Genomic DNA, 72089 nt, shown 5'->3' with positions numbered 1-72089 from the left:
CAATCCGAGATAGGATCCATGTATGAAAACAAAGTATGGACTTTGACAGACTTGCCCGATGATTGGCGAGCGATAGAAAATAAATGGATCTTTAAGAAGAAGACGGGCGTGGATGGAAATGTTACCATCTATAAAGCTCGACTTGTCGCTAAGGGTTATCGACAAGTTCAAGGAGTTGACTACGATGAGACCTTCTCACCCGTAGCGAAGCTGAAATCCGTCCGAATCATGTTAGCAATTGCCGCATTCTATGATTATGAAATATGGCAAATGGACGTCAAAACGGCATTCCTTAACGGCTTCCTTAAGGAAGAATTGTACATGATGCAGCCGGATGGTTTTGTCGATCCTAAGAATGTTGACAAGGTATGCAAGCTCCAGCGCTCAATCTATGGGCTGGTGCAGGCATCTCGGAGTTGGAACATTCGCTTTGATGAGATGATCAAAGCGTTTGGGTTTACACAGACTTATGGAGAAGCCTGTGTTTACAAGAAAGTGAGTGGGAGCTCTGTAGCATTTCTCATATTATATGTGGATGACATACTGTTGATGGGAAATGATATAGAATTCTTGGGAAGCATAAAGGCCTACTTGAACAAGTGTTTTTCAATGAAGGACCTTGGAGAAGCTGCTTATATATTAGGCATCAAGATCTATAGAGATAGATCAAGACGCCTCATTGGTCTTTCACAAAGTACGTATCTTGACAAGATATTGAAGAAGTTCAATATAGATCAGTCCAAGAAGGGGTTCTTGCCTGTATTGCAAGGTGTGCAATTGAGCACGGCTCAATGCCCGACCACGACAGAAGATAGAGAAAAGATGAGTGTCGTCCCCTATGCCTCGGCCATAGGGTCTATTATGTATGCCATGCTGTGTACCAGACCTGATGTAAACCTTGCCGTAAGTTTGGTAGGAAGGTACCAAAGTAATCCCGGCATGGAACACTGGACATCGGTCAAGAATATCCTGAAGTACCTGAAGAGGACTAAGGATATGTTTCTCGTTTATGGAGGTGACGAAGAGCTCATCGTAAAGGGTTACGTCGATGCTAGCTTCGACACAGATCTGGATGACTCTAAGTCACAAACCGGATATGTGTATATTTTGAATGGTGGGGCAGTAAGCTAGTGCAGTTGCAAGCAAAGCGTTGTGGCGGGATCTACATGTGAAGCGGAATACATGGCGGCCTCAGAGGCAGCAGAAGAAGCAATCTGGGTGAAGGAGTTCATTACTGACCTAGGAGTTATTCCCAATGCGTCGGGCCCGATGACTCTCTTCCGTGACAACACTGGAGCTATTGCCCTTGCCAAGGAGCCCAGGTTTCACAGGAAGACCAGGCATATCAAGCGTCGCTTCAACTCCATTGGTGAAAATGTTCAAAATGGAGACATGGATTTGTAAACTACATACGGACCTGAATGTAGCAGATCCGTTGACTAAACCTCTCCCTAGAGCAAAACATGATCAACGCCAGAACTCTATGGGTGTTCGATTCATCACAATGTAACTAGATTATTGACTCTAGTGCAAGTGGGAGACTGTTGGAAATATGCCCTAGAGGCAATAATAAAATGGTTATTATTATATTTCCTTGTTCATGATAATTGTCTATTGTTCATGCTATAATTGTGTTATCCGGAAATCGTAATACATGTGTGAATACATAGACCACAACATGTCCCTAGTGAGCCTCTAGTTGACTAGCTCGTTGATCAACAGATAGTCATGGTTTCCTGACTATGGACATTGGATGTCATTGATAATGGGATCACATCATTAGGAGAATGATGTGATGGACAAGACCCAATCCTAAGCATAGCACAAGATCGTGTAGTTCGTTTGCTAGAGCTTTTCCAAATGTCAAGTATCATTTCCTTAGACCATGAGATTGTGCAACTCCCGGATACCATAGGAGTGCTTTGGGTGTGCCAAACGTCACAACGTAACTGGGTGGCTATAAAGGTGCACTACGGGTATCTCCGAAAGTGTCTGTTGGGTTGCCACGAATCGAGACTGGGATTTGTCACTCCGTATGACGGAGAGGTATCTCTGGGCCCACTCGGTAATGCATCATCATAATGAGCTCAATGTGACTAAGTAGTTAGTCACGGGATCATGCATTACGGAACGAGTAAAGTGACTTGCCGGTAACGAGATTGAACAAGGTATTGGGATACCAACGATCGAATCTCGGGCAAGTAACGTACCGATTGACAAAGGGAATTGTATACGGGATTGATTGAATCCTCGACATCGTGGTTCATCCGATGAGATCATCGTGGAACATGTGGGAGCCAACATGGGTATCCAGATCCCGCTGTTGGTTATTGACCGGAGAGTCGTCTCGGTCATGTCTGCATGTCTCCCGAACCCGTAGGGTCTACACACTTCAGGTCCGGTGACTCTAGGGTTGTAGAGATACTAGTATGCGGTAACCCGAAAGTTGTTCGGAGTCCCGGATGAGATCCTGGACGTCACGAGGAGTTCCGGAATGGTCCGGAGGTGAAGAATTATATATAGGAAGTCCAGTTTTGGCCACTGGGAAAGTTTCGGGGGTCACCGGTACTGTACCGAGACCACCGGAAGGGTCCCGGGGGTCCACCGGGTGGGGCCACCTATCCCGGAGGGCCCCATGGGCTGAAGTGGGGAAGGGAACCAGCCCCTGGTGGGCTGGTGCGCCCCCTTGGGCCTCCCCTGCGCCTAGGGTTGGAAACCCTAGGGGTGGGGGGGCGCCCCACTTGACTTGGGGGGCAAGTCCCCCCCTTGGCCGCCTCCCCCCTTGAGATGGGATCTCTAGGGGCCGGCGCCCCCCTGGACCCCTATATAAAGAGGGGGGACGGAGGGCAGCCGCACCCAAGCCCCTGGCGCCTCCCTCTCCCTCCCGTGACACCTCTCCCTCTCGCTGAGCTTGGCGAAGCCCTGCCGAGATCCCCGCTGCTTCCACCACCACGCCGTTGTGCTGCTGGATCTCCATCAACCTCTCCCTTCCCCTTGCTGGATCAAGAAGGAGGAGACGTCTTCCCAACCGTACGTGTGTTGAACGCGGAGGTGCCGTCCGTTCGGCGCTCGGTCATCGGTGATTTGGATCACGACGAGTACGACTCCATCAACTCCGTTCACTTGAACGCTTCCGCTCGCGATCTACAAGGGTATGTAGATGCACTCTTTTCCCTCTCGTTGCTAGAAGACTCCATAGATTGTTCTTGGTGATGCGTAGAAATTTTTTAATTTCTGCAATGATCTCCAACACTTCTTTCATTGCTTCTACTCTTGTAGAACTTGTTGAAGTTCTTCACCATTAGGCTCAATTCCTCATTGAAGGTTTGTTTCTCACTTGATGATGTAGGAGCATCAAATGAGGCTTTGTAAGCACCACTTGACTTGTTGTGAAGCTCTTCCTTATCCTTGAGTGACATCTCATGAGCAATAATTCTTCCAATGACTTTCGTAGGCTTGAGATCTTTGTAATTGGGCATCATTTGGATCAATGTGCACACGGTGTCATATTTTCCACCCAAGGCTCTTAGGATCTTCTTGATCATGAATCTATCGGTCATCTCTTCACTTCCTAAGCCGGCAATCTCATTTGTGATGAGAGAAAGCCTAGAGTACATTTCAGCGACACCTTCACCATCCTTCATTTTGAACTTGTCAAGTTGACTTTGAAGCACATCCAATTTGGATTCCTTGACGGAGTCGGTACCTTCGTGCATGTCAATCAAAGTATCCCAAATTTCCTTTGCATTCTCAAGACGGCTGATTTTGTTGAATTCTTCGGGGCACAATCCGTTGAAGAGGATATCGCAAGCTTGAGCATTGTATTGCAGCATCTTCAACTCTTCCGCGGTAGCTTCACGGTTCGGTTCTCCCCCATCAAAGAATTCACCTTGCAAGCCAATACACACAATAGCCGAAACGGCGGGGTTATGTCCAAGAATATGCATTTTAATCTTATGCTTCCAACTAGCAAAATTAGTATCATCAAAGTAAGGACATCTACGGTGGTAATTTCCCTCGCTAGACGCCATACTCTCCTAGGTTGTGAAACCAAGGCTATGATCACCAAAAGTTATGGAAATCAAGGCAAATGGAGACCAAAGCTCTGATACCACTTGTAGGATCGAAAGTATGTCTAGAGGGGGTGATTAGACTACTTGACCAATTAAAAATCTAGCCTTTTCCCAATTTTAAGTCTTGGCAAATTTTAGCAACTTAGAACAAGTCAAGCAATCAACCTACGCATGCAAGTCTAAGAGTATAGCAGCGGAATGTAAAACTTTGCATATGAAGGTAAAGGGAGGAGTTTGGAGGGAGCAAACGCAATGTAGACACGGAGATTTTTGGCGTGGTTCCGATAGGTGGTGCTATCGTACATCCACGTTGATGGAGACTTCAACCCACGAAGGGTAACAGTTGCGCGAGTCCACGGAGGGCTCCACCCACGAAGGGTCCACGAAGAAGCAACCTTGTCTATCCCACCATGGCCATCGCCCACGAAGGACTTGCCTCACTAGGGTAGGTCTTCACGAAGTAGGCGATCTCCTTGACCGTACAAACTCCTTGGTTCAACTCCACAATCTTTACGGAGGCTCCCAAGTGACACCTAACCAATCTAGGAGACACAACTCTCCAAAAGGTAATAGATGGTGTGTTGATGATGAAATCCTTTCTCTTGTGCTTCAAATGATAGTCTCCCCAACACTCAGCTCTCTCTCACGGATTTGGATTTGGTGGAAAGAAGATTTGAGTGGAAAGCAACTTGGGGAAGGCTAGAGATCAAGATTCTTGTGGTTGGAATGGAATATCTTGGTCTCAACACATGAGTAGGTGGTTCTCTCTCAGAAAATGTATGCTGGAAGTGTAGGCACGTTCTTATGGCTCTCTCCACAAGTGAAGAGTGTCTGGAGGGGTATATATAGCCTCCACACAAAATCTAACCATTACACACAATTCACCAAACTCGGTGGGACCGAATCATGAAACTCGGTCAGACTGATTTAGTTCAAAATGTGAACGTTAGGCTTTTCGGTGGGACCACATGTCAACTCGGTGGGACCGATTTCATTAGGGTTAGGGCATAACGTAATCTTGGTTAGACCGATTACAAGAACTCGGTGGGACCGATTTCTGTAATAGGCAAACAGAGAGTTGGTCAAGCAAACTCGGTGGGACCGATTTGCTCATTTCGGTGAGACTGAAACGTTACGAAAGGGAAACAGAGAGTTTGCATTGCGAACTCGGTGGGACCGATCGCTCATCTCGGTTGGACCGAAACGTTACGAAGGGAAACAGCGAGTTTACAATCCCATCTCGGTGAGACCGAGATCCCTATCGGTGAAACCGAAGTGACTAGGGTTTCTGGCAGTGGCTGTGTCAAATAAACTCGGTGGCGCCGGATAGATCAAATCGGTAGGGCCGAGTTTGACTTTTGGTTTGGGACATATGTGGATATGAGAAAGTGGTTGCGGGTTTTTGGAGCATATCACTAAGCATTTTGAGCAAGCAAGCCATTAAGCAACACCTCATCCCCTTTTAATAGTATTGGCTTTTCCTATGGACTCAATGTGATCTTGGATCACTAAAATGAAAATGTAGAGCCTTGAGTTTGAGCCAATATGTGTCCTTAGCATTTTGAGAGGTCCACATTTCTAATCCATGCCATGCCAATCATTGAACTTCCTGAAATAATCGTCTTGAAATAGCATTAGTTCAATGAGCTATATGTTGTTAGGAATTACCAAAACCACCCAGGGATAGTTGCACTTTCAGTGTGTCTCCAAGGGGTGCCCTGCCCACGTATATAAAGGAGGGAGAGGAGGAGGCCGGCCACCAGGGGCGCGCCAAGGAGAGGGGAGTCCTACTAGGACTCCAGTCCTAGTAGGATTCGCCCCCCCCTTTCCTTCTCATGGTGGGGGAAAGAGGGAAGGGAGAGGGAAGAGGAGAAGGAAAGGGGGGCGCGCCCCCTCCCCTAGTCCAATTCGGACTCCCTATGGGAGGGGGCGTGGCCACCCCTTGTGGGCTGCCTCCCCTCTCCCCTATGGCCCATGTAGGCCCATTACTTTCCCCGGGGGGTTGCGGTAACCCCTCGGTACTCCGATAAATATCCAAAACGTCCCGAAACCATTCCGGTGTCCAAATACTATCGGCCAATATATCAATCTTTACCTTTCAACCATTTCGAGACTCTTCGTCATGTCCGTGATCTCATCCGGGACTCCGAACAATCTTCGGTCACCAAAACACATAACTCATAATACAAATCGTCATCGAATGTTAAGCGTGCGGACCCTACGGGTTCGAGAACTATGTAGACATGACTGAGACATATCTCCGGTCAGTAACCAACATCAGAACCTGGATGCTCATATTGGTTCCTACATATTCTACGAAGATCTTTATCGGTCAAACCGCAATGACAACATACCTTATTCCCTTTGTCATCGGTATGTTACTTGCCCGAGATTCGATCGTCGGTATCCTTATACCTAGTTCAATCTCGTTACCGGCAAGTCTCTTTACTCGTTCCGTAATGCATCATCCCGCAACTAACTCATTAGTCACATTGCTTGCAAGGCTTATCGTGATGTGCATTACCGAGAGGGCCCAAAGATACCTCTCCGATACTCGGAGTGACAAATCCTAATCTCGATCTATGCCAACCCAACAAACACCTTCGGAGACACCTGTAGAGCATCTTTATAATCACCCAGTTATGTTGTGACGTTTGATAGCACACAAGGTGCTCCTCCGGTATTCGGGAGTTGCATAATCTCATAGTCAAAAGAATATGTATAAGTCATGAAGAAAGCAATAGCAATAAAACTTAATGATCATTATGCTAAGCTAACGGATGGGTCTTGTCCATCAAATCATTCTCCTAATGATGTGATCCCGTTCATCAAATGACAACACATGTCTATGGTCAGAAAACTTAACCATCTTTGATTAACGAGCTAGTCAAGTAGAGGCATACTAGGGACATTTTGTTTTGTCTATGTATTCACACATGTATCAAGTTTCCGGTTAATACAATTCTAACATGAATAATAAATATTTATCATGATATAAGGAAATATATATAACAACTTTATTATTGCCTCTAGGGCATATTTTCTCTAGGAGGTGCTTTTTCAGTTGCATGTTGTTGTCACTATCAAGTAACTCTGTAGCATTGTGATGCACACAGCCATATCGTGGGCCACGATTGTAGTTTGACCAAAAATATGAAGAGAGTTTGGAATTGAGCTACTCCTACAAAAAGTCCAAACACTATAATTCATGGTCGGAAGAAGATGTCCCACTGTACTCCATATGCAGAAATGAGTCCATGATTAAGTTGCGTTCATGTCGCCTGACGTTCATGATAGAATGAATCTAAGGGTATCCGCCGTATCCTACTGCTCTAGTGCATGTGCCACCACTTCCCTTTTGTTCCCAATCGAACGTTCTAACGCCTTGCTGGCTTGTCAGCTAGCTAGCAGCAACGCCGGGTCGGCAAACACGATCGGCCGATGGGAACCCAAAGGATAATAACATATTAACACCAATCTATTTCTGGTGCGGGCGGCACATCAGGTGAGGTCGCAGTGCATGCCTTCATGCGCACGGTCCACCGCCATCACCAAACAGCGCTTAACAAACCCTGATGGCAACCGGCGAGCACTACAGATCAAGGTAGCCGAACTGATCGGCACGGCCAAACGGAAAGCACTCACCTAAAAGTCCATCCGGTTCGTTTGGCCGTCACGCCGGGGAGAAACAAAGGCCGATGCCCCTCGCTCACGCCATGCACAGACCTTTACTTTCTCTATGCATCTCTCTCTCTCATTCTCCCGGCCGTCTCCGTCTCCGGCGAATGATTCGGACGTGGCGCGGCACATAAGATACGCATGTTGTTGTTCCTCGCGGTAGGCGGAGGCGAGTTCCGAGTTAGTTAAAGCTGTAAGCAGGAAGCAACATGATTGCATTACGTGTGTGTGGTGTGGTGTGGTGTGACACCGGCCCGTGTGCTTTTTACTCTGATTTTCCTATGGAGGCGGCCGGCGTACATGGCTGGCTGAGTTGGTTAGTTAGCGCGGAGAGGGACTGGCCCGTGAGAGCAAAGCAAGCTACTGGAGTAGCTCGCGTCCGCATCCGATCGACCGGAGCTGGCTTTGCACTGCATGCGACGATGCTTTCGTGTCAGTACTACAGCGCGCACCTCACCTTACCTCACTGACAGACCGCGGATCATTGTGCCCTACGTGTAGGCCCGGGCCACCGTGATTAATTAGGGATTAAGCAAGGACTCATTTCATACTCCATGGAGATCGAGTTATATAATAGAGTTTTTTTTAAAGACAAGGGATAGGAACGAGAGTCATATGCATGATTCACATTTCTGTGCTCAGTACTGGTGACCATAGCCCGAGCTAGTGTTCTTGTGCTACAAACGTAAGATTGCTTTTTACTAATTAACAGCCTTTGTAGCATGTGTGCTTGTAACAGAATGGACACTCGGTGTAAGCATAGACGGTCATACATACTACTCTAAGGGAGAGCGTAAAAATGGAGCAGTACATTTTTGTACGGGTCAGAAAATGCAGAGTTTGTGAGATTTTGGAGGGTGTAAAGGGTACCTGAGCCAGCAGGAAGTGGGCATGTTAACGTGACCTCACCAGACACAAAATTGGCCCGACTTGTCCGCATCAAGGGAATCGATGAAGTATATTTGAAGCATTCACGATTACATCTCCCAATCTCCCCGTACGTGATGTCACCATCACCCGCTTCTTTCCCAAATTAAGACGGACAGAATGAATGATTTCACCACATCCTTTGTCTTTGAAACGAGCATTCCGTCCTACAAACTGGCCTCGGTGAATATACTTTTTACATTTAGAAACAGAGGTAGTACATATCTTCGCCTGTACACGTGTGTGTTTAAGGAACGCATCCGTATAGATATGTGATTGTGGTAGTGCTTATATATAATATTACCTCCGCCATGTTCAGTGATAGCATCTCACACACCTTATGTTAGTAGCTCGAGTGTTTGATACACGGGTATGTTCAGTATGACTAGCAAATGAGTCTGTGCGTTGTAACGGGTGAAAAATAAACACTTCCTAATTTAATAACCATGAGTCAAACTTTAGTAGGTCCATGTCCTTTATTTCAATACATGGCATCTCATGTGTGTTTTTATTTATCTTTCTTTTCACTCTCGTCGACGCTGGCCTCAGTGTTGAGATCAACACAACACGTTTGAATGTTGTCAATGTTAAGACGTCTCCCTCTCGACATACAATGTAAATTAGCCCGCCCATTGCAACGGGTGAAAAAACACTCACTAATCTAATAACCATGAATTCGTAGGTCCATGTCCTTTATCTCGACACATGGTATCCCATCTGTGTTTCTATTTATCCTTCTTCCCACTCTCGTCGACGCTGGCCTCAGTGTTCACACCATCACAATGTTTGAATGTTGTCGATCTTAAGACGTCGCCCTTTCAGCATAGGATGATAAATCTATTTTCTTCTGTGAAGTTTTGACAAGGCGTGCATGTGTGGTTATAGACATTGTTTTTGTTCCCATCCTGATTTTGCCGAAGTGTTCATTTTTAATTCGGAGTGGCACCGGTATGAAGGAAAGACTGATTATGCGCTATTGATTAAGGTTTCATCGTAAATAGCATTTTTAAATGGTTAACAATTAAAAAAATATCATATTCAGATTCTACATATTTTTTAATCAAATTTCATAGATAACATGTTAAATTTGAAGTTAGGGTTAAAAAGCTATGGATTTTTAAAAAATCGATTAATATGTACTACGGGTTTATTACCAAAAACTTGAGAGGATTTTATGCAAAATAGCATGACAGATCAAGAATACCTATTTTTTTATTAGTAGGTATTGATGTTCGACAGGCAGGTGAAAATGCATATAAGGTTCAATTTTTGTTCAAGATAGATCTCACACAGATGATCCATAAGGCTAGTCACCTAGATAGCATCTAGTTTGTACCCGTCCGTAAGTGTTGTCAATATTTCTAGTCATTAGTTGGATGCTATTAAGAGTGAGAGCGTGTGACTTATTACAGGAGCTTTGGCTATGTAGAAATGTTTTAGTTTTTATTATGCGAGAAAGTCTTCTCCTTTGCAGCTTATGAGTAAAGCTACACAAATAGAGTCTACGGGGGTTTCATGGACAGATTGAACGTGGCAGGTTTAGATTGGGTTTCAGTTGGATGAATCGCCCCCACACCCCTTAAATTCAAGGGGGCAGGGGGCGGGGGAGGGGGGGGGGGGGTAAATTGCGGGAAGGAGTCCGTAATTAGCCCGTTCGTTTAGGATTTCCGGCAGCTTATTTTTCGTTGTATGCATTCATTTCGTATGTGGTCTACGCTACACCGAATAGAATACCAACCGATGTTCAATGTGGTGTCTATGCGGTTGGAGCAAGTGGTCAGGGAAGTTTTTACTTAACACGGGTTGCAACATAATCTCTAGATCAGTCCATCACCTCCTTTGACACATGCATAGTTTCGGTCCTATATGACTCTCCATTACCAATATGTAAAAAAAATGTTGGGCTGTTAGCATTTAGTTGTGTGCATTCTAGTTATGCAGAGGTCGAATGTTGTTCATCATGCTTTGTATCCAATTGATGCTATATTTTGAATTAATAAAAGCCCTCTTAATAAACAAGAATGCAAAATTCATGTTCGAAACAATCCATGACTCTGCAAAGTTATCTTAAAAGTAGACATAGAGAAAACCTATTACAAGGTGGACTGACCATATTCGCAGTCGGCACTATGTATGAATGATTTCACGGCAAAATGGTGTCACTAAGGTTGCAGATTTCCTTTTTAAAAACACGTGCGGAAGTCGTGGGTCTTTGTATTGATAGATAGAAGAAAGTTGTCACAGAGACAATTACATCGGCCACTATGACAGTTACCGCCTCCACCTTACATGGATACACAGACTACTCACTATGTTCTCTGCCCATGAGTGCCTCTAACAAACTTGCTAGCCATCGTGATACGACCCACCACCGCAGATGGTAGGGTCAATTTCCACTAAAAAACTCTATCATTACTCTCGAGCCAGATGATCCGTAGGATGGCGATGATAAGGGAGCTACATTCTCTGCAAGCCCGCGGTTGGACCTATGCAAAGCTCAAAGGCCACAAAAACATTGTTGTCATTGAAATGTTGATTGTGTTGGTGTTAAGGTTACTATAAGTACATCAATCACTCTACCCCTTGAGGGAGTACTGGACTAAGGGGTCCTTGGGCGTCCGGCCTGTTAGCCATGGGCCGGACTGATGGGCTGTAAAGATACGAAGACCGAAGACCGCACCTGTGTCCGGATAGGACTCTCCTTGGCGTGGAAAGCAAGCTTGGCGGCCAAATATGTAGATTCCTTTCTTTGTAACCGACCTTATGTAACCCTAGGTCCTCCTGGTGTCTATATAAACCGGAGGACTTAGTCCGGAGGGAGGCATACTCATAACCATAGTCATACAGGATAGACTTCTAGGGTTTAGCCATTACGATCTCGTGGTAGATCAACTCTTGTAATACTCATATTCATCAAGATCAATCAAGCAGGAAGTAGGGTATTACCTCCATAGAGAGGGCCCGAACCTGGGTAAACATCGTGTCCCCTGTCTCCTGTTACCATCGACCTTAGACGCACAGTTCGGGACCCCCTACCCGAGATCCGCCGGTTTTGACACCGACATTGGTGCTTTCATTGAGAGTTCCACTGTGACGTCGACGACAGGATCGATGACTCGCCTCGTCCTTAAAGACAATATCACCGCCGGAGGAGGACTGGCCCCAGGCCAAACCCTCCGGCTGGGCGGCTTTACCATGACCGCCCGTTCGGCCGTTAAGCCGACGATGACCTCTCCGGCCATCGAAAATCCCCTTCGTATCGACTCCAAACACTCCAAGCAGATGGATCCGGCGGAGTTTTCGTCTTTAAATGAGCTCCTTGATCGCATCGCTGCCCTGGGAATCGCCACAGATTACGATCGGATCGGTCTTAAACCCGATCAAAGAGAAATCAAATCTCCACCGGTCACCCACCAGATATCGGTAGTCGAGGAGCAAGACGACGACTCTTCCCCTATACCGAAGACGGACTATGTTCGGATCGCTAACCCTGAAGAGCCGGATGCCCACCAGCGAAAGGATGTGACTGGCCTTCCGAACATAGAATCGGACGGCGGGCCTAAGCAATCAAAAGATACTCCGGAGCTCGGACTGTTAAGTCTGGAAAATCTTCAGACTCCGGATCATCGATCGGGTCAGGGTCCGGATTCAATTCCACCCACCCACCTAGACATGAGCGCTCTTATGAGCATACAACAGCAGTCTCAGGAAATGGTCCACCACTTCTGGGCCAGATTCCTCCTTGTCAAGGACAAGGTTGAAGATTGCCGCGACGAGGACGCGATATCAGCGTTCTGCAACAACTGCACGAACGAAGGAATCCTCAACGCCATCAATCGCTGCCGCATACTACACTTCGCTGACTTGGCAACTATCGTACAGAAGTACAGCGCAACGGAAAGCACCTGGAAAGCTCAGGCAGCTTGCTGGGAGCCGTCGGTCCCAACTCAACCTCTCGTCCAGGCGAAAAGGGCGCATCCCCGTGGCACGCACAGTCCAATAGCCAAGAAATACAAACCCATTACGCGGCACGGAACCGTTCTAGAGGGATGGCTCGATGGCCCATGCAAAATACACACAACACCGGATACCATATCAACCCACAACCTTAGAGCATGTTGGGTACTCCGGCAGGTAGCCAAGAGCGGCGAGGACATCCTTACCAAAAACGCCCCAGAGAAACACCCTCTAGAAGACGACGACCCCAGAGTATTGACGGTCTTCGAGACATTCGCTTCAAACAATAAGCGCAAAAGGGCACTTTGCGACCTCGCCGAAGTCTGTCAAATCGCCGCGATAAACCCTTGGAATGACACGGCTATAATCTTTAATGCCAGTGACGAACCAAAATACAGGACAGTCCGAGCGCCAGCCGCATTAATCCTCAGTCCCATCGTGGACGGCTTTCGACTCACCAAGGTCCTCATGGACGGCGGCAGCGGACTAAACCTCATCTATGAGGATACACTCCACAAAATGGAAATAGACAGGAGCCGCATCAAGCAAAGCAGCACAACCTTCCGAGGAATCATTCCCAGTCGGGAGGCGCGGAGTGCGGGAAAAATCACACTTGACGTGGTATTCGGCACGCCGGAGAATTATCGGTCCAACGAAATAACCTTCCAAGTGACTCCTTTCAGTAGTGGATATCATGCCCTGTTGGGGCAAGATGCTTTTACACACTTCCAAGCTATACCTCATTACGGGTACATGAAGCTCAAAATGCCCGGGACCAACGGCATAATCACTCTTGCTAGTGATCCGGACGTAGCACTCCGCGCCGAAAACAAAACCGCATCCCTGGCCCTTGAGGCATTATCTGAAGCCCTCGCGGCCGAAGAATTAGCCGCACTGTGCTCCACGGTGGATAGGGACAATGTGATCTTAGACAAATGACTCAAATCCACATCCTTCAAACCGGCAGAAGAAATAGTCAAATTCCAGGTCCACCCAAAAGACCCCAAGAAGACAGCATCTATTGGAGCACAACTAGACCCAATGGTCGACGCCGCGCTACGGGATTTCCTTCGCGAAAACTGGGATATGTTCGCCTGGCACCCTTCTGATATGCCTGGCATCCCACGCAAGCTGGCCGAACATAGCCTCAATATATTAAAGAGATACAAACCAGTCAAACAAACACTGTGGCGCTTTTCAGAACCCAAACGCCAAGCTATGGGGGAGGAGCTAGCCAAGCTAATTGAGGCCGGATTCATTAGAGAAATAGAACATCCGGACTAGCTGGCAAACCTGGTGATGGTACCAAAGAAGGACAAATCCTGATGCCCGTGCGTCGATTTTAAAGACCTCAATAAGGCTTGCCCTAAGGATCCCTTCCCCCTCCCCCGCATTGATCAAATCATTGATGCTACCGCAGGACACGACTCACTGTATTTCCTTGATGCATATTCCGGATACCATCAAATCAAAATGAAGGAGTCCGATCAAGCTGCAACAGCATTCATTACCCCATATGGGCCATTCTGCTTCAACACCATGCCCTTTGGGCTCAAGAATGCTGGTGCCACATACCAACGCATGATTCAAACATGCCTGGAGAAACAGATCGGCAAGACAGTTGAAGCTTATGTGGATGACGTCGTCATCAAAACTAGGCACGTCGAAACACTAATAGACGATTTACATCTCACATTCGACAACCTCCACGCATATGACATTAAGCTCAATCCGTAAATGTGTGTTTTCGGCGTCCCCGCTGGAAAACTGCTGGGCTTCATCGTTTCCAATAGAGGAATTGAAGCAAATCCAGCCAAAATCCGAGCTCTGTCACAATTGGCTACGCCAACAGACCTTAAACAAGTCCAAAAACTCGCGGGTTGCGTGGTAGCTCTAAGCCACTTTATCTCCAGATTGGGAGAAATGGCACTGCCACTCTATCGCCATCTACGGCGAATCGATCACTTCGAGTGGACGGACGCGGCAACAGCCGGACTGGAAGAAATAAAAACCCTTCTAGCGAGCAACCCAATCCTGGCCGCGCCAAACGTCGGTGAACCCATGTTACTATACATATCGGCAACACATCAGGTGGTGAGCGCCGTGCTCGTCGTTGAACGGGAACAGGATGGACACAAATTCCCGCTTCAGAAGCCAGTATACTATGTATCCACTGTCCTTACACCATGCAAATCCCGGTACCCCCATTATCAAAAGAAAGCATACGCGGTCTTCATGGCATCTCGAAAGCTACGACACTACTTCCAAGAGTATTCGATCACGGTGGCTTCAGAAGTACCACTCAACGACATAATAAACAATCGCGATGCCACGGGCTCGATTGCCAAATGGGCCATTGAGCTCCTTCCATTTGATATTACATACAAACTACGTCGAGCTATTAAATCCCAAGTACTGGCTGACTTCGTCGCCGAATGGACAGAGGCCGAACACCCTAAAGAGTACGGCACATATTCCAATTGGGTTATGTATTTCGATGGCTCCAAAATGCTGGTAGGACTAGGAGCGGGCGTCGTTTTAACGTCCCGTACTGGAGACGTCGTTCAGTATGTACTCCAAATACTATACACAGACTCCAACAACGCAGCCGAATACGAGGCCTTATTGCATGGTCTCCGGATGGCTGTCTCCATGGGCATACAACGCCTAGAGGTGCGCGGGGACTCAAACCTTGCAATATCTCAAATAAATGGAAATTTCGATGCCAAAGATCCAAAGATGGCAGCTTATCGTAATGTCGTCCTCAAAATGTCGGCTCGGTTAGAGGGGCTCGAGTTCCATCACGTGGCCCGAGAAAGTAATAAAGCGGCGGACGTTCTCGCTCGTATTGGCACCAAGCGCGCCCCCATCCCACCTAATATATTTCTGGAAAGGCTTTTTAAGCCATCCGTGGTGTGGCATGGGGAAAGCGACAACACTAGTCCGGATCTGAACACAACCCCAGATTCCGAACACACAGATATCATCAGCGGCTCAGCCACCAAAATTACACCGTCGGCCCATCTCATTATGGCAGTCATTGCCCCATGGACCGAACCTTTCCTGGCCTACCTTAATAGGAAAGAACTTCCTGAGGATCAGAATGAGGCCCGCCGCATTGTCCGGCGTTCGAAGGCCTACAAGGTTCACGACGGAGAGCTCTATAAGAAAAGCGCTACTGGAGTCCTTCAAAGGTGTATCTCCGAGGAGGAGGGGCGGCAGCTCCTGGCTGAGATTCATCCCAGTCTCGGCGGGCACCACGCCGCAGCTCGGGCCCTTGTTAGCAAGGCCTTCCGTACAGGATTTTAATGGCTGACGGCCCGAGCAGATGCACATGACCTTGTCCAACATTGCGTCGGATGCCAACTCTTCGCCAACCAAAGCCATATGCCCCCCACTGCCCTATAAACAATCCCCATCACTTGGCCTTTTGCGGTCTGGGGACTGGACATGGTAGGACCCCTTAAAGGAGGAAGCAATAAGAAAAAATATCTGCTGGTCATGGTGGACAAATTCACCAAGTGGATAGAGGCCAAACCAGTTCAAACGGCCGAAGCCGGACCAGTAATAGACTTTATATCCAGCGTCGTACACCGTTATGGTGTTCCACACAGCATCATCACTGATAACGGCTCCAACTTCACAGCCGACGAAGTGAAAACCTGGTGCGCTAATCTCGGCATCAAGCTCGATTACGCCTCTGTCTATCATCCACAGACAAACGGTCAAGTCGAAAGAGCCAATGGTCTTATTATGAGCGGCATTAAGCCTAGACTAGTGCGGTCTTTGAAAGAATCAGACAAGCACTGGGTTGAGGAGCTCGACTCCATACTCTGGGGGCTGCGGACCACGCCCAATCGCACTATCGGATAGACACCTTTCTTCATGGTGTACGGCGCAGAGGCAGTGCTACCCTGCGACATTATTCATGACTCACCTCGAGTGTGCATGTACGAAGAGAGAGAGGCCGAGCTCGATTGGCAGGACAGCTTAGATGCCCTAGAGGAGGAGCACAACGTCGCAAAAGCCTGTTCCGCATTTTATCAACAGTAAGCTCGCAGGTATCAAAGCAGAGAAGTGCGGGCCAAAACTTATAACGTCGGTGAACTCGTTCTACGCCTGCCATAGAAGAAAAAGGACAAAGTCAAGCCCAAGTGGGAGGGTCCCTTCATCATCGACGAAGTTCTCACCGGAGGGGCGTACCGCTTGCGTGATGCGTCAGACAATCGACTAGAGCCAAACCCCTGGAACGCGGACAGACTCCGAAGATTCTATGCCTAGCGCCGAACTCTTTGTTCGTCTCCTTCCCCCTATTGTTTCCATCATTTTTTCTCTCTTTTTGTTTTTTTCTCTTTAGCCTTAAAAGCTTTCGTGCGGTTAGACCGCGCACCCCCGACGCATACATCTTCAAGTATGTACGTCTATTATACCTGGGGGCTTCTTGGATAGAAGCTTGCTATTATTATTTTTCGAGCATCAAGCTCATCACATATGCGTTTTCTCCCATATGTACCTTTTCTTTGCCATTATATGCATCGATATGACTTAAGTTTTGGCCAAGCTAGGTTGCCTGGCTCCTGTGCTTATGCCCTACGTTCCCGTTAGTTCGGCTAGGGCATAAAGGGAGCACCTCTGCGATTATTACTGCCGGGTCATCCGGATGTGTACCTCAGACTGGGTGAAGCCGAAAGCTAGCGTTCTTAAGGGAATATTCGGTCGGTGAACTAAAGGTGTTTTTGCATTTGTTCCATCGTGAACCCCCAGAAGCTATACACATTGTGATTTCTTCATCACAGTCCGGACATGCACATCGATGCATGCACACCCAGGGAAAGGAACCCTTAACGAAACTATTCTCTCTGGAAGATGTTTCTTACAATTTTAATGAAATATAACATAACTAGCCGGATACAACTTGTCTGTTTAAGCAACTATGACCCCTACGCCTGGTTTTCCCGCATACCCCGGTTTATTTTGCCGCTCAGGTATTCGGAAAACACTCCGCACCTTCGGGTCGAGAGGTCGAAGCGAAAAGGTCGGCCATGACAATCGTTTTACAATCCAGCTAGAAGGAAAGTACATAGTCACTTAGGACTCAAAAACTTTCTCCTCTATACCGTCCAACAGGCAGTCTAACTTACAATCCTGTTGGGAATATCTAGCGGCCACCTCTACTTGGTCATATACTAAACTAACAGGAATTTCTTCCCCATTTGACCCTAGCGGTCCGACCCGTGCCATGTGATTTGGATCCAGCTTGGTATACCGCGTTTTCACCATGGCCTAGGCCTCTCGCGCACCCTCTCGGCAGGCCGATATCTTCCATAGTCGGATACGCCGCCGCGCTCCCTTGAACAGCTCTACAAGTTCCTCCATACTCCCTGGAGGGGAGGCGGATGGCCATAAGGCCTTGGCTACACTCCGCATTGCCTGCCGAGCTTGCTCGTGCAATTGCGACAGCCCTTGCAGAAGATCACTTGATGATCCGGACACCTCCTCTTCGGGACGGCCCGTCAACATACCTGCAATCATAGCTATATCAGCTACTTTTACCACCAAACTGTTATAAGGTAAATTCGGCCACGTACTGAATATGCCGCCTCGCAGCTTTTTATTTTCCTTCACGGAGTCGGCAAGCTGGGCCCGCACATCTTTCAGTTCTTCGCCCAGTTTGGTGTTTGAATCCTGGAGTTTGTTTTTCTCCTCTCTCACTCGGGTCAGAACACGCTCGCTTGCGGCATGTAGTCTTTTTGCCTCTTTCTCTCCCGCTTGAGCGGTTTTCAACTTTTCTTCCAGTTGATCTGATGATCCTATTATGAGATAAGCAATAGTATTAGCACAGCTGGCATATAATTGTTATTCCTCGATGGAGGGGAACAGTACCAGAGGATGCCTTCTTGGACTTTTTCAGTTCGGCGGTAGCAGCATTTAGCTGTATCTGACACTGCTCCAGCTCTTGAGCTAGCAGGTTGTTCTTCTCCGTAAGAACCTGGTGATACAACGATCCTTAAATCACTTGTGCCAACTACTTTCAGTCTCGGGGGCTACTAGCATGTGGTTATCCTATTCGGACAAAAGAAACCTTACCTGCACATCCGTTAAATGCTGCTTTGTGGCTCTGCCCAGCCCATCTCGAGTAGCTCGGATGTATGCATCAGCCGAGCTGAAGGCATCAAACGCATCTTTTGAGAAGCCAAGGTCCCGTAAAACGGCCCTCCGGCGTCGATGATTCATGGCGCTCTCCACTTCCGAGTTGGTAACAGACATATCTTCCGAGCCCTCGGCCGAAGGACAGTCCGGTGTCATTCCCGTATTGGCCCCCGTCTCTCCGGCAGGGTCTGCACCCCGGCTGTTGGGAGTACGACTGGCCGAATTCCCGGACATAGTTCGGCGAACCTTTTTCCTGATACAGGACAAACATAACAGTCACAGATGGATGTAACTACTAAAGCATACTTTCAAATCCATACCTCTTCAACGAAGGCCCGGCCGTGTCTTCACCGGTCTTCCTTTTAGAGGCCTTGCTCGGCGCAGGAGCCGCTCTCTTTGGAGTCGCCCCCGGGGTAGCATGACGTGTTGAACGCCTCCCCTTTGGAGCATGAGACAGTGCGGTGGGTGAGGCAGTGCGAGGAAACTCTTTCAGGGGGATTTCTCCCGATGACTTACGTGGGAAGCAGGAAGAAGACCAGGATAATCGGCGATAATGGCCACTTCCGTGCCATTGTAGCTCGCCTGGTAAAACACCCCTTCCGCAAGTACCACGAATATATCCGGGTCCTCTTCAAACCCAGGATCAAGCTCCCGGTTGTGGTTCTCTGGCTGCGGGGCGGGTCTGAGAAGCCCCTCGGTGATCTTTCGCCAGTGCTGTTATAAATAGACGGATTAAGAATTCATTAAAGATTACTTGGAAAGCGGAATGAGTAAAAGCAGAGGGGTCAGGACTACATAGAGTATCCATCTCTGCGCTTGTTGCGAAGGAATTCCTCCTCCCCCCCTTTAAACAGCCCGGCCAGTATCTTGGCCAGAGCGACGGGGGTGTCCGGACCTTTCCGAACACAGCGGGAGGCGTCGTCCTCCCCATTATAGTGCCACATTGGAAGCCCTTTGTATTGAAGTGGCTGAACCCCTCGCACTATTGAGGTCACCATTACCTCAACCATTGTTAGTCCGGACTGGGCGGGCGTCTTTATCTTGCTCATGAGCTGACCAACTTCCGCACTGTCATCCTCTTCAAGACTCCGGGGACGCCAACTGTGGCGTTTCTTTAACGGAACGCTTGCAAAATTAGGAAGACCCTTCCGAACTGGGTCGGGAAGTGCGACGTCCTCAATGTAGAACCATTCGGAAGGCCATTCTTCAGATGCCTTCCTTGGTGTGCCGGACAGGTATCCGGTATCGGCGATGCGCCATATTTCGGCTCCGCCCACTTAAAATATTGACCCCTCATGGTTGCGCGGGACAAGACAGAACAACTTTCTCCATAGTTTAAAATGGGCCTCAATACCCAGAAATAGTTCGCATAAAGCAACATAACCTGCAATGTGCAGGATAGAGGCGGGAGTAAAGTTGTGCAGTTGGAGGCCATAATATTCCAGAAGCCCTCGGAGGAACGGATGAATTGGAAATCCGACGCCTCTTAGCAGATAAGGGACGAAACACACTCGCTCCCCCCGGATGGATTGGGGAAGTCCTCCGCCTGGGTCTCGCCATTAAAGGAGGCCAACCCTGCTCGAACAGGGACCAGATCTGCAAGGGAAGAAATCCCTACGTTTGCAACTTCGCCAATTGACTGTGGGACACAGAGCACCTCTCCCACTCGCCTTTCTCTGGGTCGGAACGGGAGGAGGAGCTGGGAATGCTAGCCATGTTGGAATGGTCTTTCCTAGCAATCTCTGAGGATTTTCTCCGTGTGGTGCCGAAGGGATCTGAGATCCAATCTCTTTAAATAGACGCTCTTTCTTGCATGGCTGGGGTGTTATTTGCAAAAAATACACTGACCTTCCACATTCGTTTGACATGTGGAAGCTGAAGTCATCGATGCATAGAAGCCGAGGCGTACGACATTGAATTAAAAGCCGAATACATTACTTGGAAGTCATCGGAGGAGGAACCCGCCTTGCAATGCCGAAGACAATCTGCGCGCCGAACACCTCGTCATTGAAGCCTGGTTCGGGGGCTACTGAGGGAGTCCTGGACTAAGGGGTCCTCGGGCGTCCGGCCTGTTAGCCATGGGCCGGACTGATGGGCTGTAAAGATACGAAGACCGAAGACTGCACCCGTGTCCGGATAGGACTCTCCTTGGCGTGGAAAGCAAGCTTGGCAGTCAAATATGTAGATTCCTTTCTTTGTAACCGACCTTATGTAACCCTAGATCCTCCTGGTGTCTATATAAACCGAAGGACTTAGTCCGGAGGGAGGCATACTCATAACCATAGTCATACAGGCTAGACTTCTAGGGTTTAGCCATTACGATCTCGTGGTAGATCAACTCTTGTAATACTCATATTCATCAAGATCAATCAAGCAGGAAGTAGGGTATTACCTCCATAGAGAGGGCCCGAACCTGGGTAAACATCGTGTCCCCTGTCTCCTGTTACCATCGACCTTAGACGCACAGTTCGGGACCCCCTACCCGAGATCCGCCGGTTTTGACACCGACACCCCCACCCCCCGGCTAATCCCAACTCAACCCCTTCAACACTCCCTCCTCCCCTGATTTCCTCAACATGTTCACGTCAGACTTTCTGTAACAAATCTACATTGTTCAACATATTGTTACAGATATGTTGGTTGTCCTTATTGCAACGGTTAAAGAGTATGGTCGGGTTGGTGCCCTTACACCACACTTGGTTGATGGTGGTGTGTCCATATTGCAGTATGCAGATGACAACGTTATTTTCATGGAAGGTGACATGGAGAATGGAATTAATATGAAGTTAATCATATACATCTTTGAACAACTTTCTGGTCCTAACGTCAACTTTTATGAGAGTGAGATATTTTGCTTTGATATAAGACCAAAGAAGATGAGATATGGTACAAGAAACTGGTTGGTTGTGAGACTAGCTCACTCTGGTTTCAGTATATTTAAACTATATTGATCACGACAAGCTTTTGAATAAGGAGTAGATGTTTTTTATGACCGCTTCGAGTGAGAAAATATTCAGAAGTTGGAAAGACAAGTTATTGTCTTATGGGTTTATCTTATTATTACCCATGTTATATTCACCAGTCTATCTATATTTATGTTATCCTTCTTTCAGATACTCGAGTGGGTAAGGAAAAGATTGGATTATTGTAAATCAAGATTTTTTTCGCAATTTGATGAAGATAAACGAAAATATGAGCTAACTAAGTGTGATATAATTAGTAATCAAGAGATGTGGGGATAGGGTTGAGTAGCAAAGAATAAAGAAAATATTTCTACCGAATAAATGGTTGTTCAAGGTACTAAGTAAGGAAAATATTTAGTAAGAATTTTATGCAACAAATACCTCCACTGTAAGACCCTATCACAATAGCAAAGCATTCCGATTCATCGTTCCCAAAAAGGCATGATATATTACAGATTAGAAAGAGCTTTTTTAGCAGAAGTTCTTTCTTGGTGGGCAACGACCAACACGAGATTTTGCGATGACGCCTGATTAGAGGGTGCACCCCTAAGTCTCCAATACTTGAACCTATACAGTATCATTTAGCGAGAAGACATTTTGTCGAATCACTTTATAGGTGAGATCCCACTTAATACTGAGCCTTAGTGGGATCTTATTGGGATAAATGGACGGCATGGCTACATCTGTCAATATGTGATGGAGATAAACCTAACTCAAGATAGAGATGTTTTCTATTGAAAGTTAATAATTCAGATGTCCTCTTCATCTAATCTATGTACACGGTCCTCATTAATGAAGGTCGTGTTTTGTGTAGAAAATACATCCCCAAACTCTAAGTCCCGTTAAAAACTACAATAAAACCTTTATGTGGAACTCAGACAAACGAGTGGTCTAAACCAAAAACAACTTGGCGAAACGAAAATGGTATGCATATAAAAGTGTTATTTTTGTGATAACCAAACAATTTATAACTTACTGAGTTTGCCACATTCTGCTGGGTCACTATCCATGTGAGTAACAATTTGCCCCCACCTGTGAGTATAAGGAAGATGTTCCAAAACTGGCAAGGATTTACCTAGGCTAAAGGCACAAATAAGTGTGGGTGTATGTTTCGTAGTTTCGGCGTGAAATTGTTGAAATGATTGTGTTTTAACACGAAGAGAGTTTCAAAAAGAATTGCAGATTACGAAGGAGGCATGGGAGTCCATAACTATGGGTGCAGTCAATAGGAGACAACAACAAAATATATGTTTAATCGACTTGGATCGGCCCAATAATAATATTAGTAAAGCTGGATTTACTCCTTCGCACGCGCGCGTTGTATTACCATTTGGTTGTGCTAGCCATGTGAATTCTTTCTATGGCCCGTATGTATGATGAAACATGAGTGTATAAACTGAGTCAAAATTGCTTTGTAAGTTTGACCAAGTGTGTATGCAAAACTATGTAGATAAAAAATACCAAATCAATATCAACATATTCATCATTAGATATATTTTTATAATGTATTCAGTCAATACAGGGTTGGAAGAGCAATTTTTTCGAACACATAGAAGCTCGTAGAGGCAGCGGCCGGACAGTCATTGATGCAGACCAAGCGATACCGACGACCGCAGGCAAAGCAAATCGCCTTACCAGAGAATAAACGTCGATAAGGACCTGTAGAAACCAGAAGACCACAAAGCCGGCCGAATCCAGAAGGATCCACCGAAAACCTAAGCCGATCGGATCACGAAAGGCCTTCGAAGACACAGCTCCGCACGCTCTCCTCCGGTGAAAAACACACCAACATGATGTGAATAGAGCAGGAAGAACATTATTCCTACCTCAAGGCAATGCCGCCTTAAACCAAACATAAAGACTCCCTAAGAAAACCTGAAAAGGAAAAACACCCATGCCACTGAACGACTGGCCGGGTTTTCAGAACCGTGCATTGACACCTTCTTCTCCCCAATTATTTTTTCTATACATTTAGTCAAACTTAGAAAACTATGTGAATTTAGACGCCATCAATCCTTGCATAGGCCAAGGTTACGCTCTTTTGGGGGGATTTTTTTTAATTAGTTGCAGAACTACTACTACTGGCCTAGGTGAAACGGTAAATAGGCAAGGGCAGGCGCAGGCTAGAGCCACAATGCAACAACCGCGGACACGAGAAGAAGGAGCTCCGGTGCGGGGCGGCCATCTCGCTGTGGCGGACGTGCGGGCTCCACTGTCTCCTCTGCTCCTGGCATGCTCCCCGCTATATAAACCACAACACACGCTGCCTGCACTACACCCGTGTACCCGCCTCCTTCGTCGCCGTCCTCTCTCTCTGCACCTAATCCAGCGCCAAGAGGTATCACCAACATTCTGGGTTTCTTTTTCAACATCCCGAGTTGAATTTTCCACTGCATTTTATGTCGTTTTTTAAAATTGTGACATTTTGATCTGTTTGTTCCCAGAGAATACTTTGTTTGCGGAGGAAATCATCAGCCAGCCATAGCCATGCAGGAAGCGCTCATCTCTCCGGCCAACGCCGACCGCCTCCGCTCGGCCTTCGAGCTCAAGCCGTACGCCTTCGGGGACCAGCGCCTCTCCTGCTCGCCGCGCTACCTCCCGGGCGGCGACGACGGCCTGTACCGCTGCTCCTCCCCCTTCAGCCCCAGCCTGGGCTTCTCCTCGCCGTCGCCGCTCGCCACGTCCGTCTCGCTCTCGCCGTCCTCCTCCGGCTCCCTCGTCGACGACGGCGACTACGACGGCGCGGCCGCCGCCGACGCCACCGGCCACCGGCTCCAGCTCGCGCGGCTCGCGCTGCAGTACCAGGAGGTGGCCGATCGCTACGAGCTCTGCCTCTCCCACCTCGCCGAGGCCGTCGACGAGGCGGCCATCCTCCGCCGCGAGAACGCCGAGCTCCGCGTGGCCAACAGCGACCTCGCGCGCCGCGTCGCGCTGCTCGGCGGCAAGGAGGCCGCCGCCGTCGTCATCGCTGACGAGATACGCCGGTTCCGCCTCGGCGAGCACAAGGGTGCCTCCAAGCAGCGCGCGCCCGAGAAGCTCGCCGTGCTGCCGAAGAGCATCTCCGTCCGGTCGAATGACTACCTCAAGATGAACCAGGCGACACCGGCAGCCGCCACGCCGGCCGCATACAACCGCAAGCCGAGCTCGGTGAGTCCCTGCTCCCACCTCGCCAATTCCGCATAATCTCCTCCTCTCGAACTGGCATTTGACATTGTGGATCGGCAGCAGCGCGCGTACGCGGGACCGGGAGCGGACGGCGGCAAGAAAGGCGAGGAGCAGAAGACGAAGCAGGACGCGGCGGGGGAGCTGGACGTGTACAACCAGGGCATGTTCAAGACAGAGCTGTGCAACAAGTGGGAGGAGACGGGGGCGTGCCCCTACGGCGATCAGTGCCAGTTCGCGCACGGCGTCTCCGAGCTCCGCCCCGTCATCCGCCACCCGCGGTACAAGACCGAGGTCTGCCGCATGGTGCTCAACGGCGAGGTCTGCCCCTACGGCCACCGCTGCCACTTCCGCCACTCGCTCACGGCCGCCGAGCGCCTCCTCCGCAGCCGTTGAGGCAGTGCGCGTCTCTTCCGCCACAGTCTGAACCCTTCTTTTACCGTCCCAACTCAAGCCTACGCATACACGGGAAAATGTACAAAAATACCAACGGCGTAAATAAGATATATGTATTATATAAGTATAATATAAGAACGTAAATGAAACCGAACGGTAGAGTTAGTGCCCAGCAGCCCAGGCAATGTGAATATCTGCGTATGCAGCCGTCTCTCAGGGACTTGTTCATATACATTATATATGTCGTCGGTGTTGGTTTTAGGTGACAATTTGTCTCCAAATGTGTTTCGAGGGAACGCGGGAAGATCGACATGGTACAATAAAGTCAGTGAGAGTGTATTGGCGAACTGGCAAGTCCTGCGAAGTTGAGGTGACACGGATGTCTTCTTGTTTGTATTCTATGATGAGAAGCAGTAGATCTTGTATAGCAGCTCTATTGCTTTCTTCAGATTACCTTGTTGCTCTTGCAATTTTTCTTCGTAATGTCAGTCATTTTTGCAGTATAATTAAGTTGGCATCTTTCTCAGTCCCAACAAAAGTTCCCGATTTGTCCCCAAAACCTCTGTTGTCTGTAAATCTTAGTTATCGATGAATGGATAACTCTTTACTCCGCTGTGTCTTACTGTCTCTTTGTATGACTTTTCGGATGTACTCTTGGGAATCAGAAAGCTGCTACGTTTCGGTAAAGAACCTCAACCTGCGTAACTTGTGCATGATCGGTACTGACGACTGTGGTTTTGCAGCTTGAAGTGTAAGCTACTTAACTCGCTTGTAAAAACCTAAAAATGTAAAATGCACGCCCTGATCTGCAAGGCAACAACAAAGCCATAATATTATATCAGCATACCCAAAACTAATGTATTCCGTTTAAACAACGGCAATCTTATGTGACTGACGTTCACTGGAAGAGCAGGGCATTTCCAATGTTTTCTCTGTCAGTGTTAGTTGTATCGGAGGTGACAGTTTCTTCAGAATAACATGACATTTTCTGGAAGGATGATAATTTTGAGCTTCCTTTTTCAAAAAATGTCATGTTGTTCTAAAAAAACTGCCACGACACGACCAACTAAAACTGTCATCAAAATGTTCGCAAATATCACCCCCTCCCAGCGAACGGTCAGCCATATAAGAGGTCCTTAAATAATCTTTTAAATAAGGAATGCTTTATTACTTAAAAGGTTTAAGGTCCTTAAACATTTGGCTGCTTAATTCTGAAGCTTTTCTTTCAAAGATTAACCAAAACTAGCAGATCCTAGTCCACCCCTACCGCTGCAGTTGACAAATAAAATGCACATCCTCCCCCCCTCCACCTACCGCAAGCTTTGGCCCTCCTTTTTTTATTTCTTCTTTCTTTCCGCGATTTGGTTGCCGGTTTTACTGGTTTTCTATTGGTTTTTATTTTCTACTTTTCCCTGCTTGTTTTTTCCACTTTTCATTTTTGCGTATTTCTTTTTCAAAAATCCAAAATATTTAAAAATTTACAAACACTTTTAAAATTCGGTAATAATTTTAATTCATTAAAAAATAACTCTCAATTATTTTTGAAATACAAACACATTTTTATTGCTGAATGTTTTTAATTTAGTTTCAAATTTCTCAACATTTTTTAATTAGTGAAATAAAGTTTGAAACTCATGCAACTCATGCAAATTTTGAATTTTTTAAACACTTTTCCTAATACATGAACACTTTTCAAATTATTAACCATTTTTTAGAATTCAGGAAGATTTTTAGAGGGAAAAAAGGGGGCAAGCCCTCCCCAGGTGCATCCTGCAGACGGTTTGGCACACTACTAACTCGCTAAAAAAAACAATAACAGCTAACACAAGAACCAGGAAACCCACGAAGATGGTGAGCTCATCGCAGGAGCAGAGACTGGTGGAGTCCAACCGTTCGTGGGAGCAAAACAAGTCAGCGAAGATCAACTTCAAAAAATCATAGATGAACTCTGCAAATAGCATAGCAGACCAAAGGCCCGGCAAAACACACTAACAAAGAGTTTTGCTTCTTCGCTCGGGGCCAGGAGTACAGGGCTCAGTTCAAGCGCCCTGACGAGGGCAAGGAAATTTGTTTTTATTTTCTAATTTTTTTTCCTATTTGTTTTTTCTTTCCTTACTTCACTTTCAATTTTTGTGTAATTTTTAGAAATCCAGAATATTTATAAAGTTCACAACACTTTTTAAGTTTCAGTAATAATTTTAAATTCATTAAAAAAATAAATCTCAATTATTTTGAAATACAAACTCATTTTTTGTTGGTAAATATTTTTATTTTTTTAATTTGTCAAAAAATTAATCCATGAAACAAATTTTAAAATTCATGCAAATTAAAAAAATGTTTAACATTTTCCCTAATCCATGAACAAATTTCAAATTATTTACCCTTTTAAAAAATTCACAAAAAAATTAGAGGGAAAAAAGGGATTGATAGGCAGTTTTCGGCAAGGATTTCACTACAAGTGCAGTTAGATAATATAGATAGATAGTTTGTTAGCAAGATACTCCCTCCGTCCCATAATATAAAAACGTTTTTGACACTAGAGGGAGTAATTGGTAATAAGTAACAAAAGTAGCAGCAAGTGGCTTAACCCTTAACATGCTAAGGACAAACCGATGATAACTCTTATAGTGATTTAAACGCTCTCGAGGACACTCGAGAATATTGCCAAGTTTTTTTTTTCAATATCGCCAAGTTACTTTCACCACGACTCATCGAATCAGGTTCATTGCCTTGATAAGTGTTATGTGGGTGGACCCGAGCTAAGGTATTGTTCTTACTTGAACAAACACATACTTATGATTATACCCTCCATACAAGTATTCACAAATACAAGAAAATTAATTAAGATAAATCTAACAATAACACTAAACAAGTGGATCTAAAACATACCCTCACAGAACAATTTGTAATTAGGGTTTATGTTTCTATCACTCCCGCAACTCATCATGTATAAACTAATTTCGCGAGCCCTTCCCTTAGGCCCAAAAATGGTAAAGTGCCATGAAGTTGACGTTCACATAACACCACTAGAGAAAGAACAACACAACATAATAACAAAACATTGAACGGCGATCAACTTCACATGACTACTAATAACAAGACTTCTCTCATGTCCTCAAGAACAAATAGAACTACTCACAGCTCATCATATTAAACATGTTCAGTAGGTACAAATGTGTGATTAACAATCTGAATAAAATAATCTTTCACCAAATAAACTAATTAGCATCAAACAAAAGATGTAATCAACACTACTAGCACCCCCAGGTATCAATCTGAGGTTTGATACAAAGATTGAACACAAGAGAGAAACGAGGGTTTATAGATGAGATGGTGTTGGTGAAGATGTTGATGAAGATGATAATGAGAGGAGCGTTGGTGAAAGCGGAGGCTTGGATCTCTCCCTTTTTGGGGATAGTTTCATCGACAGAATCGCTCTAGCGGAGAGCAAAAGTTCTCCTCCTCTCTTTCCGCCTCGATACGGCGGCGGCAGGTCTTGTTTTAGGGTAAATAGGGTTTTATAGCCAAAGGACGTCGGGAGGGGAGCCACCAGGGCCCCCCATGGACAAGTGGCATGGCCAAGGGGTGGTCGTGCCACCTGCCCATGTCGCTAGCTGGTGGGCCCCCTCTGGCATATTTTTGCTTTTATATATTCCAAAATAATTCTTCAAAAAATCTTGATTCATTCTAAGCTTCGGAGAATTGCTATCTCTGTTGTAGCTTTTTCTGGTCAGAATTCTAGCAGCAAGTAATCTTCCTCCTTTGATGTATCTTGCATTTTAAGAGAGAAAAGGCATTAAAATTGCATCATATTGTGAAGGGTGCAAAAGGCCTACCCGTGGTGGGCGCCCGTAAGTACCCACCACCGGTAAAGTGTCATACCAGTGATGAGCGGATCTATGTGCCCTCCACTGGTAGCGTCGCCCATGCCAGAAAAATAACATTGTTCGCAGTGTTTGTTGCTGCCACAACGGTGTTTTCAGCCAAATGGATAATTTTTGCCGTTGAGGTGGCATTTTGAGACCTACAACGGTAAAAAAATAGTCATGATCATTCTAAACTTGACATTATTCTAGGGGGAATCTCCCACTCACAGTATTCTAATGGCACATTGCTCATGTTTGAACCTAACATTATGAGCATCACCATGATTGAAATCATTCTGATTAGCTTTGAAGCACTGTTGGGGTATGAAAATCAATTTCTCTAAAAGCGAACTTGTTACCATGGGGGTGAAGCACAAAGAAGGTTGGTGCATTGCTACATTTTTTTAATTGCAAGCTTGCTGATTTCCCTATTACTTATCTTGGCTTTCCTGCTTCCACAAAACATTGCCCAATTCCGATTGGGACCCTACCATTGGTGAGGTGGTTAAGCAAATTGATCCTTGGCAAGGAAAACTTATGTCTTTCGGGGTGAGACTGACTCTCACCAATGCTTTTCTCTCGGCCATCCCCTCTTATGCCATGGGCCTATTCCTGCTGACGCACATCCAACTCAATAAAGTTAGAGCTCAGTTCTTCTGGCCAATTAAACGTAGGTACCATATGGTTTGTTAGGTAGATCATTTGCAAACCAAAATTCAAAGGGAGATGGGCTAGGTATCACCAACTCAAAGAAAATGAACCTCGCTTTGTTAACTAAATGGATTTGAAAAACTACCCAAAAGGGCGACAACCTTTGGGCACGGATTATAAAGACTAATACTCCCCTAACTCCTCTGTTTTCACTGGTAAGAAAGGTGGATCTCACTTCAACAACGGGATCTAGAAATGCCTTGATTTTTTTACCTAGGTGCTAAATTTTCTGTGGGGAATGGGGCCGGCACCAAATTCAGGTTTTCCAAATGGGTGCTCAGTCTCCCTATTCACGCGAAATACCCAGACCTCTTTGTCATTACCTCCGATTCCGATATCCTCGTCAAAAACGCGCTTTGCAATAACCGCACCAACATAACCTTTCTTTGCAACCTCCCTACCACCGAAATATCATCATGGGAGGCTTTGCTTCTCGATCTTGGTCAAGTCTAGCTCTATGGTACCATAGATGATATTCAATGGGGCCTTTAAGATTCAAGCAACCTCTCAATGAAATGGGCATATGCAAAATTATTCCCAGGGTCCTCGGAGCAATTCCGACAAGGCCCTTTGGGCCACCTCGGTTCCCCTTGAGATCTGTATCTTCCTATGGCGAGAGTCCAATGACTGCCTTCCCTTAGTGCGTTGTGTGGGGTCCTCAAAGTTGTCGGCCACATCCCTTTCTTTTGTGCACCGACCAAGTTCCTTTGGAGCTGGGTTAGAGAAAGCTTCAGATATAATTGTGATCCTTGCTCGTTCAACAATATTCTTACTTTACTTGCGAGTACCAGAGGTCAATCGCATAGGATTGCTTGGCGCTCATTTGCGGCCCTAGCATCTTGGTTAATCTCAACTTTGGACTTGCCGCAGTGAACTTGTCGTGGAAGGAAAAAAATTCCTAATCACCCTGCTGATTATATTTTTAGATGGTCCATTTTCTTTCAGCAAAAGAAGACCGTGAGGCGGCCCGAGCAGTTCAAGCCAAGATTAAGGGCGCCCATGCTATCAAGAGAAGCAATACCTCTTCAAGCTCTTTTTTTGCCTCGTCGGTTTTATGTTTGGTCTTGTAATGTACTCCCTCCGTTCGGAATTACTTGTCACAGAAATGGATGTATCTAGACGTATTTTAGTTATAGATACATCTATTTCCGAGACAAGTAATTCCGAACGGAGGGAGTATTACGTTTAATCCAATTTGAGACTGATGTCTACTCATTTATAATATTGCTACCTATGTGCGTTATGCTGGCCTTGTTGGCTTTATAACTAAAGCCGGACATGCTTTTTATCTAAAAGAATTGGCGGGAGGTGTGTAGTTCTTGTGCAAGGGAAGAAGACGCAGGAGAGTCGAGAGTCAAGAGTGCGGAGGCGCACATGACATGCGAGAAAATCTGTAGATATGTGCGTCCGCGAAATAACATTTTGGCCATTCTTTCTCTTTTCTTCCGTGGTGCATCTTTTACTGCACACTGTAATCGCCTGATCAGCTGACCCAGCAATCAGCACAGCGTAGACAAAAAAGTTTCACTTTCCTAAGCGTCATCGCATATAACCTCACAAGCAAAGAGTCATGGAATTATGGAGAATTTACAGCAGAGCAAAGCCCCATGGTTATGAACAGATTACATATCACCAACTGATCTTACATATACTACAAGCATGTAACACTAACACATCATTCGCCTTCCTCCAAGTCGCCGGTGCAGTGCCTCCATGCTATCGCGCCCTTGATGCTTCGAGCATGCCCGCGAGGTCCCTGGACGCGCGCACGGACTTGTACATCTCGAGGACGAGCCTCTGGCCCAGCTCGTCCGCCTTCTGCCGCACCTGCGCCTGGCTGCGCGACCGGCGCACGGGCACCCGCTTCTGCCACAGCGCCTCCGGCGCCGGCCCGCTCGGCAGCGTGTGCGTCGCCGCCGAGTGCTTCTTGGCCGCGCCGAGCATGGCGTCCACGTACGCGTCCCTTATCCGGCCGAGCACGCGCTTCGGGGCCTTCGCCGCGGCCACGGCCGAGGCCGGCGCCTTGACGCGCACCCGGAACATGCCGCCGAGCCGCACGCCCCACGCCTTGCCGTCGCCGCTGCCGCCGTCCCCGAGCCGCACCAGATGGCGCGTGCCCCGGCCCCCCGTGCCGCCGTCCACGCGCTGGTACTTGCTCCGGCTCCAGTAGGAGCGTATGCCCTTGGTGAACCGTATCGGGAAGGCCTCGGCTTCCATGGTCGTGCACGCTCTCCCCGCTCTTTGGTCGGTCTCGTAGGCTGGGTTTGGTGTATGCTTCGTGACACGGAAGAACTTCTGTTGCTGAATGCTAATCCGACCTCGATCTCGATCCTTTTATGCACCCGTTCACGAGAGCTGCTGCCGTCACGTGCGAACATAAAACATGATCGTCTAAACATGTTTCTACTCCTAATAAACATTTCATGGAAGGTGCCGGGTGAGTGTGGAGGTGTACAGCAGGTGTTAGATGAGGTGTTTTCTTGTCTCGGTTCACACGTTACCGAGAAGGGAGGTGTATCTGACCTCCGGACCATACCAATTATTCAACTTGACATGGCATTCCGGCGGGAACAAGTCGTTCGTAGCTCAGGATTTGCATTGGCTCTCGGCATATATGATAAGCTACGGTTGCATAGTCACGGTCAGAACTCGGAGACACGGTCCCAAACTGTCGAGTAAATTAACTTGTTCAAATTGAAATGATGGGTCGGAATGATGTGGTGAGTGACGATCGCGTATGTCTGACTAAGCTGCCCAGGGCGTTGTGGACTTAGTCAGATCGATCCGGTCAACCAAAACGTACGGCGGCGTGCACAAGCATGTACTGTAAAATAATCCCTTAATCAGTCATAGTCGATTTATTGGGTATTGTCGTTGGAAATCCTGTTGTGTGCTTCCTTTGAGCAGAGATTTTGTTTGTCGGGGTGAGCAATTTATCAGCTAATGGCAAATAGTTTCCGTTTCTTACAGAAACATCTCGTTCGTGCAAATAACAGTAGCAGCCAACTCCAGAGGTTTGTATTTCTAATGAAGCGATGGGGCAGTGAAGCATCTTTGTGGAAGTTCTAAATGAGGCATTTGCACAATCCAAAGCGCAGTTATACACAAGTTACTAATATTCTCCCTTTTTTATGAAAAAAGAGGGGTCGACAGATCTCATATTTCTTTTAAAGAAACCAGCATTCTAGCGTAAGTTAAGTAAACAAACCCAAATAGCAGAAAGAAAAGAAAAGAAATACACGGTGGAGAAGCATAGTCTAAACATGCCCAGAGCAGGGGTGTTCTTGTGCTTAACGCAGGAGATCTCAGAACAGAAGGGGCAAAGAGCAACGCAAAGAGCAATGCAGGAGACCTCAGGAGACCAACAGAAAGAAAAAGGAAGAGCGAACTACAGCTGGCGAATAAAAAGGATCCAGCTCATGCATAAAACAACTATAGCTCCGGAGGAGACCGCATGCGATCTTCAAACAGTCAGCCGATGTACCACCGGAGCCCAGTCTCTCTCTTTTCATAGTCAGCCGCTGAACATTTCTCATTTCGATCCACAGCTTATCACATTTTTTATTTTATTTTTGCGGGGTAGCTTATCACATTTTCCATTTAAGCAGAACACCACCACATATTGCCTTCAGTTTATTCCACTGTACCAGATTACCTCCAACAAACACTCTACAAACCGAATCACTCCCCGACCTCAACAGTAATATCGGCGAGAAAAAAGTTTTGGGCCAGGGGCCTCCCCTGCTAATCTTCCCATGGATACAAAAAATAGGCAAGTGCATTTTCATCTGAATCATAAAATGACTCATGTAAAACATGCCATAGCATAGGACCACCGAGCCAACGATTATTTCAAAGAAGTTCATAATGTGAACATAGAAGGTATAAAGTGCCGCAACATGTCAAGGCCGGTGTGGGTGATGTGTTGGTGGGCTTATGCGTCGGCAGGCTAGCTCTTGGTGATGGTGGTGTTGGTGGACTTGTCGAGGCCGGTGTGGGTGATGTGTTGAGAACCTGGGTGAAGACCCTGTCTCGGCCTTGGGCCTATGACTGGCGATGGCGATGGCTTCGGCCGTCGTAGACCTTCTTGGAGGCATCGTTGCAGTGTTGCCGCACCCCTCCCGCATGGATCCAACTCCGGGGGAAATCCCTGATCTAGTGGGATCGGACGATGGCGGCGCCTTGGTGTCGTTTAGGGCTTCGTTTGTGGAGTTGGGCATCGACAAGTGGGACAAGAGGAAGGCGTCAGTGTTGGTGTAGAGGCCTCTGTGGCAACGATGACGGAGGTGAGCGAAGTCGGAGGCTCAACAACGGTTGCGGTAGTCAGCCCTTCTCCGGCTTGTCCGTGCGATTACCTCGAGTGTTTTGCTGTGGTGAAATCGGAGCTGCGGCCGCGGGGCCCCGTGGCGACGATGACAGCAGCAGGTGGTCTGTTCGGTGGTCTTCTGCGGCGCCAATCATGCATATTTCTCCTTCGTGTTCGCACACGAACACGTCACCGTGTACCTCCAACGCCGAGGGTGATGCACCGCAGCTCACGTCGAAGGAGACCCGTCCGGAAGCGCGGTACACAAGCAATCCGGCGGGTGCTTTTCAGGACTCGAAGCCCCACGCGCCTGGGAGGGATCCCGTTTGGACGCGCGGCGGCTATGGGCTGCCCTAGGTCAGTTCGCCCGCCCCTAGAGCCTCGAGGATCGCTGCCCTTCAACACGAAGAACGAAAGAAGAACGAGAGAGAAAGAACCAGGGAGAGATGTAAAACTAGGGTAAAAACTAGATGGGTTTTGTGATTGTGTGTTGTTCAATCGACCGTCACCCCTTAGGTATATAAGAGGCGGATGGATTTCCCGTACAAGAAAAGGACTCCAAATCACGTCCAAAATCACGTCCAAATCTTTTCAAAATTAACCGAACTCGGATTTAGGTAAGTCTGGAACATCAGTTTGGTTTTTAGGTCCGCCACAAACGACCTCAGATGAAGATGAGCCCAAAATCAAATTTGACCGTTTCAACGAGACAAACAACTTTCATGTTGAACGTTTTTCGCTTCGATGCTATCTTCAGGGCCGAATCGCTCGCGCAAAACAGGTTGTTACTCGCGCTACCCATCAGGCACCGTGTCTGATGGGGCGCGCCACTTTTGCCCCGTGACAGGGCCGCACTCAAGTGGCTGTAACTTTTACATACGTTCTCAGATTAGTACGAGTTTTATATCAAAATCAACCGTTTCAACGAGACGAAGACAATTCATGCAGAATGTTTTCCCATTTGAGGCCTCCCTTGAGGCATAATTGGCCGAACAGTGCTCTAGATAAAAAATCTCAATATTTCGAACACAACTTCGGCCTTCGAGATGAGATCGGATGGCGATGGCCCAAACTTCAAAGATGTTCATGTCGACAATACGGAACTTTTTCATGTAGATCACTTCTCCATTTGAGACCATCTTAATTGCATTTCATTCTATGCCAAAATCTGGTGTCAACACTTCGGATCTCTCCATCAGAGTCGGAGCTGCGCTGCCTTTGATGCGGGTGGCTGTGTCTGGCATTGGTCTTATGTTTCCACACTGCCTCTTTTGTGAGGATTGGGTCGATGTTCATCTTCGACGAAGTCGGAGTCAGCTTGCTCGAAGACTAGGGAGGACGATGGCACCCGTTGGGGAGAAGTGACGACGATGACGTGGGGGTGTATCTTGATGAGGCCCTCTTAGTTGAGGGGTGTGTGGTGTATCATGTGTGTGCCGCTCGGCAGTTTGTGACGGTTTTAGCCCGTTTTTTCGTTGATTAACCGGGCAACTCTCTTCTGCTTAATTAATGGATGAGGCAAATCTTTTGCCTCCATTTCGAAATAAAGTGCCGCAACTCTCCTCTGAACACCATCCCATATCTGATGAAACGTCTTTAGGTTCGGGAGATAAACTGCTGTTATTCCACTTTTATCCAAACATGCTTTGTGCTTGTACAATTTGGACTCTGCAGGAACAAAAAAAAAGAACTATCAATCAGGTATTATATGCTACTACTTCCTTGGCTGCAATTGAAAAAAGGAATGTAACACCAAAAGAAATATTTGGCCCATGAATAAATTTCCGCCTAAATCAAAAGGTCGCAAGAAGCAGACCTTAAATACTTCGGCATCCTCCCTTCTCATCAATGTTGTCCAACAGAAAGCCATACAAAGATTGCCCAAATTTTCGAAACAAATAAGTATATGCATAAAAGTTTTACCTATTTTCAAACAAAAGTTAAGAACGATCCATTTCCTTTTAAATTTGCTATTGTTAATTTGTTACACGATAAAGAAAGGAGAGGAGGAAAAGAGCATGGTGACCCACATAGGCGAGCACTTCCCATATTAACTCAAGGGCGTGCTCATACAAAGCTTGGCAATAATTACTTGTATATGTAACTTTGTAGGGCTCTCATCCCATCCCATCCCATCCACTGAACTATGTCCTGGATTTGGTCTATATGTTTGATCATTTTAGCTTCTACTCCTAGATTTGTGTCATAAAACCTGTTGTTCAGATTGACGACAGTCCATTTTTTTCATAAAATGGGAACGCAGATTAACTAAAGAAAATTCTACACAAATACGTTTGGACCAAGCAAGAGCATTTTCAACAGCCTACAGAATTGCAGAAGCAATGATTAAAAAAGAACTCTGATAATTGTTAGGAATGGGCAACTGCATTCACAGGGCCAAGGGCCAGTATATATACATGTGTATGGTAAAGTGCAAGAGAGACTATACACATCTAACACCCCCCCTCAAACTCATGGTGGATCAACAACACTGAGTTTGGAGAGAAGAAAACTATGCTGCGCTTGAGTCTGTACCTTCGTGAAGAAGTCCGCCAACTGTAACTCAGAGGGCACATAGTGAAGAGCGAGAGTCTGATCCTGCACAGCAGCATGCACAAAGTGGGCATCCACACCGATGTGCTTGGTGAGCTCATGCTTCACCGGGTCACGCGCAATACTGATAGCACCAGTACTGTCTGACAATAAGGGAGTCGAGGTAGTAACAGACACACCAAAGTCCTCAAGTAACCACCGTAACCAGATCACCTCAGCCGTCAGCATAGCCATGGCTCGCAACTCAGCCTCTGTACTCGAGCGAGAAACGGCAGTCTGTTTTTTTGTCTTCCAGGCAATAAGAGAGCCACCAAGAAAGACACAATAAGCAGACAACGAGCGTTGATTAGAGGGATCACTAGCCCAGGTAGCATCAGAGTAGGCCTGGAGCTCAAGAGAGCTGGAGCGGGGAAAGAAAAGGCGCTGAGAGAGCGTGCCACGAAGATATCGTAGAACACGGAGGAGATGACTATAGTGTTGGGGAACGTAGCAGAAATTCAAAATTTTCCTACATGTCACCAAGATCAATCTAGGAGATGCTAGCAACGAGAGGGGAGGAGTGCATCTACATACCCTTGTAGATCGCGAGCGGAAGCGTTCAAGAGAATGGGGTTGATGGAGTCGTACTCGTCGTGATCCAAATCACCGATGATCCTAGCGCCGAACGGACGGCACCTCCGCGTTCAACACACGTACAGAGCGGGGACGTCTCCTCCTTCTTGATCCAGCAAGGGGGGAGGAGAAGTTGATGGAGATCCAGCAGCACGACGGCGTGGTGGTGGAAGTAGCGGGATCCCGGCAGGGCTTCGCCAAGCGCAAGCGGGGAGGAAGAGGTGTCACGGGAGGGAGGGAGGCGCCAGGGCTTGGGGTTCTGCTCCCATGCGCCTCCCCACTATATATATGGGTGGAGGGGGCTGGTTTCTTACCCTCCAAGTCCATTGGGGCGTTGGCAAAGATGGGGGAAAGAAATCCCATCATTTCCCTTCCCCACCGATTGTTATCCCCCTTTTTTAGGGATCTTGATCTTATTCCTTCTAAGGTGGGATCTTGGTGCGCCTTGACCAGGGGTGTGGGGCCTTGCCCCCACTACCCACGTTCATGTGGGTCCCCCCATGCAGGTGGGCCCCACTTCGGAACCTTCTAGAACCTTCCCGGTACAGTACCGAAAAATCCCGAACATTTTCCGGTGGCCAAAATAGGACTTCCCATATATAAATCTTTACCTCCGGACCATTCCGGAACTCCTCGTGACGTCCGGGATCTCATCCAGGACTCCGAACAACTTTCGGTTAACCGCATACTAATATCTCTACAACTCTAGCGTCACCGAACCTTAAGTGTGTAGACCCTACGGGTTCGGGAGACATGCAGACATGACCGAGACGACTCTCCGGTCAATAAACAACAGCGGGATCTGGATACCCATGTTGGATCCCACATGTTCCACGATGATCTCATCGGATGAACCACGATGTCGAGGATTCAATCAATCCCGTATACAATTCCCTTTGTCAATCGGTACGTTACTTGCCCGAGATTCGATCGTCGGTATCCCAATACCTTGTTCAATCTCGTTACCGGCAAGTCACTTTACTCGTACCGTAACGCATGATCCCGTGGCTAACTCCTTAGTCACATTGAGCTCATTATGATGATGCATTACCGAGTGGGCCCAGAGATACCTCTCCGTCATACGGAGTGACAAATCCCAGTCTCGATTCGTGCCAACCCAACAGACACTTTCGGAGATACCTGTAGTGCACCTTTATAGCCACCCAGTTACGTTGTGACGTTTGGTACACCCAAAGCATTCCTACGGTATCCGGGAGTTGCACAATCTCATGGTCTAAGGAAATGATACTTGACATTAGAAAAGCTCTAGCAAACGAACTACACGATCTTGTGCTATGCTTAGGATTGGGTCTTGTCCATCATATCATTCTCCTAATGATGTGATCCCGTTATCAATAACATCCAATGTCCATGATCAGGAAACCATAACCATCTATCGATCAACGAGCTAGTCAACTAGAGGCTTACTAGGGACATGTTGTGGTCTATGTATTCACACATGTATTACGGTTTCCAGTTAATACAATTATAGCATGAACAACAGACAATTATCATGAACAAGGAAATACAATAATAACCATTTTATTATTGCCTCTAGGGCATATTTCCAACAGTCTCCCACTTGCACTAGAGTCAATAATCTAGTTCACATCACCATGTGATTAACACTCAAAGTTCACATCGCCATGTGACTAATACCCAAGAGTTTACTAGAGTCAATAATCTAGTTCACATCACCATGTGATTAACACTCAATGAGTTCTAGGGTTTGACCATGTTATGCTTACGAGAGAGGTTTTAGTCAACGGGTCTGCAACATTCAGATCCGTGTGTGCTTTACAAATCTCTATGTCATCTTGTAGATGCAGCTATCACGCGCTACTTGGAGCTATTCCAAATAACTGCTCTACTATACGAATCCGGTTTACTACTCAGAGTCATCCGGATTAGTGTCAAAGTTTGCATCGACGTAACCCTTTACGACGAACTGTTTTACCACCTCCATAATCGAGAAAATTCCTTAGTCCACTAGATACTGAGGATAAGTTCGACCGCTGTAATGTGATCCATTTCCGGATCACTATTGTACCCCTTGACTAACTCATGGCAAGGCACACTTCAGGTGCGGTACACAACATAGCATATTGTAGAGCCTACGTCTAAAGCATAGGGGACGACCTTCGTACTTTCTCTTTCTTCTGCCGTGGTCAGGTCTTGAGTCTTACTCAATACTCACACCTTGTAACACAGCCAAGAACTCCTTCTTTGCTGATCTATTTTGAACTCCTTCAAAATCTTGTCACGGTATGTATTCATTTGAAAGTACTATTAAGCGTTTTTGATCTATCCTTATAGATCTTGATGCTCAATGTTCAAGTAGCTTAATCCAGGTTTTCCATTAAAACACTTTTCAAATAACCCTGGATGCTTTCCAGAAATTCTACATCATTTCTGATCAACAATATGTTAACAACATATACTCATCAAAAATTCTATAGTGCTCCCACTCACTTCTTTGGAAATACAAGTTTCTCATGAACTTTGTATAAACCCAAAATCTTTGATCATCTCATCAAAGCGTTCATTCCAACTCCGAGATGCTTACTCCAATCATTAGAAGGATTGCTGGAGCTTTGCATACTTGTTAGCATCTTTCAGGATTGACAAAACCTTCTGGTTGTATCACATACAACCTTTCCTCAAGAAAATCGTCGAGGAAACAATGTTTTGACATCCTATCTGCAAGATTTCATAAATAATGCAGTAACTGCTAATATAATTCTAACAGACTCTTAGCATCGCTACGAGTGAGAAAGTCTCATCCCAGTCAACTCCTTGAACTTGCCGGAAAACATCTTAACGACAAGTCGAGCTTTCTTAATGGTGACACTTACCATCATTGTCTGTCTTCCCTTTAAAATCCATCTGTACCCAACAGCCTTACGACCATCAAGTAGTTCTTTCAAAGTCTATACTTTGTTTTCATACATGGATCCTCTCGGATTTTGTGGCCTCAAGCCATTCGTCAGAATCCGGGCCCACCATCGCTTCTCCATAGCTCGTAGGTTCATTGTTGTCTAGCAACATGACTTCCAAGACAGGATTACGTACCACTCTGAAGTAGTACGCATCCTTGTCGTCCTATGAGGTTTGGTAGTGACTTGATCTGAAGTTTCATGATCACTATCATAAGCTTCCACTTCAATTGGTGTAGGTGCCACAGGAACAACTTCCTGTGCCCCGCTACACATTAGTTGAAGTGACGGTTCAATGACCTCATCAAGTCTCCACCATCCTCCCACTCAATTCTTTCGAGAGAAACTTTTCCTCGAGAAAGGACCCGTTTCTAGAAACAATCACTTTTGCTTTCAGATCTGAAATAGGAGGTATACCCAACTGTTTTGGGTATTCTATGAAGATGCATTTATCCGCTTTGGGTTCGAGCTTATCAGCCTGAAACTTTTTCACATAAGCGTCGCAGCCCCAAACTTTTAAGAGACGACAGCTTAGGTTTCTCTAAACCATAGTTCATACGGTGTCGTCTCAACAGAACTGTGTGGTGCCCTATTTAAAGTGAATGCAGTTGTCTCTAATGCCTAACCCATAAACGATAGTTGTAATTCGATAAGAGACATCATGGTATGCACCATATCCAATAGGGTGCAGTTATGATGTTCGGACACACCATCACAATATGGTGTTCCAGGCGGTATTAGTCGTGAAACAATTTCCACAATTTCTTAATTGTGTGCCAAACTCGTAACTCAGATATTCATCTCTATGATCATATCACAGACATTTTTATCCTCTTGTCACGACGATCTTCAACTTCACTCTGAAATTACTTGAACCTTTCAATAATTCAGACTTGTGTTTCATCAAGTAAATATTCTTAGCATCTACTCAAATCTGTGAAGTAAGAACATAACGATATCCACTGCGTGCCTCAGCACTCATTGGACTGCACACATCAAATGTATTACTTCCAACAAGTTGTTCTCTTGTTCCATCTTACTGAAAACGAGGCCTTTCAGTCATCTTGCCCATGTGGTATGATTTGCATGTCTCAAGTGATTCAAAATCAAGTGAGTCCATATGATCCATCTGTATGGACTTTCTTCATGCATATATACTAATAGACATGGTTCGCATGTCTCAATCTTTTCAAAAACGAGTGAGTCCAAAGATCCATCAACATGGAGCTTCTTCATGCATTTTATACCAATATGACTCAAGTGGCAGTGCCACAAGTATGTGGTACTATCATTACTATCTTATATCTTTTGGCATGAACATGTGTATCACTACGATCGAGATTCAATAAACCATTCATTTTAGGTGCAGGACCATTGAAGGTATTATTCAAATAGACAGAGTAACCATTATTCTCCTTTAATGAATAACCGTATTGCGATAAACATAATCCAATCATGTCTATGCTCAACGCAAACACCAAATAACAATTATTCAGGTTTAACCCCAATCTCGATGGTAGAGGGAGCATGCGATGCTTGATCACATCAACCTTGGAAACACTTCCAACACATATCGTCATCTCACCTTTAGCTAGTCTCCGTTTATTCCGCAGCTTTTATTTCGAGTTACTAACACTTAGCAACCGAACCGGTATCTAATACCCTGGTGCTACTAGGAGTACTAGTAAAGTACACATTAATATAATGTATATCCAATATACTTCTGTCGACCTTGCCAGCCTTCTCATCTACGAAGTATCTAGGGTAGTTCTGCTTCAGTGACCGTTCCCCTCATTTCAGAAGCACTTAGTCTCGGGTTTGGGTTCAACCTTGGGTTTCTTCACTAGAGCAGCAACTGATTTGCCGTTTCATGAAGTATCCCTTCTTGCCCTTGCCCTTCTAGAAACTAGTAGTTTTACTAACCATCAACAATTGATACTCCTACTTGATTTCTACTTTCGCGGTGTCAAACATCGCGAGTTGCTCAAGGATCATCATGTCTATCCCTGATATGTTATAGTTCATCACGAAGCTCTAATAGCTTGGTGGCAGTGACTATGGAGAACCATCACTATCTCATCTAGAAGATTAACTCCCACTCGATTCAAGTGATTGTAGTACTCAGACAATCTGAGCACATGCTCAACGATTGAGCTTTTCTCCCTTAGTTTGCAGGCTTAAGAAACTTGTCAGAGGTCTCATATCTCTTGACGTGGGCACTAGTCTGAAATCCCAATTTCAGTCTTTGGAACATCTCATATGTTCTGCGACGTTTCAAAACCGTCTTTGGTGCCACAATTTTAAACCGTTCAACATTACACACTGAACTATCACGTAGTCATCAAAACGTGTATGTCAGATGTTCGCAACATCCACAAACGACGCTCGAGGTTCAGCACACCGAGCGGTGCATTAAGGACATAAGCCTTCTGTGCAGCAATGAGGACAATCCTCAGTTTACGGACCCAGTCCGCATAATTGCTACTATCAACTTTCAACTAAATTTTCTCTAGGAACATATCTTAGTAGAACTAAAGCGTACGCTACGACATTATTTGCAAAGACCTTTTGACTATGTTCATGATAATTAAGTTCATCTGATTATTTAATGAACTCCCACTTAGATAGACATCCCTCTAGTCATCTAAGTGATACATGATCTGAATCGACTAGGCCGTGTCCGATCATCACGTGAGACGGACTAGTCATCATCGGTGAACATCTCCATGTTGATCGTATCTACTATACGACTCATGTTCGACCTTTCGGTCTCTTGTGTTCCGAGGCCATGTCTGTACATGCTAGGCTCGTCAAGTCAACCTAAGTGTTTTGCTTGTGTTCCGAGGCCATGTCTGTACATGCTAGGCTCGTCAACACCCGTTGTATGCGAATGTTAGAATCTATCACACCCGATCGTCACGTGGTGCTTCGAAACAACGAACCTTCGCAACGGTGCACAGTTAGGGGGAACACATCTCTTGAAATTTTAGTGAGGGATCATCTTATTTATGCTACCGTCGTTCTAAGAAAATAAGATGTAAACATGACAAACATCACATGCAAATCATAAAGTGACATGATATGGCCAATATCATCTTGCGCCTTTTGATCTCCATCTTCGAGGCGCGGCATGATCACCTTCGTCACCGGCATGACACCATGATCTCCATCATCGTGTCTTCATGAAGTTGTCTCGCCAACTATTACTTCTACTACTATGGCTAACGGTTAGCAATAAAGTAAAGTAATTACATGACGTTTTTCATTGACACGCAGGTCATACAATAAATTAAGACAACTCCTATGGCTCCTGCCGGTTGTCATACTCATCGACATGCAAGTCGTGATTCCTATTACAAGAACATGATCAATCTCATACATCACATATATAATTCATCACATCCTTTTGGCCATATCACATCACATAGCATTCCCTGCAAAAACAAGTTAGACGTCTTCTAATTGTTGTTGCATATTTTACGTGGCTGCTATGGGTTTCTAGCAAGAACGTTTCTTACCTACGCAAAAGTCACAACGGTGATATGCCAATTGCTATTTACCCTTCATAAGGACCCTTTTCATCGAATCTGATCCAACTAAAGTGGGAGAGACAGACACCCGCTAGCCACCTTATGCATCAAGTGCATGTCAGTCGGTGGAACCTGTCTCACGTAAGAGTACGTGTAAGGTCGGTCCGGGCCGCTTCATCCCACAATGCCGCCGAATCAAGATAAGACTAGTAACGACAAGCAAATTGAACAAATCATCGCCCACAACTACTTTGTGTTCTACTCGTGCATAGAATCTACGCATAGACCTGGCTCATGATGCCACTGTTGGGGAACGTAGCAGAAATTCAAAATTTTCCTACGTGTCACCAAGATCAATCTAGGAGATGCTAGCAACGAGAGGGGAGGAGTGCATCTACATACCCTTGTAGATCACGAGCGGAAGCGTTCAAGAGAACGGGGTTGATGGAGTCGTACTCGTCGTGATCCAAATCACCGATGATCCTAGCGCCGAACGGACGACACCTCCGCGTTCAACACACGTACGGAGCGGGGATGTCTCCTCCTTCTTGATCCAGCAAGGGGGGAGGAGAAGTTGATGGAGATCCAGCAGCACGACGGCGTGGTGGTGGAAGTAGCGGGATCCCGGCAGGGCTTCGCCAAGCGCAAGCGGGGAGGAAGAGGTGTCACGGGAGGGAGGGAGGCGCCAGGGCTTGGGGTTCTGCTCCCATGCGCCTCCCCACTATATATAGGGGTGGAGGGGGCTGGTTTCTTACCCTCCAAGTCCATTGGGGCGTTGGCAAAGATGGGGGAAAGAAATCCCATCATTTCCCTTCCCCACCGATTGTTACCCCCCTTTTTTAGGGATCTTGATCTTATCCCTTCGGGATACGATCTTATTCCTTCTAAGGTGGGATCTTGGTGCGCCTTGACCAGGGTGTGGGGCCTTGCCCCCACTACCCACGTTCATGTGGGTCCCCCATGCAGGTGGGCCCCACTTCGGAACCTTCTAGAACCTTCCCGGTACAATACCGAAAAATCCCGAACATTTTCCGGTGCCCAAAATAGGACTTCCCATATATAAATCTTTACCTCCGGACCATTCCGGAACTCCTCGTGACGTCTGGGATCTCATCCGAGACTCCGAACAACTTTCGGTTAACCGCATACTAATATCTCTACAACTCTAGCGTCACCGAACCTTAAGTGTGTAGACCCTACGGGTTCGGGAGACATGCAGACATGACCGAGACGACTCTCCGGTCAATAAACAACAGCGGGATCTGGATACCCATGTTGGCTCCCACATATTCCACGATGATCTCATCCGATGAACCACGATGTCGAGGATTCAATCAATCCCGTATACAATTCCCTTTGTCAATCGGTACGTTACTTGCCCGAGATTCGATCGTCGGTATCCCAATACCTTGTTCAATCTCGTTACCGGCAAGTCACTTTACTCGTACCGTAACGCATGATCCCGTGGCTAACTCCTTAGTCACATTGAGCTCATTATGATGATGCATTACCGAGTGGGCCCAGAGATACCTCTCCGTCATACGGAGTGACAAATCCCAGTCTCGATTCGTGCCAACCCAACAGACACTTTCGGAGATACCTGTAGTGCATCTTTATAGCCACCCAGTTACGTTGTGACGTTTGGTACACCCAAAGCATTCCTACGGTATCCGGGAGTTGCACAATCTCATGGTCTAAGGAAATGATACTTGACATTAGAAAAGCTCTAGCAAACGAACTACACGATCTTGTGCTATGCTTAGGATTGGGTCTTGTCCATCATATCATTCTCCTAATGATGTGATCCCGTTATCAATGACATCCAATGTCCATGGTCAGGAAACCATAACCATCTATTGATCAACGAGCTAGTCAACTAGGGGCTTACTAGGGACATGTTGTGGTCTATGTATTCACACATGTATTACGGTTTCCAGTTAATACAATTATAGCATGAACAACAGACAATTATCATGAACAAGGAAATACAATAATAACCATTTTATTATTGCCTCTAGGGCATATTTCCAACATATAGTGGACAGAGGTTGGGGCTGGAACGAACTGACTCAGGATATGAACATGATAGGAGATATCAGGACGCGTAACAGCAAGATAGACAAGACTGCCAACAAGGTGACGATAGCGAGTGGGGTTAGGGAGAGGGTCACCATCAGAAGCACGAAGCTGAACGTTGAGTTCCATAGGAGTCACAACTGTGCGCTCATCACCGAGAGCAGCGCGAGCAAGAAGATCCTGAATATATTTTTCTTGGGAGATGTAGAAGCCATCAGAGGTCGAGGAGATCTCAATCCCAAGAAAATAGCGAAGTGGACCAAGATCAGTCATGAGGAACTGGTCGCGAAGGCGAGCCTTAACAAAGACTATGTAGTCAGAGTCGTCACCAGTGATGATCATGTCATCAACATAGAGAAGGAGCAGAGTCCGACCACGAGGAGACGTGTGAACAAACAACGCGGGATCATGATCACTGGGCAAGAAGCCAGCGGCAGTCGCCATAGAGGCGAAGCGCTCAAACCAGGCGAAGTCGACAGACCAAACCATCAGGAGCATAGTACCCCGGTGGTGGCTGCATATAAACCTCCTCACGCAACTCGCCATTAAGAAAAGCGTTCTGAACATCAAGTTGAGAGATAGACCAATGACGAACAGAAGCAACAACAAGAAGAGTGCGAACAGTGGTCATGTGGGCCACAAGAGCGAATGTCTCATCATAATCGCGTCCCTGCTCCTGCTGAAAACCACGGGCCACAAGGCGCGCTTTGTAGCGCTCAAGAGAACCATCAGAGCGAGTCTTAATCTTGTAGACCCACTTGCAGGTGATGGGACGGACACCGGAAGGGAGGGAAACCAGATCCCATGTGCGAGAGCGCTCAAGGGTAGCAAGCTCTTCGGCCATCGCAAGCTGCCATTCAGGCTGAGTCATGGCAGTCCGATAGGAAGTGGGCTCAACAATAACAGAGAGACCGTACCGATCAGGAGAGTTGCGATCAGGCGGGGGGGGGGGGGGGGAGGCCGAGCACGGAGGTTATGAACCGGGGGAGGCGTGAAAGGAGGTGCACCAGAGGTGGAAGGCGCATCAGGGGAAACATCCTCAGAACGAGGGCGACGAGTATAGTGAAGAGCAAATGGTGAGAGAGGGCGACGGACTGAAGATGATGGTGGAGAGTTGGAGGAGGAGGATCGGGAAGATGGTGTCGGTGGTGAAGGAGAAGGAAGGAGAGGTGCAGGCGGAGGAGGAAAAACATGAGGAGGCATATAGCAGGGTGTATCAGGGAGAAGAAGAAAAGAAAGATCGTCCACAGAGAAGCTCGAGGTAGAAGGACGTGGGTAGTAAGAGCGAGACTCGTCAAAGGTCACATCACGCGAGATGCGCAAAAGACGACCAACAGGATCCCATCAGCGATAGCCCTTGTGCTCATCACTGTAGCCAAGAAAAACACACTCAACCGACTGAGCAGTCAGTTTGGTGCGTTCTCGCGGGGCAAGAAGGACATAGCACACACATCCAAACATACGAAGAGCTGAGTAGTCAGGAGAGCGACCAGTGAGACACTCCATAGGAATACCACCATGCAGAGCAGTCGATGGCTGTATGTTGATGAGATAGGTGGATGCAGAAACAGCCTCAGCCCAAAAATGGGGTGGGAGAGAAGCGGCAATCATCAGAGCACGAGCCGTCTCAAGTAGATGACGATGCTTACGTTCGGCAACGCCATTCTGAGCATGTGCACCAGGACATGAGAACTGGGCAAGAGTACCCTGTTCCGCAAGAAAACCACGCAACAGCTGGGAGATAAACTCACCAGCGGAGTCAGCACGAAAAGTACGAATGGGCGTGGAAAACTGGGTGTGAACCATGGCAGCAAAACGTTTGTATATAGGGAGAACCTCCCTACGAGATTTCATAAAGTAGAGCCAAGTGTAGCGAGAAAAATCATCAATAAACAAGATATAGTAGCGGTGACCACCTTTCAAATCAAAGGGAGCAGGACCCCATACATCAGAATGAACTAAGTCAAAAGGACGCTGAGATACCAACTCACTGGTAGGATAAGGTAACTGAGTCTGTTTGCCAAGTCTGCAGCCATTACAATGTAAAGAAACATCTCCAGATACAGACCCTAAGAGGCCCTGATGAACTAAAGAAGACAAGTGAGAGCCACATATGTGACCAAGGCGATGATGCCACTGCTGGAAGGACGTAGACGAAGAGGCAGCAAGAGCATGGGAGCTGGCCGAAGTGGTGGCAGCGGAAGGAACACAAAGCCAGTGAACCTCCCAAAGGCCCTCTGACTCACGGCGCCGGGGGCCAGCACCAACCAAAGCCTTGGTGCGACAATCCTGAATGGAGCAAGAGTCGGTATCAAGAATGACACGACAACCAGAATCAGTAAGTTGGGCAGCGGAAAAAAGATTCATGGTGAGGCGAGGAACATGTGAAACACTAGGAACAGAAAAAGATGGAGTGGAAAGAAGACCACGGCTAGCAACAGGAAGAGGTGTGCCATCAGCGGTAAGAACATTAACAGGCGAATCAAGAGGTCGGAGAGAAGACAGCACGGAAGAATCAGAAGACATATGAAAAGAGGCTCCAGAATCCAGAACCCACGAAGATGTACCTGACTGTGTAGATGCCTGCGGTGGTGGAGCAGTGGCTGCAGTCACAGCAGCAGCGGAACCGGTCGACGAAGAGCCTGAGGAAGCTAAGAGACGCTTGAGCCTCATAATGTCCTGGTCAGTGAGTGACGGGGTCGAGGAGGATCCAGGAGTCCCACTGGAAGAGGAGCGCCTCTGGTCTCGCTTGTTCTCACGGTAATCAGACTCTGGGTGACCTGGCCGAGAGCAGTAGCCACAGAAGGTGTCACGGCGCGACCGGCCCCTCTCAGCATAAGAAGGACGACCCACTCCCCCCTGAAGGAGTAGGCAGGAGCGGTGGAGCAGTGAGGCGAGCAGGTGGCATAGGAGCTCGGGCGGCCAACACTGATGGAACCACAAGTAACCCAGCAGAGCGTAGGCGGGTCTCTTCAGCACGAAGCTCAGCAAGTACCTCCGAGATAGGAACACGACCACGAGCGAGCAGGTGAGCACGGCGAGGCTCGAACTCAAAGCGAAGACGAGATAAGAACTCGTGAACCCGCTGAAACTCCAAATCGGACCGTGTAGTCTGACAGCAACGACAAGTTCCACAAACGACGGTCCGAAGAGAGTCAAGCTGACGCCAGAAGGCAGAGCACTGTGAATAGAACTCATCAACAGAGGAATCACCTTGCTGGAGTGCATGCTCCTGACGCACCACAGATAGGTAGAGAGCATCACCAGAGGGCTGATAGCGCTGACAGAGATAAGACCACATCGCTGCAACTGAGCCAAGTCCCATGAACTCCAACGCGAACTGAGGAAGGACACTCGCAGTAAGAACAGCAGCAGCACGAGCATCATCATTGCACCACTGAGTGTAAGCAGACAGATCATCACGATAGGCAGAAAGGGCATCCGAATAGGCTGACATCTGCTGATCATAGGCATCAACTGCAGTATCATCGAGAGCCTTGGCGGCATCGCGATCAGCCTGAAGAGCATCAGCAGCAAGAACCGGCGGTGTTGGCGGGGTAGGAGCCACAGGAGCAACAGGGCAAGGCAGACAGGGGACCTCGCCAGAGAGAACACCCCACAGAAGGAGATCGCGCATGTGGATACACATAAACCCCGCAAACTCGGCATAGTTTGTGCCATCGAAGATCACCGAGCACCGAGGAACGATGACATAGCCCGAAGAAGACATGAGGAGCTCTTTTTTTGTCAACTGCTACAGTAGATTGCTACAGGAGACCCCGATCTAGATCGGGATCGGGCTCGCGCTGGCTCGATCCAGCCCCGATGGAGGAAGCGGGGGGGAAGGGCGAGCGTGGGAGGGGCCGGCCCTGGGCAGCACCGGCTGCAGCAGGAGGCGCCCAGGGGCGGCAGGGCGCGGGGAGGTCGCGGCCGGGCGCGGGGAGGCGCGGGGAGGTGGCTGCCGGGCGCGGGGAGGCGCGGGGAGGTGGCTGCCGGCCGCGGCCGAGCACGGGAAGGCGCGGGGCAGCGCGAGGCCGCAACGGCAGGCCGCGGCCGAGCTCGGGGCAGCGCAAGCCGGGGCAAGACGGCGTGGCGGCGGGGAGGGAGAGAGCCGGGGGCGAGGGAGGAGGTGGCCGGCGCCGGCGACGAGGTAGAGGGAGGCCGGCGACGGGGGAGCGAGGCACGGCGCTGCGAGCATGCGGGAGCAGGAGAGGAACCTAAGCATCTGATACCATGTTAGGAATGGGCAACTGCATTCACAGGAGGGCCAAGGGCCAGTACATATACATGTGTATGGTAAAGTGCAAGAGAGACTATACACATTTAACAATAATAAGAGTCAAGTTCATGCACAACGGCAGAAAGGGAGCAGGGTGATAAATTTGGTAAGAAAATGCAGTTAAGTAACCAGCCACTAGAAGACAATCGTGTGTGCATGTGCTTCAGGGCATCTATACGCCAGCCCAATCACTCTCCCTTTCATCTTGACAGAGACTCTAAAACCATATTGGTGACAACTCGAAGCAAAGTAATGATATCTCTCCATCAGTATCACATTTCTTATGCTTCTGTCAGACCTGAAACAAATATTAGCAGGGTTTAAAATCTCTGAGTGCAGTCAAGAGTTTAAAATCACTAGAGTAAAAACAGAAATTACCAGGGTTAGGAAGATTTGCTATTTCAATTGCATACGTCCTGGTCAAATTCATACCAACAATCACCCAAGGGAAAATCTTTTGGCTCTAATTTATACTCCCCTCTGTAAACTAATAAGATCTTTTAGATCACTACTTCAGTGTAAAAGATCTTATATTACTTTACAGAGGGAGTAACATAGATTGTTCAAGAGTGAACTTCCATTTATATGTCCAGAGCACATGGACAATGTCAAAACGAAAACAATTCAGGACTTGAGTCTGCCCAGGTTGCACTTTGTGAATTGGAATGCTGATGTATTTTATGGGGTGTTTCTTAAGTTAAATGCAACAAAATTATCGTCAAGAAATAATATAGTGTACAGTGTTTCTCATTGCAAAAACACCTCTTTTCACATTAGAAGCTCTCAGGAATATATACTTACAAACAGAATCAATGAGCGTAATCCTACATCAGAATTTAGAAAATCTCTTGCAAAGAAATGGCAACAATTAATTTACAACAATCTGCTCAAGTTTTCAATAAAACCAGTTGGGGCGTCTTATCAGACGCAAGGAAACATTGGAAAAACTAGCCAAGGTTCTCAAACATAAGAAGAAAATGCAATTAGGAGATGCAAAGCAACACTTGCTAAAATCAACCACTCAATCAAGCATATCATAGAAGGTAAATTATTTGCTAAATCTGATAAGAGACCGAAATAGGTTCAGCACAACACAACCCAAGGAACTGGAATACGAAAAAGAGTACATCTCTTGACACAGACCAAGAATAGATCAAAAATTGGCCGAGATAACAGATAACATGAGAGCAAAAATTTAGAGCTTGTCCTCAAATTCAGAGAGAGGGGTCATCTGTTCTTTCAACCCTTTCCTCTTGCGGATATCCAAAACCAGCTGGGCCGCCTGTGATCCTGCCTCCAAAGGATCAGCAGACATCATGTCCCAGTGATCAAACACACACTGCGGGAAGGCCTGGCCAGATGTCGCAGCCCTAAGTGTGCCCGAGAAACCAAAGGACTCGATAACAGGGAGGTACGCCTTGATGTTGTAAAGTGGGGTACCAGGCCTCTGCATCTCCTCAAACACGTGCCCTCTCTTCTGGTTAAGAACACCGTAGATGCCACCAAGTGCATTCTCAGGCGCCTGGATCTCCACCAGGTACACAGGCTCGAGTAACCTTGGCTTAGCTGTGAGCTGAGAAGCATAAATGACCCTTCTAGCCGTCGGGATGACCTGACCACCTCCCCTGTGAATAGCATCCGTGTGGAGAACAACGTCGCAGACCTCAAAGCAAATACCACGCATGTTTTCCTCTGCCAATGCCCCTTCTTTCGACGCCCACTGGAAGCCAGCCACAACGGAGTCCTTGATTTCGTTCAGATACTGTACTCCCTTGCACATATCAACAACCATATTCGGCCCAGTGGTCTCGGGTCCAAAGCACCAAATCTTCTTGGCAAGATCCTTGTCCCAACCAAACTCCTCAGACAGAACCTTGGAGCGCACCTTGGGATCATCGCGTGGGCCGATGCGGCCATCGTCAATGGCCTCGGCCAGCCCTTCCTCCATGGGACGAGCTTCCATGTAGAGACGGTTGTGCTTGTTCGGGGACTTGCTCATCACGGTGCGGCAGGACTTCTCAAGCACGGTCTCACGGAAAGAGACAACAGGAGGGGAAACAATAATCTCAGCACCACCCATGAAATCCTCCTGCAGATCCTTCAAACAAATTTCAAGGTGCAGCTCTCCAGCTCCAGCAATGATATGCTCGCCAGACTCCTCCATGGAACACACAACCATAGGGTCAGACTTCGCCAGGCGCTTCAAGCCTTCCACAAGTTTGGGAAGATCGGAGGCAACCTTGCACTGGACAGCAACGCGTACAACAGGGGATACAGAGAATTTCATTGCCCTGATTGGGCATGCATCAACCTCCTTCTCGTTTGTCAGGGTAGCATTCTTTGTGATGAACTGGTCCAAGCCAACCATAGCAACAGTATTACCACAAGGAACATCGTCAACAGACTCTTGCTTCTTCCCCATCCAAATAACTGTACGCTGGACACTCTTCACGTACAGATCCTTCTTCTGGCCAGGAACATAGTTTGGGCCCATGATCCGGACCTTCATGCCAGTTGCAATTCTCCCAGAGAAGACTCGGCCAAACGCAAAGAATCTGCCCTTATCAGATGCTGGAATCATCTTGGAAACATAGAGCATAAGAGGACCTTCTGGGTCACAGTTTCTTATAGCAGTTGCATAGACATCGTCAAGGGGCCCCTCATACAAGTTCTCTACACGATACTTCTGTGCTTTCGAAGGAGAAGGAAGGTGGAATATCATCATCTCAAGTAGAGCTGTACTTGCTGGCAGCCAAGTCTGCATAACACGCTTCATTAAAGGCTTGCCCATTAGCTCCTTCTCATCAGCCTTCATGGTCACACCAAGCTTCTGTAACATAGGCCACAATTTATCCTTCTGGTCATTCATGCAGGTGTTGATTATTTGCTTGATTGGATCATAGCAGAACTGAACAAAACCTCTCTTGCAAGTAGGAGAGCCCGTGTTCTTGTTGGTCCACTTTTTCGTGGCTGTGTCAAAGAAGTTCTCACCCCAAAGCCTCTCCATCATTTTACTTTCATCAACTCCAAACTTGGAGGCATACATCTTAGCAAAGTTCGTGAGAGTAAATGCCCATCCATGTAAACCAGCAGAGAAAGCAACAGTTCCCTTCTCTGGGTAGACTTGGACATCACCAAGTTTTGCATCTTCATATGTCGCCATAATGACATTGGCGTTCTCAATGACACGGGAGAAAGTCTGGTAAGCTTCCTCGCCATCAACCTGAAGCTCAAGGAAGCATCTGTCCATCTTGTTCACAGTAAGGACAGGCCTAATCCTCTCACCAAGGGCTTGGCGAAGCACAGTTTCAGTTTGCACACAGACACCCTCAATACAGTCAACCACCACCAAAGCACCATCAGTAATACGAAGAGCAGCTGTGACTTCTGAAGAGAAATCAACGTGCCCAGGCGAATCTATAAGGTTGATCAGGTATTCATTCCCATCTCTCTCGCCCTTATAAGCCCTGAGTGATTCATCAGTCATCTCATAGAAAAGAGATATACCCGTGGATTTGATTGTGATACCACGTTCCGCTTCATCTGCACGAGTATCAGTCATGCGGACGTCACCTGCAACTTCTTGTGCAATAATCCCAGCAGCTGCCACCAGAGAATCAGTAAGCGTAGACTTGCCTGTAGTGAGTTAAAACCATGAACACGGTCACAAACATGACATGTAATTACCAGTAGTGCACACTCTTAATATTGAACAAGAAACGGAGCGCTAAAACGCCATAAAGATAGAGCACAGTCGAAACATTGACCCACAAAAAGGGGAGTACACAAATGTTGGAATTCAGAGATTACTAACAAGATTAAATTTTGCAAAATAAATAAATAACAACATTAAAACAAAAACAAACAGGAGAGACAGCAAAATGGCTTGATGAGCACACATGATTTACTGAGATTAAATTGCATAACACAACTATGCAGTAACACAAAATACAACCAACACGTATTTAAATAATCACCCATTTACTTCAGGACAATACAAAATTAGCTTTAAATCCTGGATGATCAGATCCTTAAAATGAAAGGAACAAACAGGTTATCCATTGAACTTTACTTTACTGTGCACAATCATGTTTAAGCTAGCATTTGGTCAAAGTCATATGGACTGCAATTTTCAGGATGAAAATACAATCTGACAGCAGAAATGTAAACGAGCTATATTATGCAATTAAAATATCACAGCAATCTAAAAATGGGCATGTGTTCTAGCAAAACAAGAGACATCATGAACAATCTATAAAGAATCAATACAAAGAAAATATATGAGCAGAAATATACAATCTGAGATCAGAAATATAAACAAGCTATGCTGTGAGATAAAATATTTCACAAGTCTATGCTGAGCAACTGTTCATACAAACAAGAGACAACACGAACAAGCGAAAAAGGATCAACCCCCATAGATAACATATGAATAAAAACATCAAATACTTGTGCAACCCAAGCAGTAACTTTCCCAGCACATACCATGGTCCACATGAGCAATAACAGACATGTTGCGAATATTATTTTGCTTGTCCATGATGATGCGGAGTCCTTCTACTGTGAATTTCACCATCTTGACTGCTTTTGATTATCACACTACAAATATAAATTCCTGTTCAAAAGTAGTAACCAAGTTAGAATCCATGTAATCACTAGGATTAACAGTACTAAGAAGATTACTGAATCACCCCATGGTAGAAATGATTGACAGTCCTAACCAGATTTGGTAGCTCCTATGTTTCTATACATAAGTGCCAGAGGTAAGCAGAGCATGGAAAGGCAAAATTCGGCAGACATGGTAAAAAATCAAAGCACAGGTTGAAAATAAGGACATCAATATAATGCAAGCCAGGTGAGACTTCAGTCTATATTAGATTCTGCATGACAACGAAGGTAAATGTTGTAACGTTAAACATTTCGCAGAATGATGAACTTTAGACTGCAACACAAAATATCCCTATTTACATAGCAAGAGATCGTAAATCAGAGAGTAGAGATAACAGAAAACAAAACCTCGGAAAAAAATACCCAAGATTGTCAGAACACAACTAAACAAAGCTCTTGTATCAATACAAGAAAGAGAAGGAAAACAAAGATTGAGTATCTAGTGAATCGCATGAATCAGAAGCATAATCCTGTAGTAAACAGAACATAAATCTCTTAATAAAGAAAACACATATCCATGTCACTCTGCCGAAACTTACGGCCCTGCGGAAACAATACATTTATGATTCACATATTCATATGTTCGAATGTCTAACATAATTTAAACTCTGCTACTGGAAATAAAATCGAATGTAAAATAACACCTAAAACGTTTCAACAGAACGGCATTTATATCGCATCAGACGGTAAAATGCATCAGGGAGAAAAATCTAGGGCATGTTGTGTGGTACAAAAGCTACATCTACCAGAATTAGATCGGCATTCAGCACCAGACCATTACTTGTACCCACTACAAATAATGTTAAACTATTCCACGGGAAGAACAAGAGCCCTTGCGAGCTGGACCAAAACCACTCAGCGGTCAGCGCACGGACGATCTACAGGGAATAGATCGATCGAGCACAAGGATGTTGTCTCACCTTGAGGATCTCCCTCGCTGTCAGGAGGAATGAGATGAGGACAGCCCTGGAGGATGAGGAGGCGGCGGCGCCGAGCGAAGGCGCAGGAGAAGGACCTAGGCGATCCCCCTGTGGCCTGTGCGCTGTGGGCGATCCGGGGTTGCGGCCTTGCGGGGGGTTTTATTGACTGCATAGTGACGGCGCCGCGGGAAAGGCGAGCGTATCGTGGCTGTCCGTGCGGCTGTGTGGCGAGCGACGCCGTCCGATCTGCACCAAGGAAGTGATAGTTCGGAGAATGCCCGGTGGACTTGTTCCGAGCTGATTTCTGGGCCACTCTTCCATCTCTCAAATAAGAAACTTGGCCCTTACGTATAGTGAGGCTGTGCATGCAGCTTGGCCCTTACTCTTCCATTTTTACCTGTTTTTAGGGTATCCATTTTTACTTCTTATTATGCAGCCTCCGGTCAATCGGTTAGTGTGGACAAGTCGTGCAACTTTTTCAGCCAAAATACCAATGTGAATACTAGGAACAAATCTGCTCTACTATGAACATTCTAACAGAAGCTCTAAATGATACTCCCTCCGTTTCTTTTTAGTCTGCATTAGCACATATGCCCGTGCGTTGCAACGGAAGAGATTTTTTTCCGAGAAGCATCTAAAGAGATAATTGATGTGTCCATCAAAACAGTCTCCACAATAGTGGGGCGAGAGAGTAGAGAGTTGTAGTGTTCTCGCGGACTATGTTTGGCCCGCGAGATTAATATAGTAGTGGGGTTGGTCGGAGTGGCGGCCACTACCCAACTCGTGTCTTTTCTTTCCTTTAGGTCCGCCTCCTTGTCGAGGTTGTGGCGACCTCCTGATTTTTTTAAATTAAAATGCGAGCATTTTTTTGGAAAAATGCAAACAAAACTTGAAACAGAAGATTTTTTAAAATTCGCAAACATTTTTCGAAAACAGGAAACATTTTAAGGCGGATAAAGAAACATCATTTGAATTTGTGAACAATTTATAAAAATGGAAACTTGTTTTGAACATTCAAAACCATTTTCAAAAATGTGTTTTCAACCACGAACATTATTTTGAATTTGTGAATATTTCCATTAAAAGGAATATTTTTCAAATTTCTATTATTTTAAAAAATGCAATTTATATTAAAATTCATGAACAATTTTGTTTTTTGAGAAAATGCGAACATTTTAGAATTTCAAACAACTTTGGAACGAGAATAAAATTAACGTTCCAAATATTTTCGAAAATGGGAATTTTAAAAAATTCTAAAGATTTGACGAAATTTTGTACAAAAAAGGAACTTCTGAAAAAATATGGGAAAAAGAAAAAATAACTTGAAAGGAAAAAATAACTTGGAAGGAAAAAAGGAGGTCGGGCAGTGGATTAGAATTGTGTACGGACTAGCTCTGGCGACCGTTGTGGCGACCTGACCGCGCCGCCGGCTCCTGCTCGCGGGTCCTCCCCGGGCGCCGCTGACATGGGCGTTGGGATGGCCGCTGGGAATCGCCGGCCGACCCTCTGCATCACGTGCTCGTCGGCGTCGTGGGCCGATTTGGCTGAGGAGGTGGAAGGGGAGGGTCCGGTGGAGCTCCCGGTGAAACTTGCGCCACCGCAATTGGGAGACTTCTGGGCGGCGACGCGCCCTGCTCATCGGTGTGGCAGGTCGTCGCCGCGTCGGGACCGCCTGAGTGGCCCATCGTTGTCGCGTCGTCTGGTCGATGCGGTCCGTCTCGCCTCCACCATGGCTCGGCCCGCCACGCTCCCGGGTTATCCCCCGCGGTGGCGCCCGGTGCCTTGGCCGTTGATGCGCTGCGCGCAGGTGCTGCCGGCGCCGGACCCGGTGTGGCCGCCCCGCCGCTGCCTTGCCGGCGTCGCGCGTGCCATGGTCCGGCCCCGTGCGGGCGGCGCGGTTGCGTGGGCCGTCTGACGCCTGCGCTGTGACTGGGCCGACTGGTGCCTTGATAACCCACAAGTATAGGGGATCGCAACAGTTTTCGAGGGTAGAGTATTCAACCCAAATTTATTGATTCGACACAAGGGGAGCCAAAGAATATTCTCAAGTATTAGCAGCTGAGTTGTCAATTCAACCGCACCTGGATAACTTAATATCTGCAGCAAAGTATTTAGTAGCAAAGTAGTATGATAGTAATGGTAACGGTGGCAAAGGTAATGATAGCAGTATTGTAGTGATTGTAACAGTAGCAGCGGTAAAGTAACTAAGCAAAGAGCAATGTGTGAAAAGCTCGTAGGCATTGGATCGGTGATGGATAATTATGTTGGATGCGGTTCATCATGTAACAGTCATAACATAGTGTGACACAGAACTAGCTCCAATTCATCAATGTAATGTAGGCATTTATTCCGAATATAGTCATACGTGCTTATGGAAAAGAACTTGCATGACATCTTTTGTCCTACCCTCCCGTGGCAGCGGGGTCCTAGCGGAAACTAAGGGATATTAAGGCCTCCTTTTAATAGAGTACCGGACCAAAGCATTAACACATAGTGAATACATGAACTCCTCAAACTATGGTCATCACCGGAAGTGGTCCCGATTATTGTCACTTCGGGGTTGCCGGATCATAACACATAGTAGGTGACTATAGACTTGCAAGATAGGATCAAGAACTCACATATATTCATGAAAACATAATAGGTTCAGATCTGAAATCATGGCACTCGGGCCCTAGTGACAAACATTAAGCATAGCAAAGTCATAGCAACATCAATCTCAGAACATAGTGGATACTAGGGATCAAACCCTAACAAAACTAACTCGATTACATGATAGATCTCATCCAACCCATCACCGTCCAGCAAGCCTACGATGTAATTACTCACGCACGGCGGTGAGCGTCTTGAAATTGGTGATGGAGGATGGTTGATGATGACGACGGCGACGGATTCCCCTCTCCGGAGCCCCGAACGGACTCCAGATCAGCCCTCCCGAGAGAGTTTAGGGCTTGGCGGCGGCTCCGTATCGTAAAACGCGATGAATCCTCTCTGATTTTTTTCTCCCCGAACACGAATATATGGAGTTGGAGTTGAGGTCGGTGGAGCTCCAGGGGGCCCACGAGGCAGGGGCGCGCCCAGGGGGCAGGCGCGCCCCCACCCTCGTGCCCAGGGTGTGGGCCCCCTGGCCTTGATTCTTTCGCCAGTATTTTTTATTAATTCCAAAAATATTCTTCGTGAAGTTTCAGGTCATTCCGAGAACTTCTATTTCTGCACAAAAATAACACCATGGCAATTCTGCTGAAAACAGCGTCAGTCCGGGTTAGTTCCATTCAAATCATGCAAGTTAGAGTCCAAAGCAAGGGCAAATGTGTTTGGAAAAGTAGATACGATGGAGACGTATCAACTCCCCCAAGCTTAAACCTTTGCTTGTCCTCAAGCAATTCAGTTGATAAACTGAAAGTGGTAAAGAAAAACTTTTACAAACTCTGTTTGCTCTTGTTGTTGTAAATATGTAAAGACAACATTCAAGTTTTCAGCAAAGATTATGAACTAACCATATTCACAATAACATTTAGGTCTCATGTTTGCTCATATCAATGGCATAATCAACTAGCGAGCAATAATAATAAATCTCGGATGACAACACTTTCTCAAAACAATCATAATATGATATAACAAGATGGTATCTCGCTAGCCCTTTCTGAGACCGCAAAACATAAATGCAGAGCACCTTTAAAAATCAAGGACTGACTAGACATTGTAATTCATGGTAAAAGAGATCCAATCATAGTCATACCCAAATATAAATTAATAGTAATGGATGCAAATTAATGCAGTGCTCTCCAGCTGGTGCTTTTTAATAAGAGGGTGATGACTCAACATAAAAGTAAATAGATAGGCCCTTCACAGAGGGAAGCAGGGATTTGTAGAGGTGCCAGAGCTCGGTTTTGAAATAGAGATAAATAATATTTTGAGCGGTATACTTTCATTGTCAACATAACAACCAAGAGATGGCGATATCTTCCATATTTCACACATTATAGGCGGTTCCCAAACAGAATGGTAAAGTTTATACTCCCCCTCCACCAACAAGCATCAATCCATGGCTTGCTCGAAACAACGAGTGCCTCCAACTAACAACAGTCCCGGGGGAGTTTTGTTTGCAATTATTTTGATTTGATTTGCATAAAGCATTGGACTGGGCATCCCGGTGACCAGCCATTTTCTCGTGAGTGAGGAGCGGAGTCCACTCCTCTTGAGAATAACCCGCCTAACATGGAAGATGCGGATGTTAGAAATATGCCCTAGAGGCAATAATAAATTGGTTATTATTATATTTCCTTGTTCATGATAATCGTTTATTATCCATGCTAAAATTGTATTGATAGGAAACTCAGATACATGTGTGGATACATAGACAACACCATGTCCCTAGTAAGCCTCTAGTTGACTAGCTCGTTGATTAATAGATGGTTACGGTTTCCTGACCATGGACATTGGATGTCGTTGATAACGGGATCACATCATTAGGAGAATGATGTGATGGACAAGACCCAATCCTAAGCCTACCACAAGATCGTGTAGTTCGTCTGCTAAAGCTTTTCTAATGTCAAGTATCATTTCCTTAGACCATGAGATTGTGCAACTCCCGGATACCGTAGGAATGCTTTGGGTGTACCAAACGTCACAACGTAACTGGGTGGCTATAAAGGTGCACTACAGGTATCTCCGAAAGTGTCTGTTGGGTTGGCACGAATCGAGACTGGGATTTGTCACTCCGTGTAAACGGAGAGGTATCTCTGGGCCCACTCGGTAGGACATCATCATAATGTGCACAATGTGACCAAGGAGTTAATCATGGGATGATGTGTTACGGAACGAGTAAAGAGACTTGCCGGTAACGAGATTGAACAAGGTATCGGGATACCGACGATCGAATCTCGGGCAAGCACTATACCGGTAGACAAAGGGAATTGTATACGGGATTGATTGAATCCTTGACATCGTGGTTCATCCGATGAGATCATCGTGGAACATGTGGGAGCCAACATGGGTATCCAGATCCCGCTGTTGGTTATTGGCCGGAGATATGTCTCGGTCATGACTGCATGGTTCCCGAGCTCGTAGGGTCTACACACTTAAGGTTCGATGACGCTAGGGTTATAGGGAAAGTATGTACGCGGTTACCGAATGTTGTTCGGAGTCCCGGATGAGATCCCGGACGCCACGAGGAGTTCCGGAATGGTCCGGAGGTAAAGATTGATATATAGGAAGTGAGGATTTGGCCACCGGAAGTGTTCCGGGCATCACCGGTAATGTACCGGGACCACCGAGAGGGGCCACCAGCCCCAGAGGCTTGCGTGGGCCAATAGTGGGAAGGGACCAGCCCCTAGGTGGGCTGGGGCGCCCCCCACCAAGGCCCAAGGCGCCTCAAGAGAAGATGGGGGCAAACCCTAGGGCAGATGGGCCCTAAGGCCCACCCCAGGTGCGCCTCCCCCTCTCCCCCCTTTGGCCGCCACCCTAGATGGGATCTGGGGCTGCCGCACCCCTTGGGGTGGGAACCCTAGAGGGAGCGCAACCCCCTCCCCTCCCCCTATATATAGTTGAGGTCTAGGGGCTGCCCAATACACGAGTTATTCTCTCCCAGGCGCAGCCATACCTCTCTCCCTCCTCGTCTCTCGTAGTGCTTGGCGAAGCCCTGCTGGAGTTCCGCGCTCCTCCACCACCACCACGCCGTCGTGTTGCTGCTGGACGGAGTCTTCCCCAACTTCTCCTTCTCCCCTTGCTGGATCAAGGCGTGGGAGACGTCACCGGGCTGCACGTGTGTTGAACGCGGAGGCGCCGTGGTTCGGCGCTTAGATCGGAATCAACCGCGATCTGAATCGCTACGAGTACGACTCCTTCATCCGCGTTCTTGCAACGCTTCCGCTTAGCGATCTACAATGGTATGTAGATGCACTCCCTTCCCCTCGGTGCTAGATTACTCCATAGATTGATCTTGGTGATGCGTAGAAAATTTTAAATTTCTGCTACGATCCCCAACAGTGGCATCATGACTTGTTTTTGCAGCATATGCCGTGTGATGTGATATGGCCAAAAGGATGTGATGAATGATATATGTGATGTATGAGATTGATCATGTTCTTGTAATAGGAATCACGACTTGCATGTCGATGAGTATGACAACCGGCAGGAGCCATAGGAGTTGTCTTAATTTATTTATGACCTGCGTGTCAACATAAACGTCATGTAATTACTTTACTTTATTGCTAAACCGTTAGCCATAGTAGTAGAAGTAATAGATGACGAGACAACTTCATGAAGACACGATGATGGAGATCATGGTGTCATGCCGGTGACGACGATGATCATGGCGCCCCGAAGATGGAGATCAAAAAGGAGCAAAATGATATTGGCCATATCATGTCACTATTAGATTGCATGTGATGTTTATCATGTTTTACATCTTATTTGCTTAGAACGACGGTAGCTTAAATAAGATGATACCTCACTAAAATTTCAAGAAAAGTGTTCTCCCTAACTGTGCACCGTTGCGAAGGTTCGTTGTTTCGAAGCACCACGTGATGATCGGGTGTGATAGATTCTAACGTTCGAATACAACGGGTGTTGACGAGCCTAGCATGTACAAACATGGCCTCGGAACACATGCGAAACACTTAGGTTGACTTGACGAGCCTAGCATGTACAGACATGGCCTCGGAACACGGAAGACCGAAAGGTCGAACATGAGTCGTATAGAAGATACGATCAACATGAAGATGTTCACCGATGATGACTAGTCCGTCTCACGTGATGATCGGACACGGCCTAGTCGATTCGGATCATGTATCACTTAGATGACTAGAGGGATGTCTATTTAAGTGGGAGTTCATTAAATAATTTGATTAGATGAACTTAATTATCATGAACATAGTCTAAATTGTCTTTGCAAATATGTTGTAGATCAATAGCTCGCGTTGTAGCTCCCTGTTTCAATACGTTCCTAGAGAAAGATTAAGTTGAAAGATATTGTAAGCATTGACGCGGACTAGGTCCGTTGCCTGACGAGTGTCCTCACTGCTACAAAGAAGGCTTATGTCTTTGATGCACCGCTCGGTGTGCCAACCCCTCCAGCGTCGTCTGTGGATGTTATGAACATCTAACAAATACCTCCTGATGACTACTTGATAGTTAAGTGCACCATACTTTACGGCTTAGAATCGGGATTCCAATGACGTTTTGAACGCCATAGAACATATGAGATGTTCCAAGAGCTGAAATTGGGATTTCAGGCTCATGCCCGTGTTGAGAGGTATGAGACCTCTGACAAGTTCCTTGCCTACAAGATGGAGGAGAATAGCTCAGCTAGTGAGCATGTGCTCAGAATGTTTGGGTGCTACAATCACTTGAATCAAGTGGGAGTTAAACTTCCAGATAAGATAGTGATTGATAGAGTTCTCTAGTCACTATCACTAAGCTACTAGATCTTCGTGATGAACTATGACATGCAAGGGATGGAGATGATCCCGGAGCTATTCGCGGTGCTTAAGACCGCAAAAAGTAGAAATCAAGAAGGAGCATCAAGTGTTGATGGTTTAACAAGACCACTGGTTTCAAGAAGGGCAAGGGCTAGAAGGGAAACTTCATGAATGGTAAACCAGCTGCCGCTCCAATGAAGGAACCCAAGGTTGAACCCAAACCCGAGACTAAGTGCTTCTATTGTAAGGGGAACGGTCACTGGTAGCGGAACTACCCCAAATGAATGGTAGATAAGAAGGATGGCAACTTCAACAAAGTATATACGTGTTATTAATGTGTACCTTACTAGTACTCCTGGTAGCACCTGGGTATTGGATACTGGTTCAATTGCTATTATTGGTGACTTGAAGCAAAAGCTACGGACTAAACGGAGACTGGCTAAGGGCGAGGTGATGATGTGTGTTGGAAGTGTTTCCAAAGTTGATGAGATCACCATCGCACGCTCCATCTGCCTTCGGGATTAGTATTGGACCTAGATAAATGTTATCAGGTGTCTACGTTGAGCGTGAATATGATTAGATCATGTTCATTGCAATACGGTTATTCATTTAAGTTAGAAAATAATGGTTATTCTGTTTACATGAATAATACCTTTCATGGTCATGCACCCTATGTGAATTGTTCATTGAATCTCGGTCGTGGTAATACACATGTTCACGCCAAAAAGATGTAGAGTTAATAATGATAGTACCACTTTCTTGTGACACTGCTGCTTAGGTCCTTTTGGCATAAAATGCATGAAGAAACTCCATGCTGATGGATGTTTGGAGTCACTTGATTTTGAATCGCTTGACACATGCGAGCCATGCCTCATGGGCAGGATGACTAAGATCCCGTTTTCAGGTACAATGAAACGGGCAAGTGACTTGTTGGAAATCATACATGCTGATGTGCGTGATCCAATGAGAATTAAGGCGTGTGGTGGATATCATTATTTTCTCATCTTCATTGACGATTTGAGTAGATATGGGTATATTTACTTAATGAAGCACAAGTCTGAAACATTTGAAAAGTTCAAGCAATTTCAGAGTGAAGTTAAGAACCATCATAACAAGAAGATCAAATTCCTACGATCTGATCGAGGGAGAATTTTTGAGTTATGAGTTTGGCAATCACTTAAGACATTGTGGAATTGTTTCACAGTTGAAGCCACCTGGAACACCACAGCGAAATGGTGTGTCCGGACGTCGTAATCGAACCTTATGAGATATGGTGCGATCTATGATGTCTCTTAGCGATCTACCGCTATCATTTTGAGGTTATGCGTTAGAGACAGCTGCATTCACTTTAGATAGGGCACCATCTAAGTCCGTTGAGACGACATCATATGAACATTGGTTTGGCAAGAAACCAAAGTTGTCGTTTCTTAATGTTTGGGGCTGCGATGCTTAAGGCTTCAGCCGGAGAAGCTCGAACCCAAAGCGGACAAACACATCTTCATAGGATACCCAAAGGTGACAGTTGGGTATACCTTCTATCTTAGATCCGAGGGCAAATTGTTTGTCACAAGAACGGGTCCTTTCTCAAGAAGGAGTTTCTCTTGAAAGAATTGAGTGGGAGGAAGATAGAACTTGATGAGGTTGTTGAACCTCTACTTCAACCGGAAAGTAGTGCAACACAGAAAGATGTTTCTGTGGCGCCTACGTCTATTGAAGAGGAAGTTAGTGATAGTGATCATGAAGCTTCGGATCAAGTTGCTATCGAACCTCGTAGGTCGACAAGGATATGTACTACTCCTGAGTGGTACGGTAATCCTGTCTTAGATATCATGTTGTTAGACAACAATGAACCTACGAGCTATGGAGAAGCGATGGTGGGCCCGTATTCCGACAAATGGTTAGAAGCCATGAAATCCGAGATAGGATCCATGTATCAGAACAAAGTATGGACTTTGGTGGACTTGCCCGATGATCGGCAAGCCATTGAGATAAATGGATCTTTAAGAAGAAGATGGACGTGGACGGTGATGTTACCGTCTATGAAGCTCGACTTGTGGCAAAGAATTTTTCACAAGTTCAAGGAGTTGACTACGATGAGATTTTCTCACCCGTAGCGATGCTTAAGTCCGTCGGATTCATGTTAGCATTAGCTGTATTTTTCGATTATGAAATCTGACAGATGGATGTCAAAACAAGTTTTCTTACCAATTTTCGTAAGAAAAAGTTGTATGTGATACAATCAAAGGTTTTGTCGATCCTAAGGATGCTAAAAGGTATGCTGGCTCCAGCGATCCTTTTATGGATTAGAGCAAGCATCTGGGAGTCGGAATATATGCATTGATGGAGTGATCAAAGTTTTTAGGTTTATACAATGTTTGCTAGAAACTTGTATTTACAAGAAAGTGAGTGGGAGCACTACAACATTTCTGATAAGTATATGTAGATAACATATTGTTGATCCGAAATGATGTAGAATTTCTGGAAAGCATAAACGGTTGTTTGAAAAGTGATTTTCAAAGGAAGACCTGGATAAAGTTGCTTACATATTAGGCATCAAGATCTACAGAGATAGATCAAGACGCCCGATGATACTTTCAAAAGAACACACACCTTTGACATGATTTTGAAGGAGTTCAAAATAGATCAGTCAAAGAAGGAGTTCTTACCTGAGTTGTAAGGTGTGAAGTTGAGTAAGACTCAAAGCTTGATCACGGCAGAAGAAAGAGGAAGGACGAAGGTCGTCCCCTATGCTTTTGTCATAGGCTCTATACGGTATGCCATGCTGAGTACCGCACCTGATTTGTGCCTTGCCACATGTCTGGCAAGAGGGTACAAAGGTGATCCAGGAGTGGATCACTGGACAGTGGTCAAAATTGTCCTTAGATGAATAAGGAAATATTTCTCGGTTGTGGAGGTGATAAAGAGTTCGACGTTAAGAGTTACGTCGATGCAAGCTTTAACACCTATCCGGATGACTATGAGTAGAAAAACCGGATATGTATAATGGAGCAACCATTTGGAATAGCTCCAAGTGGAACGTGGTAGCAACATCTACGATATGACATAAAGTTTTGCGAAGTACATGCGGATCTGATTGTTGCAGACCCGTTGACTATAACCTCTCTCACAAGCATAACATGATCAAACCCAGAACTCATTGAGTGTTAATCACATAGTGATGTGAACTAGATTATTGACTCTAGTAAACTCTTAGGATGTTAGTCACACGGTGATGTGACCTGTGAGTTTTAATCACATGGCGATGTGAACTAGATTATTGACTCTAGTACAAGTGGGAGACTGTTAGAAATATGCCCTAGAGGCAATAATAAATTGGTTATTATTATATTTCCTTGTTCATGATAATCGTTTATTATCCATGCTAAAATTGTATTGATAGGAAACTCAGATACATGTGTGGATACATAGACAACACCATGTCCCTAGTAAGCCTCTAGTTGACTAGCTCGTTGATCAATAGATGGTTACGGTTTCCTGACCATGGACATTGGATGTCGTTGATAACGGGATCACATCATTAGGAGAATGATGTGATGGACAAGACCCAATCCTAAGCCTAGCACAAGATCGTGTAGTTCGTCTGCTAAAGCTTTTCTAATGTCAAGTATCATTTCCTTAGACCATGAGATTGTGCAACTCCCGGATACCGTAGGAATGCTTTGGGTGTACCAAACGTCACAACGTAATTGGGTGGCTATAAAGGTGCACTACAGGTATCTCCGAAAGTGTCTGTTGGGTTGGCACGAATCGAGACTGGGATTTGTCACTCCGTGTAAATGGAGAGGTATCTCTGGGCCCACTCGGTAGGACATCATCATAATGTGCACAATGTGACCAAGGAGTTGATCACGCGATGATGTGTTACGGAACGAGTAAAGAGACTTGCTGGTAACGAGATTGAACAAGGTATCGGGATACCGACGATCGAATCTCGGGCAAGTACTATACCGGTAGACAAAGGGAATTGTATACGGGATTGATTGAATCCTTGACATCGTGGTTCATCCGATGAGATCATCGTGGAACATGTGGGAGCCAACATGGGTATCCAGATCCCGCTGTTGGTTATTGGCCAGAGATATGTCTCGGTCATGACTGCATGGTTCCCGAGCTCGTAGGGTCTACACACTTAAGGTTCGATGACGCTAGGGTTATAGGGAAAGTATGTACGCGGTTACCGAATGTTGTTCGGAGTCCCGGATGAGATCCCGGACGCCACGAGGAGTTCCGGAATGGTCTGGAGGTAAAGATTGATATATAGGAAGTGAGGATTTGGCCACCGGAGTGTTCCGGGCATCACCGGTAATGTACCGGGACCACCGAGAGGGGCCACCAGCCCCAGAGGCTTGCGTGGGCCAATAGTGGGAAGGGACCAGCCCCTAGGTGGGCTGGGGCGCCCCCCACCAAGGCCCAAGGCGCCTCAAGAGAAGATGGGGGCAAACCCTAGGGCAGATGGGCCCTAAGGCCCACCCCAGGTGCGCCTCCCCCTCTCCCCCGTTTGGCCGCCACCCTAGATGGGATCTGGGGCTGCCGCACCCCTTGGGGTGGGAACCCTAGAGGGGGCGCAGCCCCCTCCCCTCCCCCTATATATAGTTGAGGTCTAGGGGCTGCCCAATACACGAGTTATTCTCTCCCAGGCGCAGCCATACCTCTCTCCCTCCTCGTCTCTCGTAGTGCTTGGCGAAGCCCTGCTGGAGTTCCGCGCTCCTCCACCACCACCACGCCGTCGTGCTGCTGCTGGACGGAGTCTTCCCCAACTTCTCCTTCTCCCCTTGCTGGATCAAGGCGTGGGAGACGTCACCGGGCTGCACGTGTGTTGAACGCGGAGGCGCCGTGGTTCGGCGCTTAGATCGGAATCAACCGCGATCTGAATCGCTACGAGTACGACTCCTTCATCCGCGTACTTGCAACGCTTCCGCTTAGCGATCTACAATGGTATGTAGATGCACTCCCCTTCCCCTCGGTGCTAGATTACTCCATAGATTGATCTTGGTGATGCGTAGAAAATTTTAAATTTCTGCTACGATCCCCAACAGCGGACAACCCTAGTTGATACATGAGCTATTCGAGCATACAAAACAGAATTTCATTTTAAGGTTTAGAGTTTGGCACATACAAATTTACTTGGAACGGCAGGTAGATACCACATATAGGAAGGTATAGTGGACTCATATGAAATAACTTTGGGGTTTAAGGGAATGGATGCACAAGCAGTATTCCCGCTTAGTACAAGTGAAGGCTAGCAAAAGACTGGGAAGCGACCAACTAGAGAGTGACAACAGTCATGGACATGCATTAAAATTAATAAACATTGAGTGCAAGCATGAGTAGGATATAATCCACCATGAACATAAATATCATGCAGGCTATGTTGATTTGTTTCAACTACATGTGTGAACATGTGCCAAGTCAAGTCACTTAAATCATTCAAAGGAGGATACCACCCCACCATACCACATCACAACCATTTTAATAGCATGTTGGCACGCAAGGTAAACCATTATAAACTCATAGCTAATCAAGCATGGCACGAGCAACTATGATCTCTAATTGTCATTGCAAACATGTTTATTCATAATAGGCTGAATCATGAACGATGAACTAATCATATTTACAAAAACAAGAGAGGTCGAGTTCATACCAGCTTCTCACATCTCAATCATTTCATCATATATCATCATAATTGCCTTTCACTTGCACGACCGAATGGTGTGAATAATAATAATAGTGCACGTACATTGGACTAAGCTGGAATCTGCAAGCATTCAATAAACAGGAGAAGACAAGGCAATATGGGCTCTTGGTTAAATCAACAATAATGCATATAAGAGCCACTTCAACAATTTCATCATGGTCTTCTCCTATCGCCCCCCAAAGAAAAGAAAAGAAATAAACCTATTTACACGGGAAAGCTCCCAACAAGCAAAAGAAGAACGGGAAATCTTTTTGGAGTTTTCTTTTAATTATTACTACTACAACAAGGAAGGTAAACTAGCTAAAAGCTACAACTATTTTTTTTGGTTTTTCTTAAGGTGTTTCAAACACACAGGAAGAAAGCATAAAAAAGAAAAATAAACTAGCATGGATATTACAGTGAAAAAGTATGAACACCGACAACTAGCAATGAGTGTGTGAACATAAATGTAATATCGGTGAGAAATACGTACTCCCCCAAGCTTAGGCTTTTGGCCTAAGTTGGTCTATTGCCACGGCTGGCCTGGGGATATCCATAGTTGTAACTGGGGTTGTACTGAGAAGAAGCCTCGAATTGCCACTGGTTGGCAATCGCCTCCGGATCCCACTGGTAACTAGACTATCGTGGAAGATCAAATTGTGGTTCCGGCTCCGGCTCTGTAGCTGATGTAGGGTTCCGGTACGCTTGGATGGTCGCTAGCGGAACGAGATACTTGCCTGCAGATAAATCAAACAAGGAAGGAGCAGACAAGGTAATAGTCTCAGGGTGATTTTTATCGAATAACAGTTTGTACTTAAGCGACCTTTCCCTATTCTTAACAATAAAATCATGCGCTACCATACTCTTATAGTCTAGAAAAACAGTGGGCAGCAATTTTTCTTCTTTCTCATAGTGCCTAATAGGTATGTTATAATATGCAGCGAGGCGCGAGGCGAAGATGCCTCCCAACATGGGGCCTTTAGTACGGTTAAGATTTAACCGCCTTGCAATAATAGCGCCCATACTAAATGTGTCATCACGAAACAAGGCATGGAACAAAATAATAATATCAGGGACACTCAGGTTTCCACAGTTTCCGTGACCAATTAAGCACCTACTAGCAAATATAGCAAAGTAACGTAGAACAGGAAAATGTATGCTAGTGATTTGTGCGTCGGAAACCTTCCTCGTTTCCCCTACAGCAATTGTATCAATAAACCCCTCCACATCTTTACTATGTGGTTCCTCTGTGATACCCGGAAAAGGTAACTTGCGAACTCTACAGAATTCACGAAGGGTCATCTCCTTATACTCATCATATAAATAAAAATCCACCATAGGTGGTGACCTCCTAGAATGGAAATGAAAATTTTGCACAAAGGTATTGGTGAGTAAGAGATACTGTTCGCGTTGGTCGCGGAGGAAGTCGGTGAGGCCTGCATTCTCAGCCAACTCATAAAAATCATCATAAATCCCGGCTGCTCTCAAGAAATCATCGCAAGGCCATTCACACGGCCGAACCTCCGCGGTACGAGGCAGATTATATTTGACCCTCTCTTCTTCTTCACTTTGCTTTTCCTTCGAGCTTCGGCTCGATGAGCCCCTCAAAAATCTCTTCATCATTTTCTGAAATTTGTAGTAACTTCAAATAAAAGTGAACCAAACTCAATAAAATTGATAGCAACTACCCCTACAAGTGCCTAGAGACTATATCATGCATTAGAACTACTTGGAACCATATAAATTTGACATGTAAGCTCAAGAACATGGTCACCTAGGCAGCACAAATTTGCAATGAATAAAGCACTAGAACAAAAACTAATTGGACCAATAGAGGTGTCACATACCAAGGAACAATCCCCCAAAGCAGTTTTGTGAGAGGTGCTTTGAGCAAGGAGATTGAAAATCGCAGCAAAATGAGCTAGAACTCGTGCTTGAGCTGGTTGGTGATTTTTTTGGGAGGAAGAAGGAGTCTGTGCGTGCAGGAATAAGTGGAGGGGAGCCACCGTGGGCCCACGAGGCAGGGGTGCGCCCAGGTGGGGTGGGCGCGCCCTGGAACCTCATGCCCAGGTGCTTGCTCCCCCTGCTGTGTTCTCAGTGCCAGATATTCTCAAATATTCTAGAAAAAATCATATTTAAATTTCGGGGCATTTGGAGAACTTTTATTTTCTGGGTATTTTTATATTGCACGGATAATTCAGAAAACAGACAGAAAATACTAATTTTACTTTATTTCTACTAAATAACAGAAAGTAAAAGGAGGGTACAGAAGTTGTGCTCTCTAACTTCATCCATTTCATGCTCATCAAAAGGAATCCACTAACAAGGTTGATCAGGTCTTGTTAACAAACTCATTCCGAATTGCATGAAACCGGAGAATTTTCGAATAGCACTAAGTTACCTCAACAGGGATATGCACATCCCCAATAATAAGAATATCATATCTCTTTTTGACAGTAGGAAGAGGAAATTCAAAACCTCCAAAAATAATCGATGGAATTTTTCCAATAGAGTTGGTACTATGAATCTGAGGTTGTTTCCTCTAAAAGTGTACCGTATGCTCATTGCCATTAACATGAAAAGTGACATTGCCTTTGTTGCAATCAATAACAGCCCCTGCAGTGTTCGAAAAAGGTCTTCCAAGAATAATAGACATACTATCGTCCTCGGGAATATCAAGTATAACAAAGTCTGTTAAAATAGTAACGTTTGCAACCATAACAGGCACATCCTCACAAATACCGACAGGTATAGCAGTTGATTTATCGGCCATTTGCAAAGATATTTTAGTAGGTGTCAACTTATTCAAATCAAGTCCACGATATAAAGAGAGAGGCATAACACTAACACCGGCTCCAAGATCACATAAAGCAGTTCTAACATAATTTCTTTTAATGGAGCATGGTATATTGGGTACTCCTGGATCTCCTAGTTTCTTAGGTATTCCACCCTTAAAAGTGTAATTAGCAAGCATGATGGAAATTTCAGCTTCCGGTATCTTTCTTTTATTAGTGATTATATCCTTCATATACTTAGCATAAGGATTCGTTTTGAGCATATCAGTTAAACGCATGCGCAAGAAAATAGGTCTAATCATTTCAGCAAAGCGCTCAAAATCCTCATCATCCTTTTTCTTGGATGGTTTGGGAGGAAAAGGCATGGGTTTCTGAACCCATGGCTCTCCTTCCTTACCGTGTTTCCTAGCAACAA

At 46.2% G+C, this 72089-nt stretch overlaps 3 protein-coding genes across 4 annotated transcripts; 1 reads left to right on the top strand and 2 right to left on the bottom strand.

Moving 5' to 3' along the window:
• Positions 1-24006: 24006 nt before the first annotated feature.
• On the top strand, positions 24007-25916 carry LOC109740154 (zinc finger CCCH domain-containing protein 9). 2 transcript variants are annotated; one of them, XM_020299192.2, is made up of 3 exons: positions 24007-24086; positions 24193-24895; positions 24977-25916. In XM_020299192.2, the coding sequence occupies exons 2-3, from the start codon at positions 24236-24238 to the stop codon at positions 25304-25306; spliced, it is 990 nt and encodes a 329-aa protein (XP_020154781.1). In that variant the 5' UTR covers positions 24007-24086; positions 24193-24235; the 3' UTR covers positions 25307-25916. The 2 variants fall into 2 exon arrangements, with proteins under 2 accessions (XP_020154781.1, XP_020154780.1); XM_020299191.2 differs by having other exon boundaries at positions 24974-25916.
• Positions 25917-31413: 5497 nt separating this feature from the next.
• Positions 31414-32227, bottom strand: LOC109740138 (uncharacterized). The gene has a single exon (XM_020299174.4). The coding sequence runs from the start codon at positions 32098-32100 to the stop codon at positions 31600-31602; it is 501 nt and encodes a 166-aa protein (XP_020154763.1). The 5' UTR covers positions 32101-32227; the 3' UTR covers positions 31414-31599.
• Positions 32228-51179: 18952 nt separating this feature from the next.
• On the bottom strand, positions 51180-55893 carry LOC109740147 (elongation factor 2). The gene is made up of 3 exons (XM_020299184.4): positions 55764-55893; positions 54661-54790; positions 51180-53811 (listed from the first exon to the last, which is right to left on the bottom strand). The coding sequence occupies exons 2-3, from the start codon at positions 54749-54751 to the stop codon at positions 51371-51373; spliced, it is 2532 nt and encodes an 843-aa protein (XP_020154773.1). The 5' UTR covers positions 54752-54790; positions 55764-55893; the 3' UTR covers positions 51180-51370.
• Between the last annotated feature and the right edge of the window lie 16196 nt (positions 55894-72089).

Source organism: Aegilops tauschii, chromosome 3 (assembly GCF_002575655.3).
Source record: "Aegilops tauschii subsp. strangulata cultivar AL8/78 chromosome 3, Aet v6.0, whole genome shotgun sequence".
Classification (NCBI taxonomy): Eukaryota; Viridiplantae; Streptophyta; class Magnoliopsida; order Poales; family Poaceae; genus Aegilops; species Aegilops tauschii.
This window is presented reverse-complemented; position numbering and strand designations above follow the sequence as displayed.

What these genes read in the sequence shown, in the direction of transcription:
- LOC109740154 (XM_020299191.2), top strand. Translation starts at nt 24,236, where the DNA reads ATGCAGGAAGCGCTCATCTCTCCGGCCAACGCCGACCGCCTCCGCTCG. An exon ending in ACAACCGCAAGCCGAGCTCG is followed by an intron (nt 24,896 to 24,973) that starts GTGAGTCCCTGC and finishes GTGGATCGGCAG; the next exon opens with CAGCGCGCGTACGCGGGACC.
- LOC109740138 (XM_020299174.4), bottom strand. Translation starts at nt 32,100, where the DNA reads ATGGAAGCCGAGGCCTTCCCGATACGGTTCACCAAGGGCATACGCTCC.
- LOC109740147 (XM_020299184.4), bottom strand. Translation starts at nt 54,751, where the DNA reads ATGGTGAAATTCACAGTAGAAGGACTCCGCATCATCATGGACAAGCAA. An exon ending in TATTGCTCATGTGGACCATG is followed by an intron (nt 53,812 to 54,660) that starts GTATGTGCTGGG and finishes AACTCACTACAG; the next exon opens with GCAAGTCTACGCTTACTGAT.